The sequence below is a fragment of the Caloenas nicobarica genome, chromosome 7, assembly GCF_036013445.1.
Source record: "Caloenas nicobarica isolate bCalNic1 chromosome 7, bCalNic1.hap1, whole genome shotgun sequence".
Taxonomy (NCBI): Eukaryota; Metazoa; Chordata; class Aves; order Columbiformes; family Columbidae; genus Caloenas; species Caloenas nicobarica.
In genome coordinates this window covers 7,048,398-7,120,486 of record NC_088251.1, presented here as the reverse complement: position 1 = coordinate 7,120,486, position 72,089 = coordinate 7,048,398, and the positions used below count along the sequence as shown (strand labels likewise).

Below are 72,089 nucleotides of genomic sequence, written 5' to 3'. Positions count from 1 at the left end.
GATTTCCCTTTTTGTAAGTGAGAAAATAATCTGGCGTCAGGCATAAGGGATCATATTTGTGGGCCCATCTAGGCATCTCTACATGCCATTAACATGCCATTTTGCTGATTAATTATTTTAATGGATGGCAAGACAAATACTAGGGCATGGCACAGCTCAGCTAACATGTCTCGAAGACAACACTGTGGCTATTAACGTCACTTCTGCCATCACTGGCTTTTATCTTTGAACAGCAACAGGTTGCTAATGATATGCGGTTATCATTTTTGCATTTTGGAACATCAAAAATGCTGACAGACTAAGGTGGCAACAGTTTGTAAGCACTCAGGTAGAACATCAAAGACATTACTAAAGGTTTGGTACACACCAGCAGTAGCAACAGTTTAAGATCTACCTGTACCACCGGTCTAATCATGCAGAAATCTGATACTGATGCTCATAAGACACGCAAGAACTGCTTTTTTTTGTTAAATGGAAAGCAACATTACAGCCAAATGGCAAAGCAACTGCAAGTGCTTTGTTTCTGTGCAACACTGGAGAGCCAAGAAACTCACAACCTTGTAACAGCTGACATTGGAGAATAACTTAATGCTGCCAACAGGTCCTGAGAGAATGCAGATTTATGTGTAAATATATCAAGTAAATGTTTTTAAGTGATAGGTCTTCACCCTGTGCAAACAAGTTGCAACAGCAGTATTTATCAAAAGGGTGCCTGATGCAAAGAAGTCAGATTAATTGTTTATGCAGAGGCATTCAGTCTGCATTGCAATGAGTGCAAGCACAGAAAATAAACGTTTCTAGAAACCATCTCCTTCATGGGAACGACTGTGAATGGACTAAAGACAGTGGCAGCAATTTTAAGCATTATTTTAATACTTTCTGCCACTTTACATTTGGCTGTTTGTAACACTTGAGTATATTTTGAGTTGACGTAAAGTAGCTGTTACTGAGCAGGTCAGAAACACGACAGCTTTGTAGATGAGCCTCACACAGGAGGGTGCTGAACTGTGGAAAAACACACACTTGCCGGAGGATCCCTGGAAACCCATCATCCCAGGGACAAACTGGGTTTTTTTGAACTTGAAGCTAGCAGACGTTGATCTCTTCTTGCGGTGTTACCGCATTTCTATTACTATAATTAAGGTCTGACACTATAGCAGACGATGCTTCCTGCAAGATGGGCAGAGATCCCAAGGACTGGTCTGCTTTGCTTTGTAGCAAGAAGGGATGAATATTTGAAGTTAACAGAAAATAATGTAAGTGCCAATGTGAACGAAGAAAAAAAAATCATTGATAACAGCACACTTGCCATCCAAAAATCACTCAGTTCAGTGCCTGTGCATAAAGACTGTCATAATAAATAAAGTTAGAAGCAAAGCATAGAAGGAAGAATCACATTTCGTGATATATTGGTGCATAGCATATTATACACCTGGGATGCAAACACCTGCCCCACATTCAATTGTATAATACTTTCCTTAACTGGCCACAATAATACCATTAACATCCTGTTAACTTTGGGTACGATTAAGTAATTCGTGGCTGAAAACATTTCAGAAAGACTAATGCAATACTTGCACTTCCACAATTTACATCAGCAGCCAGCCTATCTATTCATCATCCACGGCAGGTGTTAAAGCAGGGCTGGGCTGAAACAATAGCGTAGAAACTATAGCACAATAATTTATCTCTTGTGTATCACAGAAACAGAACTTAAAATTTAAAAATATATACAAAATTTTTAAAATTGTCTGAAGCCAACTAAAAAGAAAATAAAATCAGTGCTCTGTTTAATGTTCTTGCCATGAGAAAATCTAGTGGAGTCAATGAGAGATTATCTTGGGCAGGGAGGACTGAGTTGGCCTTAACACATTAAAAGATAAATCATATACAGCTGATGCAAGTCAAGGGGGGAAAAAATGTTATGGGAAATGTTTATCTTTTCCAAATCTTTCTTGAGGGCAATGTTAAAAAAAGGTTGATACGATTGAGGTATAATGTCATCACTAGCCAGGGGAAATACAGGATGTTAAGAGGCTGATTAACCTGCCTTCACAGTGTGAGCATGTCGGCCCTAAATTTATATCATATTCACTTTTTATCTTCTAAGTTCTCCAACAGCAAATGCACAGGTAAACTCAAAAGGTAACATTCACCACAGTTACAGTGCAAGACGGGAGCTGTGTGACACCTTTAAAGCCAGAGCTCATCTAACTTTTTTCAAATCTGAGGAGGATCAGCTCTAAGGATTTAGTTTAGATTCATGCTTAGCTAAAGGTAATTTGGGGCAAATTATGACCCCTTCAATCAGAGGAACTAGAGAGCAATACTGCTTTTGTCAGTGTTGCCTGGGTTTGCACAGAATTTCTTGATATTAAGAGCAGAATTTGATCTAAAACATGCAAACCTACAATCCACGCTCTTTGTGAGCTGTGTATATATTTCTTTTATGCACCAGGATAGACCTTCTGCTAAATAAATATTTTTTCCATGGCCTCCCCCAGCTTAGTAACCGTTGTCTTTGATTTACAAATTAAAGTTCTCACCTTTGGTTGTTAGGAGTTTCTGTTTGGGGCTGGGGTAGCACTCCTGGAATGCAGCAGAGCACGACTGGGTGCTGCACCCTCACCCCACGCCGGGAAGAGTCTCCCAGGAGCAGCACCAGAGATTTGAGGAGACCCCGACAAAGCTCATCACTCCAGCAAAAAGCCCTGGAGGCAAATACATTCACGCCAGCTCATGTCTCTTAAAACTGTAAGAACAGGCTGATCCAGGGCATATATCATGAGATCCCCAACCTTGCCGACACCTCGATGTCTGTTGGAACACCAGTGAACAGCATCATTGCTCTTAAATTTGTTAATAATGTCACTTGCTCTCAGGTGACTCTCCACAGGTGTAAGCTTATACACCTGCATTAGAGTGAGTTCATAACTTCTCCCAGTGCCAGCAGAAAACAGCCTTATGTTTAAATTATATCAAATTATAGAATAAGGAATGTTAGGAATTCAAATTTAGAAAATCAAATGCTCCAAAGCTGAGAAATGACAGAATTAGGGTTGCCTTATTATTCACATCTAATTTTTTCCACAGGATGTACTGCACTCATATTAACAGCTGAAATTATACCTCTTACTCTCTCCCTGTCCTCTCTCAATTAATGAGAGCAGACAAGCTTTGAAGAGACCTTTATAGGCCCTAAATGGTCTTGCATCTGATATGTTTCATACTCGTTAACTAATTATTTTACAACATGATGAACTGGCCCTAATGTAACTGAGGTGGAAGCACAGAGCCCACAGTCGGTTCCAAGGGACAAACGAAGCAGAGATTTTGCAGAAAAAAAGGAAAAACTTGTGACCTGTAATTGGAGGTTTGTAATACCGGGAGAGTACTACTCTTAGGTAGGTGACTAAGATCGTGGAGCGCGTCTCTATTGTGAATTTTTTTTGACTTCTGTCCTTCTGTGTAACCACTCCAGGACAATTGTCAGTGCCCCTGCAGGCTGCCCTGTTGGACTTGCAGGTTTTTGCCACAGCTGTCTGTAAACAGCTGCTTGGTCACATCAGCAGGTCCTAATTAAGCCTTTTAGCCTTCTCCATTGTGGAGCCCCTAGGATCTGCCATGGAGAGGATGATAACTCACAAACAAACCTGATCCTCTTCGCAGGGATCATCCAGAACAGAACAGCAGGGCCAGAGGATGACTTACTTATTATATCACTAGCCTGAAAGATGGGTGGCTTTGGTTCAGGTTCCTTCTCCATTACAGCTTTCTGAATGATTCGCGGCGAATCGCCAAAGCCATCGCCTGCCAAAGGGTGCAGGCACAAAAAGCAAGACAAGAATAAACCACAGGCTCTCAGGTACAGATGTACAACTCCTCAGGTCACATATGCACCTACATTTTCAACAGCAAAACTTTCTCAGTGTTTATAGCCCAGCACCACCGTCATCCTCTGAGGGTTCAGTGCCCAGCTCTGATATTATGCCTAAACATTGAACATTGTTATTTTATTCTTTTGGCCCAGTCAATCAAAATGCCAGCCTAAATACGTCAATACCGTCCTTAGATTCACTTGCATCAGTGCATGATCTGCAGTGTATGGCAAAAAACTTTCCCACATATGCCAGTGAACGTAAGAAAACTCTATAACCATGTACAAAGTGTGTGGTGCCAATCCTATATTTTAAAAATTAATGTAGAGAAGCAGAAGCAGTGTAATCTACATGCTATAGTGAGCATATATGTAACTTGATTATCAAAATCTTTATTCTTTTTGCTGTAACAAAGGTTCCAAAATTGAAGCGCACTCATGGGACCACCGTTTACAAGATTAATTCAGAGATGTATCAGCAGTCCAAGCCTGCTAGGCACAGGAGAACATTGTAGAATATTCACAGTTCATGAGCCTTAATATAACAACTGCCAAACTCTATAATATCTTGCTTTCAGAAGAATAATTCACCCCTTTGTATATCAAACAGCAATTTTCTTAACTGCAGCAATTTTGTATGTGATGATATTAGGCCAATAGTTTCTCACGAAAAGTAATGCAAAGAAACTCCCTAAACTTATTGGTGCATCTTTTTCAATATTCATGTGTGATTTAAATACTTAAATATACTTGCATTTCTTTGGAAAAATTGGACACCTGTGCTCTTGACACTTGTGCAGGTCTTTCTCCCCCAGGATTAGTCTCACTGTAGTTTGCAGGATTTACCATGACTACTTATAATCACTGGTTGAAAAATTGACAGGCAAGGTATTTTTCTCAAGCAAAAGTACTTTGTGGGGCTTAAGAAATAGATATCTTGGTAATCGAATTCAGAAAGGGAATGCACATACATGGAAAGAAAAGTCATTGTTAGCTGAAGTGTGACAGATCTAGTCCGTATTAATCTATCCTGACTTGATGAAAATCCATGACTTCACTGGATTCTGGACTGACTCCTAAGAATTGAAGGTCCCAGCCAAATATAACAAGCTCTTACTACGGTGATTTTCAGACTGACCCATTTGGGATAATAGGCTTCATAAAAACCTAGACTGTATAACTTAGGGGTTCTTTCTGGCTTAAACAGCTCTGAGGAACTAGACCAATAGCAATTTGGACTCTGGTTTGCATAAGCCTTTTTGATATCTTGAAGTATCATTAAAAGTCCCCAATTTTTTAATTATTGTACATTAAGTACCCTCGGTCTCCCTTAGAAAAAAAAAAACATATGTCCAGTAAACCCAAATAATAAAGTCTATTTCAAAAGGAAATTTGTTCTTTTCTTTTTGTTTTGCTTTCTCCGTGTGGAAATATTGTGCCTTTCTGAACCAGGAGTTTTGCTTCAGTCCAGTGACTTGGGATTTCAAACATGAATTACAAGTTACAGCCTAAGCCTGTATCGGTTTACTTGAGGGGAGTTCGAAGGGCTTAAATAATGATAAATGCATGATAAAATGCGAGGAATAAAAATAATTTCTATTTTATGAGCATCAGTACTGTGGCTGAATTCCACTCTTTTAAAACAAGATAAAATGCTTTTTTACTTATTTGCATTCAGTATTAAGAAAGCTGTGATTTTACTTATATGGAAATCAGACCATAGTTCATGTCCTGCTCAGGCTTGGTTTATATCTCTTCTCATTTAGCTTTTGTTGTGCTCAATCTTCTGGTTTCAGCTTGAGCAGACTTTGTACTGGACTCTAACAACAATTAAAGGAGTCTCCAACAGCTGGATTAGGTATCTTAAGTTTCATGTTCTTTCATTTTCCACTTATCCATTGTAAATTTGGGCGATTAACCGAAACAATTTGTAAAAGTTAGATTTTAAAAATATTTCAAAAATAATTGCATTACAAGAAATTAATAATATTTTTTGTTAGTTCTAATCTGACTATAACCTATTCAAATATTTTAAAATAACAAACATTCATACAAGTTTTCTCTAAATTTTGAAGAAAGTCAAGCTACTGAGCTAGTTGAAGTCCCGGCTAAATATCTGTATCAGTTTGTTGAAGTCTTAAGCCAGGTTTTGATAACATTATCATTTTCTATTGTATAACAGTAATTTTTTTGCCTCAGATTATTTCACTAGTTCTGACTAGTAATTAGTTCATCCACAGCTGAAAAAAAATCAAACAAGAATTGAAAAATGGAACAGAGATTATTGTTCTCTCCTTTCTGTCTGTGTATAACAATATAGTGTAACAGGAAGAGATCTATCATCTCTAAAATTATGAAGGATAAGAACAAATGTAAGTAAATTGATTCAATTTTCTAATTAAATACAATATTATCTTTGTTTAATAATTGAATTTAGATGAATTTATATTGTTTTCTTATATATGTAGCCTACTTAGGGTAATTTATTTCAGTGGCATCAACAAGATTAATTCCTACATTTTTTTATCCGTTGGAATTATAATTTCTACACAAATGAGGATACAATTATTATCCAACCCATATGAAATGCAAATATATATATATATAAAAAAATTTATACAAGTGCCTAAATAACAAATACAAGATATAGTGTGCCTGACATATAAGCAAGCTTGAGACAAAGTTATAGCATCCTTAAAGGTGTTCTGCTTGCTTATTAATATCAGAATAAACCCATAAATTTTAATATTTCCTGTAATTATAGTCCATATTAGTTTTTCTAAAAGGTTGTTCTTGGATTCCTATCAGTAGTGTTCACTTTTAACACCAGCATAGAGACAATACTCACCTTTACACATCTCTGGGGAGTTCTGCAATGTCAGTTTGAATTCACTATTACCAGACCATTCAGCTGACTAGAAGATGTCCTAATCCCATACCCATTACTCACAAATGTAGTCCTGTTAACATAAATAGGACAACATAAAATAATAATGGATTATAAGGGGGATTTTTTGGTTTTACATCTTAGATGATGTTACGCAGTTCAGTCCTGCATTTTGCGATAGAAAAACATAAGAGTTGGTTCACTCCTGCGAAGAAACTATTTAATTACCACAGATTTCCTAGAAAGGTGACGTTGCCTGAAGATATGGCAAACTGGACTAGATGATCCAATCTGAGGTCCCTTCCAATCTGAGTTATTTTATGATAAAAATGTCCCTATAGCACTTGGTGAAAGGAGACATCCCCTTCCAGTAAGTCATCAGATATTTTAAAAATTGACTGGGAATCTCTTTCCTGCTAGTGCTTTGCTGAATAAATAATTCAGTCTTCTTGGCTGGACTTGCTAATGGCCTTATTGCACAGACTGTTTCTTCTAGAGTGGACATGAAGTTTTAAATTCAACTTTTCTTCGTTTCTAAGGCTGTGTCACTGGCTTCTCGGTGGTGGCTTTTCCTACTGCCTCACCAGCTGATCTCCTGACTCCACATGGATATGCAGGTAGTAGAGGGAAGCGCTTCCCATGTGGGGAAGGAAAAACTACTGATGGGAGGAATAACATAAACCAGGATTTCACCTGCAAGCCATGGAAGGCAGAAGAGATGTCTTGGGGGCTAAACAACATCAAAAGATGACAGCAGATCCTGGAGGGAGACAGGAGTGAGAGTTTAGAATTTTCTCGCTTTGTCAACAACTCGATGGAATTCGAGTAATATTTACAAATTAATATTTATAAATATTTTCTTGCATAAGAGAAGGGTGTTTGGCTCAGTAGAACTGTTACAGAGTTAATTGGACCGCAAATTCCCATGTACCGGGCTAATTCCGCAGAGAGATGCACAAGACTCTCCCTCCAGGTGCCTGAGCTCTGCCTTGCAGGCAGTGCTATTCTGCCCAAAACATTCGAATCATTCCTGTAGTAAATTCGTCACTTCTGAAACTCAGCTTCTGGGCTGCTTGAAAGAGAATTGCTTTGCAAAAGCAACACGTGGGTTTTTTTCCTCATATTTAAAGAAGATATTTACAAGAACTTAACATTTGTTTAAATGGTGAAAATCCCTTTTAATTATATAAATTTTCTGAAAAGTTTCATACCTACAAGTTTTATGAGTCATTTATTAGAAAAGATTGAGGTTTTTAAGAGGATCCAGCTGTAACTTGCCCTGAGCACTGTACAAATTCTTTAGTAAGTACTGATGGCTTTTTTGTGTGTGTGATTGAAAAAAAAAATACCCAGTAGTTTTGGTTATCAATGCAAAAACTTGTTTAAACATATTCAGAACTGTGTTTCTGTTTTAATTGAACATAATCTGTCTCTCTTATGAAGAGTGCTTTCATACAAATGATAAAAAATTATGAAACCTTAATACCTCAGATTCACACAGAAGTTGAGAATACATAATGGTGGTAAGGTTTGATGTTTTCTGAAGTAGGAAGCCTACAAAATATCTCTACATTGTTTTGGCTTGGGGATAAGTACTCTAAAAGCATAGCACATGATGTTCTTTCACCCAGAAAAGAGAAGTAAAACAGATTTTTTTTTTTTTGGCATATTAATTATCCTAACTTCCACACAAATCAGCCAAGTAAACCGAGTCTGACCTCTCCATTCCAGCCCTTCTGGGAGCCACCATTTGGCACCACTGTGTGCTTGAACTTTCCAATTATCTGAAGGAAAAGACAAACTAAGGATAAGGGAAAGTTAAGATCTTGGAAAAAAGAAACACTTAGCTGTGACAGCATTTGCTTTAAATATTAAGAATATAATCAGTAAAATCTGCTGTGCCTCAGTGGGTCACTTGCTGTCTCTTGGCGGATTTATTTCTAGATTCAGAGGTGTTGCCTAAATATTCTATATGTGCAAACCAATAAAACATGACAAGGTGCCGAATGCCTCCGAAGTCTCGTGCTGGTTCTGCTTCCTTCACCAAAGTGATGCACCTACTACACATTCCTGGAATAAGAATTTTCCTTTTGAGTTACTGATATAAAAACAATTTCTGATATAAAACCAATGACAATTACGGCCATAATGGCATAATTCTCTGTCAAGATTAAGGAAGAAACCAAAAAAACCCCCGCAATTCCTCTGATACTTTTACCTAGGCAACCTCAGAGATCCCAATGGAGACATGAGGCTGTAACTCAACACACGATTTTGCATAATTAGACGCATCTTAAATTGCAGCCTTCTAGTGTTGCTAACCCTGGAGCCCGACCTTGGCTTTAATTTTTAAAAGTTTACTTTGCAGAAGCTTCTCCTTCCCAACTTCAGTGATATTCAAAACAATGACAGAGCAGCTAATAACTACAAAGCAGGCAAACAACAGAGTGCTCATCAAACTTTTTTGTACTTGGAGGATACCATTTTAAACACGAGCGATATTAGGAACAAGGCATGATTTAAATGTGCTTTGACATGGGAGATGATACCAGGGAAGATAAATGTTTCAAATCAAACTCCATTTAAGATAAGCGCGGAATACAAAGTAGCTACTTGACTCCTGAATTTAAAAGTGCAGTTATTCAGATACATGCTTAAATATACAGAACTGTATCTGGAAAATATGTTCAATGAACAATTATGTTAGTTAAGAAAATACAACGTGCTTGGGCAGTATGCCATTTTATTTATTTTTATTCTTCAACTAACATTTACAACTTGCCAAAGTGTATGCTCTATACTGATCTGAAGCCAAATTGAAAGTACAGGTGCACCAACATGTGAGAAAGTATTTCAACAGCTGAAGAAAAAGCTTAGGTTTAGAGCTGAAGCTGTTTAAATCAATGTCTTCAGCTGTGTAGCTGTGTGCCAGAGGAAGAAAAGGTCTCAGAAAGAAACAGCCTGATGCTGCTGCTGTCTGGTGAAAATCCTGGGCTACAAACACATTATTTTTTGTGTAACTTTACCATAAGACAGGCCCAACTATTTCCTTCCTAGGGACCAGGATTTACACTCAGCCCTAAATTTCCCTCTATGTCAGCAAAGCTAATTGCTGCTTTGAAAACAGGTGTGGTAAGGGTCTGCTGCCCTGGATCTAAGATAGCTATTAAAACCACTACAAAGTGAAAATAGCTGTTAATATTGAAATTACTGGCCTTTAAAGCTCATTTTGAGCTAGTATAATGCCGAAATTTGGCATTAATACCGAAGTTTGGGAAAAAAAATTCACTTATTGAGAATTCCATGACTTTCTAGTTAGTAAGTGTCTAAGGCCAAAGAAAAAAGGAAAAAGTTTTAAATAGAAGTGAGCCTTCTGAGTTTTGCTGCTCATGAGCAGCGGTCTGAGGACAAGAGATTGATGGCTGTCGGCAGATACACCGCCAGCTTTTCTCACAGACAGGGTAAACTCCAGGGCCACATCTAGAATAAACACATTTTATACCTGTGGGAAACAGGGGAGGATCAGTTTTCCAATGGTCTAAATAATTAACATCCAGCAGTTGAGGGATACAAGCTGATATGATATACGGTGGTTCCATCGGGTACCGTAGCAAAAGGAAAACAATAATCCAAATGTCCTGCTGAGTGTGGCTACTGTGGAAACTGCGAGGGCTACAACCAACTTGCTCCAAGGTTTTCAGACCCTGGCTCGGCTGTGCAAGTGCCCTAGGTCAGCAATGAGGAAATGATGAAATCCTGGAAGTTTTATAGTAAGTGGTGATCTTACCCCTCAGTGTCTTTTTAAGTTCTCTAAAGAGAAAGCATCGCCTTCTAAAATACTTCCAAAAAACATATCACTTTGCATTTGGAGTTGCAGTGAGTGGTTATTTCAACTGGCCAGCAAAACACTGGTATTCGCAAGCGAGAATGACGGCTACTGGATTTGGGGATTAATTGAGGGAAGGATGTTTTCCCAGGACATCAAGGTCACTGGTCCTGACAGAAATCCACCATTTCACCAAAAGATTGTTTGTAAAAGAACTACTGGCCTAATATGTCTCCTTTATAACTGCATCACTCTGTTTATGTGTCAGTCTCTGAACACAGCATTGACTCCATTAGTCTTTTGTCTCACTAAAATCCGTATTTTTTCTTTCAAAGCCAAAGGAGGAATCAAATAAAGCAGTGAAAGCAGTGAAGCAGTGAAACATTTCATGTTTTGTATATCTGCTAATTGTCCATGGGTAATAAATAAATAAAATCAGGGGCTTGTAATTCGAGCAGTTTATTTTGGGGGGCAGCTTGCGTACCTTCGTCCAGGCACTAGGAAAATCTAAGAAATGTGTTACTACTTGTGTTCACAGCATCTGGCACACTCTTGAAGTGTGGTGCTTACTGTAGCGAGTCAGTTGTTGCCTCTTGTCAGGAATCGGTTATTGCTTCTCCTGCCTATCACAGGAAAACACAACAAGCTCATTCATCACCTTTTATATTCCGAGAGAGGCTGTTCCCTTCTACAGCTCCCGCATATATCAGCATTTTGTCAGTCTTCAATACAGTGACTATCTAAAACCTGTCTTCCTCTCCTTCTAAACACAACTTTTCACTTTTTTACCCAAATGCACAACTCCCAATTACTAAAGACCACCCTTGCGCAAATGCTTTTCTCCTACTATTTCTGAACACCTTAAAATCTTAGGACTTTGAGAGATGCTGTGACTATGAGAGAGGCTTAGGTTGGGTTTTTCACAGAGCTCCTCTCTTTTCTCCAGTGCCAGCTTTAACGCAGACACTCAACCGCTAGGTACAGTTATCCACCCAGTTACAGCAGTTGTCTTTTACAAGTCTACATGTTTCTCAGGGAGATACAGGGAAAATAAATTGTTGTCTCCCCTTTATTCAGATGAACTGGCTGCAACTAATGAATTGACGCTGACTGTTCTCATATTTTTAAGTTAGATGAGAAAGACATTGGATGTATTTAGCAGAACCCATCTCCAAAGTTGGCAACTTCTCAGACAAGTTAATGTCCCGCAGGACATTTTTAACAAATGCTACCTTCGATTTTCAATGCCCTTTGGCAAACACCCTGACCATCCCATCCTGGCTGACATGCATTTGGAAACTCAGCTGCTGATTTGCTTTCTTTGCCTCAAAACCAGAGCGACTGTCTAGTCACTAGTCTTAGGGGGACACACACCTCCAACCATATCCAACAGCTCTGTTCCCACCTGGGTATTTATTTCACCCTGTTTTGCTCGATTTAGACCGTGGCTTTGAGTCACCCTTCCAAAGTTCACCAGTTTTCCACCAAGCCCTTCAGAAACTTGCTTCGATCCCAGTTTTGGCAGTCAGCTCTCGTCACATATTTCATTTGTTACTTTAGACATTAAGTCCCCATCCAAACCAGTCCAAGAGCAACGAGGAGGAACAGCCTCCAAATATGGCAGGAGCTGAGCTGGTTTCTGGAGCAGTTTAGCGCATCAGCGTGCGTAAGAGTGAAGAGAACTGGAACAAGTTTTACATAGTGCTCTAAATAGACTGTGGTGAAATGTTCAGAGCTTGAAACTACACAGAAAATCCTGAAACAGATAAAAGAACAGCTAAGACCCCATTGGTAAATATAATTGTCGTGATCATCTCCAGCCATAAAATGCTGCTTCAACTCTCTGAAACCATGTTTGATGAAACAAAGGTTAAACACGAGTCCCTAACTTAGTAGTTGGTTTATAAAGAGCTAGTAAATATTATACCATCAAACATGAAGGATGTGTTTTTTTCAAAAGCAATTATACTGGACAGTTACAATAAAAATACCAGAAATAATACTCTTCAGTATCCACCAACTGAATCTCAATTCATATTATACTTTAGCTTTTAATTAGGATTATTTTATTTCTCCCCACTGCTCTTGGATGTTCCTTTAATTTAGTCTCCCAACTTAAAATTCACACAATTTCACAGTGTTCTGTGTGCGGATTATCAGGAGGCCAATTACGAGAGGGTCTCAAACAGCAGTAACGTTAATCAAGTGAACTGTTACGTGTATTGTAGCCAACAATAATCTGGCCTTTAACAATATGGAAATAGCTATTTATACAAGTTTTAAAATGTGAAGATATAAGAAATGGGAAGTTTTCTATAGCTGAACCTGGAAACACATAAATATGGTGTTCACACTCAATGTACTTCGCACACACCAAAAAGTCAAGACCACACCTCACAAAGGATCAACATTTTCTCCCTTGGTCCACAAGAGCAGTACCTGGTACCTGCTGTAAACTGATTCCCACCCTCTTGTCCCCAGTTATAAAGAAATAAAGCAAATTTGATGCCAGCCTGTTGGATAAAGCAGTGCCTGAGGCTACATACCCAATATAGCTGCGCTGCAGTTCAACACAAAGGTTTGTACAATTTTTTACGAAAACCTTAATTCTCCCAGAGCTCATTTTGAACTTCTACAATACACAGAAGAGTATATCGGATACTCTGGCTCTGTACATTTTGGAAGAGAATAATTTGGTTTCTCACAATATTACCTTACAATTTAAAATATGTAACTGTGGTAGCTTTTGAATCTCACCTATAAAATATTGGAGCACATATGTATAAAGGAATTAAAACTATAAATTGCATGAACACTTTAAATTGTTTCTTTTTATACACACGTAATGATTTAGTTTAAAACAGCATGTAAAACTCCTTAAAAATAGCATATTGAAAAATGCTTATCCAAATGCAATTGGTATGCACGAGGCAAGACTTTTAAAAAACCCTGACATTTTGCATTTTGTACTTCAGTGTTCCTCAAAAATAAACAGTAAGTAAACTACAATTAGCAAAATATATTTAAACTATGGATTATAAGTTAACGAAATAAACTGCTTTAATGGGGAAAATGCTTTCTTAGGAAATAGAAAATACTCATAGCTGGAGAGTCAGCAGCTGCTTTTAAAAGATGCCATTAAGTTGCCACTATTTTGACAAAGCTCTGGCCTCAAAGAGGCAGATTTCCTTAATGCATTGTAGAAGTCCTTGGCAAATTACATAATATTCATTAAATTTAAATGGAGACCCTTGATGTCTCCTGTAAAGATGTCCCCGGGAGTCAGTTTTCAAGGAATTCATAATGTAAGCAGCAAGTTATCGGAGAAGGAGACATTCACCACCTAAGAAGGCCCCGAATGAATCATTTAGAGAAGGTGGCGAAATGACACATTTTGGGGGTTTGTTTGTGAGACCCCGTGCCAGACACCTACTGCAAGTCACAACAGAGGCAACCACACCACCCGTGTGCTCCAGACACCAGATTTCCTCAGATGCTTCCTAACTTCTCTAGGAAAGGGGTTCATTTAATCCCCAAAGTTAACACTACAACGCCAGAGGGACTCGAAAAGCAGAGGTGACACCTGCCTAAGCCCTGGGCTTCTGCCCCACACCTGCCACCCCCCCAACACCTCGAGAACCAATCCTGCTCATAAACTCCCACTTTTTGGGGGGGTTTCAGCCTGACCCTGATCCTACCAGGGAGGGATGCTGTGTTAACTCCTACTACAAAAACAACCCAGCACATCCTGGGCAAATAAATCCCTTAAAATCAGAATCTGAGTCCTATTAACTTTCTGTTGGGTTTTTTTTTGGATCCCTACAGTGGAATCACCCCAAATGCTGCGTTTACTCACTCCCTCTAAATACTATTAGGTCTGAAACAAAACACCATCCCAGGAAGTCTTCCCCCTTTTTAATATTTGGCTTCATTTAAATGCTGCATGTCCCCAAAACCTTTTTAAACTGCTTAAAGTACAAACAGGTCAGTATTTAGCCACGGAGGATGCTTTTCTGTCCCAAATCACCATCCATTTATCAAAGGCTGATCTATGTGCTAAAGGCTGTAAAAACACATTACAAATACATTGCAATCATCTCTATGTAATAGCCACTGGCTTCCAGCATTGAATATACTGATATTTTATAAACATTACACAGACAATGCCACATGGTTTGCAAACTGGGCTGTACTTAGTGTGGCAGCCTCCTATCATCATCACTCAATAGTAGTACAGACAAGAGAAAACAGCTCTTTTTAGCAGATAGTCTTATTCCTCTCTCTCATAAAATGGTACTATTGCAAAATAATCCAAGAAAATAATCCAACAGTTAATTTATTAATGCAGAATAAGAGACGGGATTTGTTTTTCATCATCATTATTTATAGCTTTACTAATGCGCCCAGCGTTGCACCAAAGGGCAACGTATCCCAAGTGAGCCGCAGCCACAGCTTGCACAACGCTCCCATAAAAACAGAATAAACAACTTAAAATGTGGAAATGAAATCCTGATTTTTACTCTGTATGATTCCATAAAGAATTAACTTTAATGAATGTAACAGGAGAGAGAATTGTCCTTAATGATCCTTCTAGGTTACATCTAAAAGTTTCAATAGCTCTTTAACTGCTAAACTACATTTTAAATATCCTTGAAAACCTTGATTAGGGGGTTGAGATGCTAAATAATGAAAACTCAAAAACCAACTCCATGCTGGGGAAACTGGGAGCTATTTAATCAAGCCGGGCTCCTACACTGTCAACAGAATTACAGTTGGTACCAACTAACAAACATTATGCCTCTGAGGTAGGGAAATCACACTGGCTCCATTTTCAAATGCGCACAGGGACTGAGATTAAAGTTACCAGATGTGAATTACAGATGGAAACTGGTGTTTAATATGCAGCGTGCTGCTTTCAGAAACCTGCCTTCCTCCTCTGTCCTCATTCCTCACCTACTTACCCAGTTGCAAAGTGAGAGACGTGGAGTGAAACAGCTGATGGAAACCCACTAGCAAAGCATGTTTAGATACATGTACTACTCAAAAATTGACTGGTTTCCCATAACCACCATGTTTCATGGTTACCTCAAAGAGAAGAACCCTTTCTAAGCCTCATATCGAGTCCACAGTGGACGTAGGACCTGGTCACAGAGCCAGCGAACTGCAAGGAAAGGAATCGCACCCCAGGGAAATTCAAACCTCCTCAGGTAACTGGGTGAACTTCTCGCAATGTTCTTCTCCTGGACCACTCTTCGTATCTCCTCAGCATCCAGAAAACCTACTGTTGCGAGGGGACAGGCTTTGCTGTCTTGCTGCCGTGAGGAAAAGACAGGCAAAGGCATTTTTTTGAAAAGCTTGTGGGAGCATTGAAAAAATACCCATGGGGCCGGCAGGTGTGGAGGAGGCTCCAGTTTTCTCTCATTCTGGCTGGGTTTTATTCTCCCAAGTAGGAAGAGAAACATGCATCGTGCTTTCCATATCAAAACTTGCGCAGTGTTTGTCCTCACGCTGAGCACCATTCTGGCCTGCAGAGCCAAACATCTCGTAAGACTTACACAACCACAGAACCAGAGGAATGGTGCATTCAAAGAGACGGCAGCTGTCATATAAAAAAGAAATACATATTAGCACATTAAGGACATGCCATTTTTTTTCACTAATTATAAGTTTTGGACCCTACTGAAGAGATTTCCCTTAATGGCTACCCTGCAAACAGCTGGGATATTCATTTAGAATTGTCCTTAAGGAAAGACCTCTTTGTGGTCTGAGAATCTTAACAGAGCGGTTCTCACAAACACTTCAGTGGAGCTGAGGAGTCACAGGCTTTGCGTAACACAGATGAACATCACAACTCCAGAAATACTGTGGTAGTGCATTGTGGTGCTTTATTAGTGTCAGACATGCAATATTTATTTAATGAACAGAAATGAAAATATTAAGATAACATTTTAATCAAATTAAAGGCGCTGAAGTTGCAATAATGAAACAAAAATAAAGTTTTTCATGCATTCTAAGTTTCTAGTTCTCACATGTGCATATAGTTGTGATTCTGTACCATTATTAAACGTAGACAAACTACCATTGATTGCACGAGACAAAAATCAACCTGTAAGTTATAAGTAATGTTCCTACTTTTACAGACTTCCTATATAACCTGGATCTTCAGCTTTTTATAGCACATTGTAATACAAGACTTCTGGAAGCTTCTAAGATGACCAGGAATGGCTCTACCGGTAGTAACACACAGTGGTTTCTTCAATGTACAAATTATGAAAGATAAAGCAAATGCCCACCATGACTTTTTCAACAGAAACAATTCTCAAAACCCTTCATAAACAGATTAAAGTGCTACCTATTGCATATTAAATACTTCCAGCGATTGTAACTACATTTAAAAGTTATAAATCCCTGAAAATAGGGTTTCATACGAGAAGTGCTGACAGACCTTTAAATCTAGCATCATCAACACAGCAGCGCTATAATCCTTCACCATGTACTTCAAAGAGAAGAAGTTAGTCAACATGCTTTAAAAATCACCATTTTAAAAGCCCACAGCTAATGCCTCCATCATATCTACAACAGTAACGGATACAGAAAGAGCAAAAGCCTATGAGCTTACTTTACATACTTGATGTACGACAATAATTCTTCTTGAAAGCTGGAAGTGTAAATAAACCTCCAGTGCAGCAGTAAATACATTAAGACAGCAGTTCTGTTTGTTTTAAGATGCATCTCAGAAAGGACATCCCATACAGAAAGAAATGCAGACTAGTACCTAATGGGCATGAGATTCATTAGGTCCCCAAATCACAAAACCTTTCTAAATTCAAGGCAACAGTTTGACAGCTGGAAAATTACAAATAATTCTTGATACAGAGCCAACAGCAATAAATGTAGTTATGTATCACCTAGGGAGAAAAGCAAGCTAAATGTAAAATACAGCAGCAAGAGGTAACATATATAAATACTAAACATTCTTCTTGAATGCCAGAAAGTTTAAATTTGTTACTTACAACATTAAAGTATGGCCTTAATATTTGTTCTTTAAAGTAAAGTACATGGCTATGAGCAGAGGATGTATTTCAAAGGATAACTTCAAAGTATGGTGCGTGCATGGATGAACTCGTATGCTTATTTTCAAGATTAAAAAAAAAAATCAAAATAACGTGGAGATGTCAAAAATTTTCATCCCTACATTTTAAAGGGCAAGAAAGACTGATCATTACTGGCAAGTTATAGTTTTAAAATGACCTGCAAGAAAGTTTACAATTCTATCCTATGGGAGAAACAGAACTTTCTTTTGTTTTCAACATATAAATTACTCCGTATGAAATGTTTTCAATCAAAAGCTACATGTTTCAAAAATACATGTGGAGTGAAGATGCTTTTCAAAAATAATCTCAAAATATAGAAAAACATTAAAATTTTCTTTATAAGCAGAAAATGCTGTGCATGTAATCTTCCCAGAATTGCTCCAAAACCAGCCTGTATCTTTAGCTATAAGAACTCCATGAAAATATCTTTATAGTTGTAAATATCCCATTCTGCATCTCTTAGTAACTTTACCTTTTCCTAAATTGCATTTGTCATTCTCCCCTCTTTCTTGATAAACTGTTAGAAACAAAAGGTGCTTTTATGCACTTACAGATCAGATAAAGACTAGATAGCACATTCAAAGCTTCACTAAATTTCTTCATTAATGCACAAAAATTGATCTTTTCGCTACCTTTAATCTGCTTATCATTCTTGGTATGCAAATATGTCAAATGATCTGCTTTTAGTCAATTATGCAGTTTGATACTCTACATTTACATTCTAAAAGAAGTGATTTCAGAGGTGCTAAATATAGTAGAGTTTCATTTTAATAATTATAAGTTGGCTTGCAAGTGAGAAGTCATTGGAGCGTGTTCTCTGGTTAGTTTACTTGTTAAACCCCATTGGTGTGTGTGATTTAATCATCGTAGATGCTGCAGATGGTCTCATACCAGTTAGTTTGAAAATGACTGTGGAATTCAAAACAATTGCACAACACTTCCTCATTAACAATACGAGAAAACGACTTGCTTCGGCCAAACATTTGAAAATGTTTAAGAACTTCTATGGAAATACTGAGTAACTGAAATACATCTTGGTGTAATTAGGAAATGAAAATCTGAGTGCAAAACTTAACTTCCAACAGTAAACGTACCATAACTTAGGACATAACCTTTGGCACTTTGAATATATTACAACAAATTTACAGTCATTTAGATCTCAAGTGGGTCAAAAGAACATTCATGTGGGTTACGAGGTACCAAACTTGGTAAATCCTTAGGTTGTCAGAAGAAGACAACTTGGTGAAGTGGGCCCGTTTCTGGGCGAGGAACATCGAAATGCAGAGCGCTAAGATGAAGAAGGGCTTGAATCACTCAGGCTCCATCCAGGCACAATGATCTACGCTAAGGGATCCCTGGTTTGGGTCTGGAACACTCAAACTGCACAAATTTTAGGGACATCGCACTAGGGGGATTGGAGGTAGCTCCTAAAAAAAGAGCGAAATATTATAAAAAGGAGAAAGAGAGGAGAAAGAAAGAGGAGAAAGAGAGAGGAGAAAGAGAGAGGAGAAAGAAAGAAAGAGGTGTAAACTAAATCTGAGAGCAACTGTGCAAAGAAATATTTTTAACAAGAATAATTCTGTACTGTCACACAATACTAACATTGTCAAAAGCATTCAGATAGAACGTTTTAATCTTTTCCAGAACATTATTCAAGATATTACTAATTTTCACAGTTTTAAAAATGAAAACGTATTTAGATCTTTTACAACAACAACAACAAATTTGAATTTAATTCCAAACTTGTTTTCCTCCTCAGCAACAGCCATTTCATGGTGCTGTAAGAAGAAAAACAGATCAGGTGTAGAAAAAGAAGAGGAGGAGGAGAAGACAGTCGGGTTTTATAAATCCAAATCAAAAATATTCTCTGTACCTTTTTTTTAATATCATCTTACCGTTTTGCAGCAACATACTATCCAAATGAGACTCTTATGAAAGAAATTAAACTTAAAATCTATTTATGTTAACATTGTGAGGATTATTCTTCTACACTACTTGCCTATTATTTGTTCATCACTGTATTTTGCCGATTTGTTGAATAATTGACACCTTTCTCATATGTCATTTTACAAACAATTATTAAATGATCAGGAAGACATTTACTACATTCTTCTTTCATTTGCCTCAATGAAAACTGACTTTTAGAAGTCCTTACAACAAATACAGATTTTTTTTTTGATGAAAAGCCTTTCTAAGTACTCTATATGTGTTTAAGCAACATAGTCTATCTCTAAAGGCATATACTTTGTTGTCATAAGATTCAAAAAACTTAAGACATATATATAATGTAAAACTCAACCTTAAATTGAGTCAGTTCTCCATTTCCTGAATTACTGTATCTATTTAAGTCAGTCTGTTCATGCCTCCTACTTTTCACTGTAGCAGACTGTGACTGAACAAAGTATTTATATTTATTCCATACTTTTCTCCAGTCCTACTTCCCATTCTGTTAACACTGCTTAAAGTACTTTAACATATAAAAAGGCATGCAATAACTTCATACAAAAAGATCCTCAAAACAACCTTATGTCATGAGCTCAATACCAAAGTTCAGTCATTATTCACAAAATTCAGCATTTAAGTGTAAAATAACTGATTCCAGCATGTGCCATTACCAACAGAGCAAGGTATTTTTCACATTGTTATACAAAAAGCACATCGTACAGAATACAGCATTTACTTTGCAAAGATTGTGCATCACTGTTTTCCTCTAATATGTGTAGAACAAACTACATTCCATTGCGACAAAGCACACTTAGGTCTAGTAAAGCGTACTGCACTGGCTTGAAAACAGTGGTCTCGATGGCATGCTGTAATATCAGAACTGATATGTTTGCGTAATACCAATAATCATTCAAGAAAACATTCATAACGGCACGGGCTTCCCAGCTGAAACTGCCACATGGTGAACACTAAGCTACTATATAAACTGCATGGACATATTTAATGTGTATTATTTACTCTGCTGTAAGTATTCTGTACCTAAAGGTGTTTTCAAAAAGAAAAAAAAAATATTTAGGTAATCTAACAGAATATTACTTTTGGCAGTCTCTGCTAGTGTTTGGAGTAAAAAACAAACAAAAATACCGCCACACCATAGTCCTGTTCTCCCCCGATTCCTGGAATTTCTTAGGAGAAAAGGAATGAAGAGAAGTCAAAATGTTGAAGTGTGAATTCCTTCCACTAATGTATTCAGCAGGAAGTACCATCAAGCATCAGTGTCTTAACTTTTGGAAAATTTGCCAGCTTTTCGAGAAGGTTCATATGGCACTCTGAGAATACTGGGTGTTTCTTCCATCACTCGTACAAGAAGATTATCAATGTAATCCTCAAGCTCCCGAATATGAGTGTCCTTCTTCTTAAGTTGCTCTTTATGCTTCACCAGCTCCTGCAAAACCTCTTCGTACGTAAGGTTACGGTATCCTGCAGCAGCGTCGAAAGGATTTCCATCCTACAGGTAAGTTTAAAAAAAACACCAGATGTTATTAAATAGTTCAGCGTTCTGAGCAAGTCGGTGGGTTATCACTTTTCATGTTTCTCATGTGCACCTCTTGACAGAAGCAAAGTCTCTTGACAACTGGAGACAGGGTGCTCAGCTTAAAATAAGTTTCCCACACTGTCATCTCCGAAAAAAAATACTGTTCTCAGAGAGATGTATACACAGTTAATGACCATACGAGCAGTAACCACAAGAACAGTTAGCAGGTCCGCTTTGGGAAACTATGTAGTAACTTTAATTATAGCAGAACAAGAGAAAGCCCTGAGAATTCAAGTCCTACTGTAAATTTCCTGAGCTCTTGCCCTTTGAGCATACCATGGCAAAACATTTACTTAGCTTTAAATGACATCAGCCCTCATCTGTCTTTCGTATTCTGGTTTTAGTCATCAGTGGTTCTCTGGGCCTTGGTTTCTGAATCTTATAATAAAATTTGCAATTTTAAATTTCAGGTGAAGTTAAAGGCTGCACCTTATTTGCACCAGAGCACTTGGGACGGAAATATGTACGACTAAAAGATCTTGCGTGCTTGCTTTAAAGCAAGAGGGGCCTAGAATGAAGCAGCAGGTAAACCAGAATTGTTTCTGTAATGATTTCTGATGACTTGATAAGCGCAGGTATTAACAGAGATGGACAAATTAGTCACCTTAACAAAGGGCAACATGAGATTCAAAACACTATAAACTTGACTGTCTTATTCTATGTCAAGAAGCTGTCACCTTAACGAACCAGATTACATTTGGAAATGTACAACGGAGAAAAAGATTGTGAGAGTTGGTTTATAAAAGTATTAGCACTGTTAGACATGCAAAGCAGTAAGTTTTAGCTGATTCGGAAGTGGAGACATTTAAAAGATACGGAGCCTCTAAGTAAAATAATCTAACCTCTCAAATCCTGCACCTCTAATAGGGCAGAATAACACAAAATATCTTTTGTTTACAGTAGAAACCTGTCGTTAAAAATGCTGAAGCTTGCACAGCAAGGAAGCACATCACAGAACAAAGTCAAACTCATTCCTTTTCCTGCTTCATTCCTTTTCTTTCCGTACAGCTCTGTATTCACACGTTGGCATACATCGAATCATTAAAATATGCAGGTGGCTGAAGTTTTCAAATAAACCTATTTAAAAGTGATGGGGAACTGCAAAAAGGGTGACGTATGGCAGATCAATCAGCCTCTCTCCATCAATTATATGCTAACAGTAGATCTTGAAAATATGTGCTTTTAAGGGTTTCTCACTACACTTGAGATATTTAATGTCACGTTTATGTACACGCATCCAGTATTTTAAACTGTAGTATCAAGTTACAATATCGAAAGTGATCAATAACTCCCACTTCATTAAAATGCCTAATGTGATGAAATTTATAAATTGGTTAGTAATTGATTTCCAGCAAGCATAGAAGAGAAAGTAACTTCACTTTGTGGTCATTATATTGTTAGCACATTTTGTTCTACAAGAAAGAAGTAAAATTTTCTGTTTATGGTACTAAATTTTTGTACATGTTGGAAAAGACAACATTAACAATTCCATGTCTAAAATATAGGGTCTTCCTAATTTTCTAGTATGGCAAAGGAACAGGAATTAAGATCCAATGAATGTGTTTAATTATTATATAAAGTTTACTGGAAAATTGTTTGTCGCACATATGCTTTAAAGATGTTTTGCCATACGCATGCTCTATATAGATCTTGGGCGGGAATAACCTGTCACATTAATTACACAAAATTCTAGTTAAAGGTTGTGAGTACTTAAAAATAAATATCATTAAAGTTCTGAAGATTTTAAATGTTCAGTTTGAGCAAATAAGTGATACTTAAATGTATAAGGACCAATTATATCTTCGCAAAACCAGATACTAAAATTTTCATACAAAACATTAATCTTATAATGAATTATTAAGAAAAAAAGATTCTAAATAATAAGCTATGCAAAGAATGATTGTCTCAGCTACAAAATCCTATTGGGGTACACGCTGACAGCCAGAGGAAATGCAGTCAGATAAAATGAAGGCCTGGCAATCTCTGATCATCTCTTTATTGTTCTAATGAGGAATTCTGCTCTGGGAATATCATCTAAGCTACTTTCACATCTTTTGTCCTACTTATTCATCTTCCCTTCGGTTCTTAATTAGGCCTTAAAGAGCTCACACTGCCCTTTCAACTGGCTACTGCTCCCATTTAAATGCTGCTTTCAGAGACAGGTGTTGGCACCAGAGCAGAAGACATACAAACATAATTACTAAATGTGATGCACAAGGAAGAAATATAATAACTCAGTGAGGGTTATTATTGCAGAACCTAAGAATAAATTACTTCAAATACCTCAGAAAGCAATCTTGAATATTAAAAAAAATATATTCACATGGTTTCATTCAAAACTATCACTGAGATATAGTTCCTCCTCCTCCTAATTTGTATTTTGTATTAAATGAGCACCACCTCATAATCCTACAACTGACATTTAGGATAGCTGGTATTCCAAAAGAAAAATCATCAAGGATTTCTTTTATCACCTTTAAATCCTTTAAATAAAACAATTCAAATCTTATTTCTTAAAAGAATTAAACCGATGCTTTTACCAGCAATAAATTACATGATTTGCGGTAGTACATTTGCAAGCACACAGAAACTGTAATTATGGTTACATTACAGACAATAGCTGCTAAGTTAAATCAATTTTTTGATGTCGCTTTTTGTCAGAGATTAAGTAACCGCCTGGTAGAATTCAGTTTACTATCTGATCAAAGGCAGCCTTCATATACTCTGACATCTCCCACCAGTTACTTACATTATAAAAACTTGGGCATTTACAATAACATCAAATGTTATTACAAGTCATTTACATAAACCAGCAAAAACCAAACAGTACAAAGTCATATTTGCTTGTGAAAATTGTTTTCTATATATTTTAAAGATTGAAAACAAACCCCCTTTTAAAGATTTCATCTATTCACAGAACGAATTCTAGTAAGACCACATTTTCCTTCAAACAAAGACACTGCACAGGAAATATGTGGGGGTTTTCTGTCTTAGTACACAATTTATTCTAGGTATTTTTAGAGTCAAAAAGAATATTTCGAATAATAACTTCTAGTATTTCTATTTGTAGTGTTTTCTGAGAGGCTGCTAATTTATTTACGTTCTTAATCCTGTCATGAACCAGTTCATTACTTTCATTTTGACTGTCGTGATAGGAAACTCCTGTTAGATCAACCAACACATCCCTGTGCGATGCAGAACTCCTCACCTGACTATCACTCCTCTAGAGTCATCTGAAATACCCCAAAGCAACAGGGTTTTTTTTACTTTCTGTACAAAGATCTCATTCTCCCCTTTTTCTCTACAACATCACATTGAGCGCAAAGCTCTTCTTTATTTCTAAATTTATATTAAGCCTGTAATTTTCCCATTAGATTTTCTGGATATCTCAAAAGAAAAACAAAAACCCCTCAATGTTTCCTTGTAAGAGGCTAAACAAAAATAATAGCTTATATTGTGTGAAGCATCACTTAGCTGACATGTACCGATGGCTTTCCATGACACTGTGTAACTCACCACTGTTTTCCTGAGGTCCTCAATGCCAGAAGGTTTCATATTAAAACTGTAGGAAAAAAACAAAACGCCAAATATTAAAAGTGCATATTTATCTGACCAAAGCATCTGCTCCTAGAAGACACTAATGAATTAGGTACATAACTATAAAATGTTTAATATGATTTCTTGATTTGTTGAATTTATGAAAAATAAGAAAATGTTGAAAGTTAATAGAAATCATCACTATTTTTTGTTCACAATTTTTTGTATTTTTCATATTCTTTCTGTCATAAAATTTGAGTAATTAATTAACAAATGCAATAAAGGGTATTATGGATTGGGCTCCACTAGCTGCTCTCTTATCTCTAGACTTACCTTGAGCTTCTAAGCAAAAAGAGATACTTGAAATAAAATATTCTGGAAACATGTTCCAGGAATGAGATTGTTAAAGAACAACAAAGCCCCACAAACTAACATATATTCCCAGCTTTCACAGCAGCTGCTAGAAAAAAAAGGTCCTTTACAAATTCCAGTGAGATCAGCAGCTTAAGAGAGGGCTGAAAAGCCATTTCTGTCCGCAACGTTTGTGTCGTACTTAAATTTGAGTAAATAATCTATTATTTTATAAACCTCGCGATTATCCCACATATCCAGAAAGCAAAGCTACTTCATGATTTTGTTGAGATTTTTTTTTCTTCTTCCACTGCAGAAGTGCAGTTGATATTGATAAAAGCAGCCATTGTCAGAGTGTCAGGCCTAAGAAATGCTCCACTGGTCCCTCAACTTGACGTAATTATTAGCAAATATCCTCAAAAATTAGTGCTGTTACATTCTTATGTACTTAGTACAGCCAGTTTGGAAAGAAAACTAACTCTCTGAAAATCTGTTCAGAATTTGGATACAGCTCAAGTAACATTTACTTGGTAGCATCGTAGCAGACATCATCCTTTCACATCACAGAATCCACTATTTAGTGAGACGGCATGTACTGGGTGTCAAGGGTGGCGTTTGTTGGCTGAGAATAATGCAAAAAGTTACAAAAATATGTTTACTTTTTTTTTATATTTAAAGGTAGCTTAAGGTACAAAACGTATTTTGTGACTGTCCATCACTCTTTGATATCTGAATTTATAAGCCATGTATCTCACGGGATAAAAGTGGAAGGGACATTACTTACAAACGTATACTACATTAAGGGTAAAAACCTTTTTTTCTGTATTTTGTCTTTTTTTTTTTACATTAATATTTTATTCTGCACAGTATTTTTTATTTCCAAAGCAGGCAGTCTTTTGCTCATACAGAAGTCCCGTGGACCATCTGCTGGGCTGAGCATATTAGATAAAGATTGGATTACACTAACAGTCACAACCAGAACTCGAGAGGTGTCTGATGAATCAAGTTCTGGCTAATTCCCATTATACCTGTTTGTAACAGTGACCCGCAGCAGCCTGCCCAGTTTGCTGGAGCCCAGTTTTGAATGAGGGGCCCCTTTCACTGGGTATTGTCTGAAAAGCCAAAGGCAGGAACCCTCCCTCACGGTCGCCTTTGAGTTTCACACTGATGTGTCAAACACATGATGAACTCGCTTCATTCATGGCTGCCTTTTGTGATCCCCGCACAAAAAAAAATGAGTTAACTGAACTGGATCAAATTAGCTTGGTGAAAACCAAGAATGTCTCTATTTAACGAAGTGTGGCGTTAATTTGGGATATCTTTCTTTTGGGACTGTTTCCTCATGTTAGACAAGATATAGAATAATACAGCCTGACTGCTCAACTGAGTGACTTTTTGAAAGGTTAAAAAAGCAAGATCTTTCATTGCCTTGAATGACTTTATAGTTTCTGTGAAATAAGTTCTGGGACTCTCTTTCATAGCGGCAGCTTAAAAGAGAAGCAGTTCTGGCTACAAAAACTTGCCTTTGAAAATTAGAAATATAAATCCCTGGCAATATGGACTAATTTATCTTTTTAGCTAAAAAACCTGCAATCTTTTCTGTAACATTGCAAACATTGTAGCCGCAATTACAAAAGAGCACATCAGTGTATTTCACATGAAACAATTTGAACATACTTGCAAAAAACCAAAAAACTAATTAAACAATATCCCCCAATAAAAACTCAAGCACCAGGAATACTCTTATTTTAAAGAGATACGTGGAAAATATACTGCTTCTCAAGGAAGAAACAGGTGCTGAGACTGCATATAAATTTATTTTAAATCAGGTCGTCTGCTAAGTAAGGTGGGAGCTGAGCCCCGTGGGGATTCCTGCCAGCGCTTCCAGCCCGAGGTGAGTGTGAGCAGACGCAGGCTCCCACCATCCGACTTGTAATTCACTGTCCCAGGACCAAGTAATACCTCCATAAAACATACTGTAAAATTATGAATACATACAGTTGGGGGAGTAGCATGCACGGTGTATGGAAATTCATGAGAGCGTTTATTTTTTAATTTAAATTTCATCCCTAACTTTACACACCTGAAGTTAATATCTCACTTGATTACTCATAGTAGCTGACAGAAAACACACCTCTAGGATCACAGCCCAGATGCCCATCTCTGTTTTTTTCCCCAGGGTTTGAGAAATTGGAGGGAATTCTTGCCAAAGAAGTGTGAAAAAACTATGTTCACAGCTTAGGCAAAAATTTCTTTTAGCTTTGAGCACATTTTTCTGTGAATAGTGATTGTAAAAAAAAAAAAAGGCACTGTGAGATTTTATAATCATTGTTTCTCAATTATGTCCAAACTAAATTCGCTCAGCTTGCAAGTAAAAAGATGTTTCTTTTCTAACAAATGGACTTTCTGCCAACTCACGCTGAGAACTAAAGTCAAACTGGGTTTCTCTGGTTCATCGTCATTAACACACATTCTAACACCACCTCACTGGACGTACCTTCCAACCTAAACAAATGAACTTGTCTGCTCCTCTTTTTACTCACCGAAAAGAGCTCATTTACCTTCTTGCTCCTGTGTCCTTCATCATCTCAAGGAATCAAGTAATTTTCTACCTCTTCCACTTACCCAGACATGGCAAGAAGCCCCCGGCTCCACCACTACGGAGCCTCATGTGCCTCAAGGTGACGTCTCTGGTCCCATAACGACTTTTGACAGTTTGTCTCTCATGACTAATAAACTTTCATTCACTATTCACTCTAATCATCTTCAAGAAAGGTAGGAGCCAGTAAAAGGGAGGTAAATCACACCAGCACCAGGACGATGCAGGTGACACTGCCCAAGCAAGTCACCCAACTTGTACAGTCTCCCCACCCCACTGTACGTAGAAGAGATTTATTCAGTCTAGCACAGCAATTAGTCACGTCCCCCATTTCGCTCATCTGGGAATTCAATTAGTTTCCTTACAAGTTATTTTACAGCAGATATTTAAAAATCATTTTAAAATCATATCCAATATTTTATTGCAATTTTTTCTTGACATGGACATTTTTACTGAATAGTAAAGTTTGAATTTCTTGGGTTTTATTGGCTTGGATTTAAATTGTAGCTCATCTGAGACAGGAACATTTCCTTATTTCCATGTTGCTGGGGGGAGAAAAAGAGATGAGAAATGAAAACCGAATACACTAATAATGGAGACAGACATACTATAATGCTGATACTGTTGAGTGTTTTGGATGACTACTTCATAATCATAACAAGCCTACTTTTTACCCTTTGTTATTTTCCCTATTTAAATACATTTCCTTAGAACTACATGAAACTTTTTTTTTCCGTATCGCCTACCTTTTATGAGATACCTAAATACATTGTGTGCTGATTATTTGTATAGAAACTTCAACACAGCCGAGTTGAATTTAGGATGCATCACAAGCTCAAGTTTATGACTGGAGTTTGTAATTTTGTCTTTTGATGTTTAATGGTAGTTAAAAATTGAAACATTAGGTCTAGTGGCTGCTTAAATATTTAGCTTCTAAATGCCTAGAGATTAAAACAATGTTTAAAAAATCTTTCCTATAACTGATTTAAACATTTTAGTGCCTGAGCCATTTACTCTGACAACATAATGAATGGGAATCAGACTCCTAAATTATGCTGTATGGAAAGCGTATTTTCTTAAGGAGAGAAAGCTTTTTTACTTACTTTTAGCTATTCGTATTAGTTATACGATCATTGTACTGTATACTATTAGAAATTAAAAGTACCATATTTACATTCATTTTAACTATTCAAAGTACTGAAATCTTCTTTGTTAACCTGACATCTTGTAAAATAACCATAATACCTATGTGCTCGGTGTGAGCTTTCAGTTTTTCTTCCATTAATATGGAACACCTATGTACAACTTATTAGCAAAGCTCTACCATGTTCTTTTTTCATTAGAGTTGAAATATTACTCCTATTCCTACTTCTTGGTCTTTGGACTGATTCTTATTACATTGCTTACGCATTTTTCTTTGGATTCTCACAACGCGTATCAAAACCTTGAACTATTAGGATGCAGTTTAAGTTATTACCAATGCACTAGAAAAACAAAAGAAATTAATAAAATCAGATCCAGTTAATGGAATTCAGAAACTTTGCTTTCCATAGAACATTAGTAGCCTGCTGTGCCTGGCAATGCAGACATCACTTTATACTCCGAGAAGGAATGACTGTCACGTCTGGCAGCTAAACAAGAATGGAGTGAGCATATTACCATTTATTTCCCAATCAGATTCTGGGGAACATCACTTAAGACGCTTCACTATATAAATTGTCCTGCTGTCAAGCCACGCTCTAAGGCCTTCTGGAGTCTGTGTAACCCCAGGAGGACACAAAAAGAGTATCAGGTTGTGTTGTTACTACTCCGTTTTGTTAATATTACTATAAAGTCTCATGCCAAGAGTTAAGAAACTGGACCCAAACCCCTGAACTTTGAATGTAAGACACACTTTTCTTGCAAATCATTTGTTCTCAAGCTATATATTCTTTACACAGGCTCCTCTGGAAATGGTCTGTTCACGAGTATACTGGTGCTTTCTGTGCAGCCCTTTAAAGACGGCAGAAGGTTTCACAAGATAAAACAAGTTACAGTCTCAGAATACGGTGCTCAAAATGGTTCTGAACAATTTGCACTTCAAGGACACAGCCTCTTCTCTTATGGCTCACATATCTTTCCAATTTAGTGCAGTAGGAACATGACAATGCAACTATATGGAAGCACAGAAACTTTCAGTTTAAACAACCCCAAGAATTTAACAAAATTTGGGCGTTATGTATAAACACCTTCATTTTGAAAACAGACATTAATTTGGATCCCCAATAGGCCGGTGACCTTCTGAGGTGTCTGGTACTGCTGGAATCCCATCCAAGGAAGCGGAGGCACACAGGGTACCGGAACGCTGGCCTTCTCCTTCCAAAATATAACTATCTGAAAAGAATGGCAGTGATACTTGCACACCGCTGGACACGTTACTCATGCAAATTCATTTATTCTTCAGGATTTACAAGGCATTCTTAAATCAAAAATGATCTCACACAGGGAACTCAACTGAATTTTAATTTAAGTTTCTGGAAACAAACACCAACCGTTTTGCAAAAAAAGTTAATATATTTAAGCATCTAAATATTCCTTGTTTTCCTAGGCAGTTATGCTATGGTTAAAAAAAAAAAAAAAAATCAAATCAACAAAGTTTTATTCTCAAAAAAACACAAAAGAACTGTTATACTAGAAGCTGGACCAGCACGTTCACTAGAAGACCCTACTGGTAGAGATCTATAAGGCAACCAAAAAACACAACAACCCTAAAGTTAAATTTTATACAGAAACTTCCAGAATCATTTTTGAATGCTTAAAAAATAGCACTAAGTCTTAGTTCTTTATAACGAAACAGGGGGGGAAAAAAAAAAAGTTCATCAATTTTACATAGCTTCAGCATTTATTAATAAAGATACTATTTAATTATTTTTTTAAAAGAAAATAGAACTGGCAGTGCATTCCCCCTTGGGACAGATAATATGCCTCGTGCATCCACTCAGAAGAGGTTTCACATGCCCTAATGTGCACCAACAGACAATGAAAGCTTGAAAAAAATCTTGTCATGCAGCCAGCAGGACGAACTTTCAAAACAATGTTCCTAAACCAGACAACTAATTAGGAATAACTGATTGCTGGTGTGGAGTCTATTAATACTATGCATTTCTACAACATCTCTCTAAGAATCGATTGCTCCAACCCACTCTAGTAATGTCCCAAATGCTCTGTGACTCTTGCTTTGCAGTAGCTTTGCAAATATTTCATTATTCTCTCATCACATGCAGTGATCTTTCTAAATCGGATGATAACAGTCCTGGCAGGACAGACAACCTTGCATGACTTCTGCTTGTTCTGTAGTTTCCCTTTACCTCTCACGTACCTGTAATGTATGTGTTCTGTTGAAATAATACTCTACTGACACCTTTACCCCACTAAATTAAAAGTATTAACAGCCTACAGTATAATTAACACACGGCCATAGTCTATCAATATTCTACATAGACTATGGATAATCACAGTTGACTAGAGATAAGTGCAGTCTAATTTCAGTACGGAACTGAAAAAAGCCTTTCATTTCAAGAAAAGCAACACAGGAGGATGCTGTTCTTAAAATAACACATGCTAACAGACAGACGAAACAGAATTCTGAGAATAGTGTAGTTCACCTGATGTCATTTTTTGACAAAGAGAAATATACATTAAAATGTTGGAACAGACTTTATTACTCTAGCAAGCACAGTAATAAACTTGTTAGACTTCCATATTTCTGAACAAGGTATATGAAAATTAAAAATAACGAGTTGTATTGTGTACTGGAAAAGGATGACCTGTTTGGCACAGAACTATACAGGCATTTTGCGCTGATCAGGCGACTTCTGGGATCCATTCCAATGGACCCTGTGGCCAGTAACTATGTCTCCAGCACATCATATATAACAGACGAGAGTGAAAACATTTAACAGTCATTTATCTTTGCTGATGTTCAAGTTGTTGCACTAATAACTTACCTTCACTGTGGTTTAAGTGAACAGATTTTACTTTACAACTGCGGTCGACTAGAGCCAGGCACCTGCTCTGCTAACAGCTCAACTGACAGGTAGTAACCTAGAAAGTCACCGACTTACACCATGATTTTGCAATCGCTTCTCTAACTAATCAAGTAACACACATATAAAATTTTAACATTTGCTGAAATGTAAAAGACATCAGCTGTTCTTTGGATTTAACACTTTAATATGATCTGAACACATCACGGTACTCAAGAGCCTCACATTTTCACAGCACCTCATGTCTTTTTTTTTTTCCTCCCCAAATCTACTAACGGTCATATCAAAATGTAGAGACAACGCTTATTTCAAACGTGCCAGCCATTGGGAAAGATGAAACTGCAGATATTGATTTGTTTGGAACAGGCAACATTGGAGAGCGAGGCAGCTCTAACAGCCACGTGTGATGACAGCATTGGGGAGAGACGCTGAAGAAAATAATGACAGACGAAATGGAAATATGCAAGAAATTAGTTTAAGGGGGTTTTGGGTGTTGTGGGGTTTTTCTGTTTTGTTTTCGGGGTTTTTTTTTGAGTTGCAAGTAAAAGAACACAGAAAAAAAATAATATTCTTGTATTTTATGCTCCTATTGACCAATAACTAATGTTATAAAATATAAGCATTATTCATAATTATTACACTGAATCCTAGTAAGATACATGTTTCTTTCTCCTCCACTATTCCATCTTCCATAGTGCTTAGAATGTAACATATTTATCGCAAGAACTTGAGATAAGGTATAACCATTATGCAGGCACAAGCTTTATTCCCTTTATTCTAAGTTTAACAATACTTAGGTCATGGAAGTGCTACTTTGAAAGGTTTTTTTAATGTACCTCTCCATATATGTACGCATATATGTATAGACAGACACACACTTATATTGTGCATATGTACATATATATTATATATATAATGTTTCTTAGAAGGCTCCCAAACACCCATCAGTTCAGTTTCCCAGATCTGGAATTCGATCAGTAACGACCTGTCAGCTTTAAGTATTGGACTATTTGTTTCCCTGTGTCCAGTGCCGAAGATCCTGTTAATTACCCAAACTCTCTTTCTGTAGGTCTTGTTAATTACCCGTCTCCTGTCTCAGAGGACCTTGTTAATAACTTGTACAATCTCTCTAAAAAGGTCCTAATAACACATTAAAATTAAAGATGCTTTTCTTTTAGCACTTGTCAAGTAGTGTAAATTGAGAAATTTTCACATCAGTTTATTAACCTACTGTAGTGCATTTTCCTAAACCCAAACAATTTCAGAGAAACGATGCACAAGGTTTGGTCACGGCACAAAATAATCTTTGTTTTCCAGGAGTACCCTCAGTTTCTTCAAGTGTTCAATACAAGATCTACGTGGCTCCTGACAGCAAATTAACCTCGAGAGCCATGACAACAGCACTAATTGTAAGAATAAATGCATTTTAAGCTGCTATTAGGTAAGAGTTTCAGAGCAGTGGATTAAGTAGTACAGAGACAAAACTATTGGTTTTGCTGGTAAATGCTAGTTACAAATACTAGATATATTGTGCGCTTAAAAATTCTTCATTGGCAGTATGACATAAATCCTTTGAACTAATGAATTTTGTAATATTTACAAAAGCAGTGTTTCTTGTTTCACTATAAGACGGCAGCATTTTTAAATTGTCAAGAAATCAGCTCATAAGTATCTATATTACACCTACACCAGATAATAAAAATGTCCAATCTTAACACTAATACTGTATCTACAAAATCCTTTAAAAATACTAATTTATCCGCTCAGCATTTGTAAGCGGCAACAAAATATCATCCCCATTTTGCAGATTAGGAGCAGGGAGACTAAGTGATTTAGCCAAAGCCACAGAACAACCTTTGCCAGAGCTGAGATTAGTAGAAATTTTGGGTCCTTATTTTGTGATTTCCTGGCAAGTAGTACTATACACAAACCAGGCAAGTTTTGTTTTGCTTCTCCAAAATACTTCTTAAACCTTCTTGAAATAACAATAATAAATAATAGTAATATAAATAAGAAATTTCAAATAACCCAGGTGTACTTCTTGCTTTTAGGAAAAAAACATCCCGTAGCTATTGCTGAACCACTTCATTTTCTGTATCAGCAACTGAGAAACACATGGAAGATGTATTTATCTTCATTCTTTTAATTAGTAAATAAGAGTAATTAGTGACAGCGTATGAATACAGCCAGTTAGCACTTAACGCCTGGATGGGTGAAGGGCTGTTCAGCCGGCAGTGAGCGATGTGGTCACGAGCTGCTGACCTGCGCATGAGTCAAATTTACCAAACAGGATTAATTAGGATGGACTTGAGCATGACTCAAAGCTCTAAGTCATTGAACAGACTCCCACTAACTTTACAGACATGGCTTCACCAGTGCGGAGAACCTGACCTCGACGCTCTGCACATGAAGGAGTTGGGTTTGGTCATCTTTTTTCTGAGGGTGGGGAAGAGGGTTGCTGTGGGGTTTATATTTTTTTCTTCCACTTTGCACAATCTCCAGCCTGGTCCCACAGACTAGAAGCCCTTTTGTGGCTATGGCGCGCTCCTGGAATACATCTTCCAGTTGAGTTTCCTCAGACAGGAATCCAGTTCACACGCTCCAGACTGTTCCGTCACTCAAACCAAGGCTTAGCTAAGTGGGGCTTAACTGGGAGATCCACCTGCAAAGCAAACTCCCCATCCACAGCAGAAACGGATTTTGGACAACTTACTAAAACGATGCTGCCTGCTTTACTTTCAGAAACATCCAAAAGAGCTTAATAGCACATTGAGTAAATAAAAAGCAACTCAAAGTCTAAATTCCCCGCGTACGGAATTTGTTACTCAACCTTTCACATTCTCTGCCCGCAATTTTATACAATTCTTTCTCCAGAGTATTACTGGTTCAAAAAATTAAAAATGGATTCTATTCAACAAATCCTCCACAGATAAAAGGTAAACTTAAATTTATTAAATATGCACATTTTGTATTAGTTTCAACTTCAAAAGAAAATCATTGTACAATACACATTTGAAAGAAAGTGAAGTTATTCTAAAAGATTCTCACAGTACATAATACTGGAGCATATAAAAATCTAGAGCTTCTAATTTAAATTATTGCATGCTAGACATTATTCTGTAAACAGCTGTCTTATAGAAAAAAATCAGAATGTTTACTATTTTTGGCTTTTTGAAAATAACAGAATATCTATTTGCCTTATCAAAAGTTTATGTTTACATAAAAGTCAAGAACTAGTAAAAGAGACTCATACAAAGAGGGGGAACAAATGACTAGAGTCCTTCTGAATGGGCACTGTGATGAGCGTTTTAATTACAAAATAAAGAAAAAAAAGTCCATCATGATTACCGTTAAAGATTTATATTTATCAAGATCTGCTGCATTCAAGAACTTCAAAAGATTTCACTACTTGTATCTAGCATCTGCCTGAATACATTTTTTCATTTAAAAAATATTAAATGCTATGTAATTTTAATTGTTATTTAAATTACTGCTTTTTAAAGGAGCTTATTTAAATGGAAGTTTAACTTCTGACAAACCAAGCCACATCCTAACCTTACTCTAATCTAGAGAAATCCTTTATTAAATAAATAATAATCTAAGGCTCTGTCTGTAAACATGTTATTTAAGACACTAGGAACTGAGCTGACTTGTAGAAGACACTAAGAAGATAATTCACTGAAGTCTGTACGAGGTTCTAGCAACCAAATCTTTTCTATAGCAGTTCCATTTCAGTTTATTTATCTAATTCACATCCATGATTAGTTTTGTCGAGAAAATGATTATAAGTTTAAATGAGGAGTGCATGCATTCTAACCTATGAGTAAAACTGAGCTGGGGTATAATGCGATCAACCTGTTCCAAAATCTTAAAGAACAAGATAACAAGAAACAAATTACCTTTAAAATTTTTTTTTAAAAAAATACTACTATGTTATTAATTAAGGACTTAATAGGCAAGGAAAAGGCAAATTTGTTAGAATCATGCCTTCCATTTAAAACAGTCATTAACCTTACAACCTTAAAATTCCAGTTTGGAGACGTTTTGGAGAAGTTTCCATTTTTTGAATTTAATTTCTACCAAATTTAAGTCATTGAATAGAAATGAATCATTATCTTGGAAAAAAAGGACTGTTAATTTCTCGTATTAATACACAGAAAAAAATAAGAATGCAAATCAATATACGTTAAATAATTAACTGCTTAAATGTTTAACTACTGGGAACAGTGTATGGGGAGGATGTATATGTGGAGAAAGAGAGAGACCATGTATCTTCCTCACTAGCAAACAAAAGCCAGAAAGGAAACTAACTGTGGGATACATATTCCCACAAAACAAGTAAAATGTTGACAGGCAAACAAAGATTAAAATGGATTATTAAAATCAAAGTTTCTTATTAGCCCCAGTAACTTAATTCGCTCTGATTACCACATAAACTGCTGCCTTGTGCAACAACATAAACACGTAAGAACTGAGCAAAGCTCTAGTGAGCCAAACAAATCCAAGTGTGATAAGTGCCCACGTGGGTGTTCCCATTTAGAAACAGAATGGGTTTTCATTCTTGTGCCCTAATGTACAGAATCTAAATCTATTTTCTTCCCAAATGGTGACGTCCACAGGATTTGTTTTCATTACTCCCATTTTCTTCACCCTTTTATTTATTCCGTTTCATCCTTCCCTTAGAGTTGAAACCTTTCTCTCTAAAACCTTGACTTGGGGCAGTGTAATAATTAGCAATGAGTGTTCAGTAAAAGCAGAAGACTTTCAGGAAGAATCCATTCTGAAGCACGAACAAGGTCTTCCACAAATACAAGTACCCAAGAGCATTCACAGTACATATTAGTAATATAAATGTAACTTCAAAACGCAGTAAGAAAAGATCAAACTATATAAAAAGTTCATCACTTTTACTTGGAAACAGATAAGCAATGATATAAATGTATATAAAGCACAAAGACTGTGTTCCTCAAAACTTCACATTTTCAATTATATAACATGTTCAAGATATCAGATCAAAGCACGGCAAAAACCTACCTTGAAGATGGCAACGTGCTTGTAGGCTTGAAGTTCGTCACAAACGGATTAGTCGAATCACAATCAAAACTCTCCTGATGAGTTTCACCAAATGCACTTGGCGATTTCAAGTCAGTCGAACTCTCTGATCCCCCATTGCTGAGTTTATCTGACCTCTTGCTATCTTTTTTTCCAGTCACTCTTTCAAAAAGACTAACTTTCTCTTTTTTCTCTTTTTTAATTTCTTTTCTGATGTCGACAGGTCTGGAGAACAGACTTATATTTTGATCCCATGTCGCTGGGCTTTCCTCAAACGGGTTCTTCTGTCTTGGCAGTGTTGCAAATTTTTGGGGTAATGAAGCACTCACATTGGTAAATGGGTCATTTTGGGCTTCAAGTGCAGTTTCATCACCTGTGCTGTCAGGCTGGTTCATTTTGGAAGTATCAACACTTAATGTCCTTCTGTGTGGAGATTTTAGACTCCCTGCAAACAATCTGTCATTAGTATGTTATCAACGAGACACTATTTCATAGTTTATGACATGCAGAGAACCCATTTTAGCTCAAGTCTAGAACCTTTGCAATTAAGTCTCAGTTCAAAACACCACTGATTAACTAAGGTATTTAAAAAAAACCTGAACAGCTGTGGCCTTAACTTTGCAATTCAGAAATAGACACTAGAGCAAACTGTGTGAAAACTAAGTTCTACAGAGAAAACAGCTGTGACTAGTGTGCCATTCCAGAAAGCAACAGTAGTCTGTTGCTGAACAATAACTTTGAACAATGCAAAGTATTTTCAGTTTTTTGTATAGACCTAGTTTAAAGCTTTGGTGATAGTTTTCAACTTTTTAAACAGAATTTTATTTTTTACAAGATGTTGTTTTGCATATAGCTCCTTCTAGAACGCAATGCTTCTATAAGATACTCTCAAATGAGGATATAAGAAAAATGCTAAATTACCATAAATTATGATGAATATAAGCTATTTTTTATGCTCAGAAACGGCGGTTATGAGTTACCACCAATGCATGGAAGTGTAAAAAAGAAACCATGCCTGCAATAATTCTTAACTTTTTGGCCTTTAAATTGCTTCATAACCTAAAGAAACAGACTTTTGAACGCTTCAACGGCAGTGAACTGTAATTATAATGGTCATGAGTTTTACTTACCGCCTTCGTCAACCGAACCAAAAGAGTCCAGCTGACGTCTGAAAAGATGAGAGTAGCCAACTGTGCTGGACTTCACTTTTTCTGAGGAGACGTGCGGGCCCGTTAAATCTGACATTGAATGAGCTGATGATAGCCGCTGAGGTCCCAAAAGGAAAGGTTTTTTTGGTTTTGATTTCATTTGTACTTCGCCACTACACACCTCCATGTTTGCATCAGGTATGTGAGTACTTGGGATGATTGCAGAGGATGTATCCGAAAACGTCCCATCATTTTTTCGACCCTTCATTTTGTCTTTTAGTTTAGCAAAAGGGGATTTTGTTTTGTCCTTCATCGACAAATCAAACATACTTGCTGTCATGTTATTCCTCATAAACTGAATATTGACCTTTATGTCTCCTCTGTCTTTAGTTCTCTTTCCTTGTCTGGACTCCAGGCGAAACCACCTTAAAAGGAGAAAAAAAAGCAAGTTGTGTTTTCTGGAGGATAAACTCTGGTTAGTTGGTTAATGTACTTGGCTCATATAATTTAAAATATTCAAACCAAATTCTATACCAAAAGTTAAAACATTCCTGCATTGATAAACTTTTTTGGCTGTACTTGTTTTTCAAGATAAAATTAACTGAGCAATAAGCTCTCTGCACTGTTCACCTGTTTCAAGAACCAAAGTCGATTCCGTGGTGCTTACTAAAACTTCATCAAAATTAATAGGTTCCTATCTGCTTACAAAGGAGAATCTATATCTAATGTTAACTATAAATACAAATATATTTTATTTTGCTATTTAAAATAACATTTTTTACTTTTCAAGCAGTGATGTATATTACCTGAATGTATACTACGCAGCAAATAATTCATCTAGTAACCTTTTCTCCTTTGATCATGCTCAGGTTCATACGCTAGCAAACATTTTTCCTCTATGTCCTTTCCTTCTAACCACTGGTTAAGACTTGTGTCAACTGCACTATCACAGAAATACCTGAGACCCCTGAATAGTCAACTATCATTTTGGTTCTGCAACTGCAACCCCTCCTGACGTTGACTCCACAAGCACCAGTGGCAGAACACGTAGGTGTATCTAACAGCCGTCCCTTCTTCTGCAGGTCACTGGTAGGACTAACTTCAGAAATATCTCCACAGCCCTTGGAACCACGACATAAACCCCCACTCCTTGAAAAGAGATCGAAGGTGTGATCATCTGTTTCAAAACACCAAGTGTCCTTCCTTGCCAGGTCCAACAAAGGCTTTACGATTATCCAAGTGTCTTATTCATTCCCTATTTTGCTCTGCTGTCCCATGGAAGCATCTGCAGAATTACAGCTCCATCTCCCTTCTACAGCTTCATCTGAACAAATGACCAAGAGACAAACACTTCCCCACACCCATCACTGACAGCCTTTTCCCATTTCGAAAAGGGCACAAGGGCGTATTTCAGATTCGCCAGCTCCAAAGAATTGCTCTAAACCCACTGCCAGGAGAAATGCATGCTAACACAACGTGCTAACACAACAGTGTATTATCACCATGAAGTAACTTTTGAACTGGAGACTAAGAAATGAAATTGCTTATCAGCACAGATGCACATACATTATTCAATACTGCCAAATATAGAAAACAAGGTCAGGAAAGGAGAAAAATAACCCTCAATTTCCTTTCAGATTTCATAAATATTTTCAAAGGTGACAGCTGAAATAAAATTTTCAGGCAGAGGTACTAATTTTTGAGTTGAGAAAATACAGGGTGTTTCAAAAAGATGGACCAATTTCAAATTGAAATTACTTTGAAATTGGGTCCACCTTTTTGAAACACCCTGTATTTGTAAAATTGATCTGCCAAAGACATAACAAAAGGATAAAGAGTATTATAGCTTTTTTGTTGCTTTGTGATGTCCAAAAGGTTTTTTACTAAACCAGAAGAATGGAGAACTATCAGACCTTCTCTGTCTTGGACAACATGAATCCAGACCAGTAGATCCAGAAGTTCAAACTGGTAGGAGGACAATTAAGCCTTCAGGAAGACAGTTTTTCTTCTGTTGTGAGGTAATTCCATTTATGTATTTTAAATGAAACACAAAACCTGAAATATGTTATGTGTCTAAAGAAGACGGATCATTTTTCATCGTAGTTAATAATGTTTCACTTCTTGGTAACTGATTCCAGAAACTCTTTAATTCATCTATAGAGTCATTACAGAAAACACAACAGCACCAAGAGTAGATTTTTTTGTGATATATCACAAAATCTGGAAGATAAGATAGCCTACTTTCTTTAAAAGAAAATGTGTTCATATACTCTCCCAAAAAAATAAGAATACATAGCCATAATGAGCAAGCCCTTGCTTATAAATCTCAACCTGACAGATCTTGCCTGTGCAGAAAAAAACTCCAAGCCAAAAAACACTCTGAAACTGAGAAAGTCCTCACAATGATTCCTTAGATACTAAGCATAAATATAAATAAGGCTTATGAGTGTTTTAAGAGGGTTAATAGGCAGAGGATCTCTGGTTTTGACACTGAAATTTAACGGCTTAGCCTGCACTGTAAGAAAACATATTCTTCTCCCTCTTTCCCTCCCCTCACAGGTCTCAAACATTAATAGTCTATCTCTGATAAAACTGCTGAATTTTCATGTTTCTATTATACTTAGGAATCTGCAAAAAATTTAACTGATGTATGATGCTTGCAAACTTGTAGAACAATATGAAGACATAAATTCTGGAACTTTTGCTGTGTGGAAGAAAGCCTTTTCTTTTAAAGCTTAACTCAATTATTCATATTTTTATCACAAATCAACAACCACCCTGTGCCACTGCCAGCACTCACCTAATGGCATATCCCCACATACTACTTTGACATTCGCCAGCTCTGAAGGAGAATTCCAGCACACAACTAATACACATTGCCATTGCAGCCTGGACATTTGTTTTCAAGGTAGAGTTTGAAGAACTTAACACTAAAAATAAGTTCAGGTGGGAAAACAAAGAAACTCGCCTTGCCCTAGGAGGGTACCACAGCCATGAAGGGACAGGGCCTGCTGGGACCAGGCCCAACAGAATTTAATCATCAACTCTTTACTCCAGCAAAACTCCTCTGGACTTCAGTGGAATTTCTATTTGAATAATGATTGCTGGATCAAATCTTTGTATAAAACACAGATATTTAATTTTCGTAGGCATTTCAAGAAGGTTTCTTTGTTACCTTGGAGAGTTTATCTTGTTTTAGTTATAATGAAGGTTCCATATGCTTCAGCTCATAACAAGACAATATGAGAAGCAGACTCAAATAATGATTTTCTCCAAATTCAAAGGTAAATAATTACTTTTTTTTAAACAGATGAGAACAAATACAGGCAATGCATTTGTGTGGAGCTGCACGTGAATGAGCAACTGAGTCTGTAAATGTTTCTTATTAGAATCTGTTTCTACAACACATGGGCGTGAGCAACAAATAGAAAAAACCAGCACTGTATATAATAGAAAAAAGAATTGGAAAATGAAGTCCACTGTTTTCAGATAACAACATTTGGGTCCTAAAATACTAAATTCCACTACACCGCTGCCAATTTAAAAAATGGTAATGTATTATAAAAGCCAATAAAACTTGCTATTTTGGTTTTGTTTACAGTACTTTTAGCCACAATAAATGCTCCATTTGTCAGGCTGCCATGAGCTTATTCTATAGAAAGCCTGTACAAAATAGGAAAATAGCCAATAACATACACGAACAAAACAGGGTGGCTTTTATGAGAGCAGATGCCCTTTTATTTAATAACCAAATATTACATCCAGTCTTGCAGACAGTCCTTATTTAAACAGACCTTGTACAAAGTCTGGCAAATTTTCCCAACTTCAAAGGAAGCCCCATTGCCTTCCGAATCACATTCATACTTCTTGCTCTCACCTTCAAATGTTCTGTAGGACAACGTCCTCCATATACCCTCTAATTTCGGCTTTTCCCCTATGGTTTCCATCTGAACAACTCTTGCTTCTTTTTCTCATCTGTTTTTGAGTGTGCTAATGGGCTTCACCTGCCTTGCAGTTTTCTGATCGTTTTTATTTTGTAAGTATTATATAAATTGCCGGTCTGCATGCTCACAATTTTTTGGAACACATAAACAGAAGATCAATATTCAAGGCTGAAAAATCCTGCTGCCCAGTCAGCCCTGAAAAACTAAACTGCTATCTAAAGAAACATGGCTATTGTCTAACCATGAGAGGATTACTCAGCTTTGGCCATACCTACAATTAGCAAACTCCCTTATTTCTCTGAAAGACAGTAACCATCTTCTGCACGCTATTAAAGTAAATTGCACAGTATCAGCCATACTGAACCCTTTACCTTAAAAAAGGTAGACAGGAAGAGTGAAGGAGAAAACTAAATTACTATTAAGGAGCAAGTTACAAAATTCTGGCCTGCCTATTCCATCTAAATAGCTAGTGATCTACAAACATATTTTCAACACATTTTCTTCACCTGTTCTCCTCCTTTTTTCCTGATTTCATTTTCTTCCCATCAACGTGGTTTTCCAACTCACTTTAGCTTATCTACACTATCCTCATTGCACCCTTCATCCTGCATTCAATAAATATTTTGAAAACAATATCTTGTTTCTCTTCTCCTAATTGCGGGAAGCTGAAGTTACGGTGTCTTATCCTCCAAATCTGCCACGGAATTTGACAGTTCCAAGCCTTAGCATCCCTCTTTGAAGAAGCATCACTCAACCTGTTCTGCTCACCATGTAACAGTGAGAAGGACAGGTTGACAGTATGGGTAAGAAAACCAGTATGAGTAAGAAAAAAACGCTATGTAATTTTAATTACATTTTAATCATATACTTAAAACTTTAATGCCCTCCAAAACCACTGTCTACTAATTTCAACATGAATCAGATGTCTTCTAGCTAGCACATTAAACCTGTGCATGACAGATGACCTTTTGACTCCATCTTCTTGTCAGTGCGGAAGATGGAAATCACTAAAAGAATTTTCTCACTCATTTTGCTGCTTCTCAAATACACCGCTCTGCCTTCACTCTACCTGCAAATATCTACTGAGCTGATCTAATTTCGCTTTGACGAAATCATTAGATTGGACCCAAAGACTTTTGCAAAATCTTGGTTTCAATTCATGAATTACTGAAGGAATTCTGCAAAAAGCCACAAAATCATCACAGCATTCACAAGGCTTCTAACCTTGATTTTACAAGAAAAAAAATCAGCTAAGCAACTTCAATCTGCTACGCAGGGATGAGGAGAATTTCCTACCTTCTAAAACTACCAAAATCACAATGAGAGAACATGTCCATCAGCTGTCGGGGGAAAGAAGTCCTTTTCATCTCAGATTACTACGTTCAAGCTGGACACACTGAAGAAACTTGCTTCATGAAATTCCACTAACACAAATGTCCACAGCTAATGGATAAAAAACAACATCCAAAGCCCACAACTAAAATTTTCCTTAGCAGCAAATGCACTTCGAATAATGCAGAAGTATGTTTTGTGATAAATCACTCAGACACCATATCAAGAGACTGCCCCGCAAGTCAGTAAGTAGGAAAACTAAGGCAAGGGGCTGAGCACAGTCTAAATTGTGTATGAAGAGAAATGTAGAAGAAAACATATTATTTATTAAAATAAGCAATGACATTCACAAAGAGGAATACTATTACTTTCTGGAAGCCAACTGAAATGGGATATACAAAGTAGAGTTTAAAAATAAATATTACAGAGTGACGTAACACCGCAAAACGTGGGAACTGACACGTCACAACACTCTTACTAAGGGTTTAACTAACATCAACTGGAATCAAAGTAATTAACATGGTCTTAGTTCACTTATTGTTTTGGCTAAAAACTACATGTGAAAACTTTTATTTTAGAAACAAAATAACTGAAGGTATGAGAATTAAGGCCAGTTGTTGAATGTGTGTACAAGCACGTGTATATACACAGAAAACAGAGAAATATTTCAATCCAGATGGCACTCAGACTGACTCAGAATTATGACTTATTCAGAGGACGTGCTTGCATTTGCTGTCAAAGTGTAGATGCTGGGAATATTACTAGATAATTTGAAAATATTGCTATATTCCCATAAAGCTACAACTAGGCACAACTCTCTGTTTTCCCCATAACCATCTTTCTCTTCTGTTCCTCACTACTAATTTTCTTTCTTGTTTATTACATTTACTGAGTGGTACCATGAAAGCAGCAACACAAATCCGTATGGATCCTCCAGGCTCATTATTTCTGTGCCTTTAACGAATTTCTGAGTTATTCCTCTTCCCACTTTTGACTGGAGTGGAACAAGTTTTTTCTCTTACTTCAACCACAACATTTTGATGATTTCTGTTACAGCCTGCCGCTTCCACTCCTATTTAATCACGTAAAATAATCTAAAATGCAGTTTTCTGATTTAAATGAAATTTAAGACTCAAAAATAGTAAATAATAGCTATAAAGTGGTGTTTCGTAGAATTATTTTTAAAAAGGCACTGTTCATTAACAAGCACTGAGCCCATGATATACACTATCTATTTACTAGTTGTTTGCTTGTTCCTAATTCACATTGTATTTGAAGGCACCAACTCGAGCATCCGCCTCTTGCTTGTCCCTACACAAGAGAGAGGCTGCCAGGAAGGAATTCACCTTAATCTGGAGGAAGTCCCACAATTTTCGTATCTTCCAGGAAGCTCAGCAGCACTAAGAAATAAGCGCGTACAACACAGGGGTATTGATCGTGGTCAATTGTTAATTCTGTTTGTTGCTGAGAAGCTGTTTTAGCCTATTTTATATGATCGATGTAAGCAGAGGAGAAGCATCTTGGATAAGGCCAAGATTCCTTCACTGTACTATGCTCAAATAAACATTTTTTACAACACTGCTGCAATTGGTGGAGTGTCAAGTTATTAAAGAAACCAGGGAGAAAGGGAATAAGTCACAAATAAAAAAAAAAATATCTCCTCCAACAAAATTTCTGTAAGAAATAATAACTCTACAATCACCAGCCCTGGTCAAATTTATAACATTCCAGACAAGTGTTGCATCTTAAATCAGCTGAATGTATAATAAAATTAGCTCTCCAAAAAAGCTAATAAAGGAATGGACAATAAATAGCATGGAATTAGAGAGCAACAAGGACAAACTGAATGCCCATGAAATAAGTAATATCACGGTGAAAGCTAACAGAAATTTGTTCTTCTATGTCCATGTTCATTTAGCACACAGGAAAATAAATTTAAAAAAAAAAAAAAAGCAGCACGGTCATTAAGAAAAACTACTGAAAAATACTTCAGTAAATTAGGACATGTCAGTAAATGAATATTTTTAATTCCATCATCATTAAAAAATTTGTTTTGATGTTACGCATTGTCAGATCATCATCAGCATTAAGGCAACTATGAATTATAACAGAATTGAAATTATTAAAAAACGTATATACGCTTTAAAACAACACATCCATTGATCATCATTTACATATAAACTGCAAGAGCAAAAGAGGCATATTTTTTCTGCAACAGCAGACAAAAAAAAAAAGTCATGTATTTCTCAGGATGAATTAAAAAAAACCCACAGGATTTTACTGCAAAAAATAAAACCATGTCAGAAATCCAAGATCTGAAAACTTACGCTAAATATACTTCCAAAAAAGCAGTATCTCCCAAGCTTTCTGAACTGTTAAAAAAACCTCAGTAAAATCTCTCAGCATCTGGGTCCTAGTTTTCAACTCTGGACAAAAGAGCAGGAGAAGTAAAAAAAGCCTGTCCATTTCCAACTACAGCAGAGATGCTAGAGACATAAATTTACAAAGTTAGCGGAGTGTGATGGGCACTTTTGCACCAACAGAGCAAGAAAATGAACTCGGATCCTGCAGATGCTTTGGCTGAGGTCTCTGGAAGAGACCTTGTAAGGGACCATCTGAGCCACATCTGGATCTCACAGTTCCAGGAATTTTCACTTTTAAGAATTCAAAAAATCATCAGTTTCAGAAAGAAAACGAAATAACATTGTGTGATGGTGCGTGCAAAATTTTCACTGTCTAATTATAGGGTATATACTGTTTTGTTTCATTAAATCTTGTGCCGGAGCAAGCTTATTAGAACACAAGACCCGCAAATCCTATCACGAGGCCTGTGCCTGAAAACTTAACTGCCGAGAGCATTTTTCTTAAGATGTGACAAGTAACAAAAAAAAAAAAGAGAAAAAAGGGATTGTTTTTCCCTAACATAATGTTTCTGAAGCTGCAGTGATTTTTTAGACTTATTTCTTCCAAAGTATAAAATATTAAATTTAAAAAAAAATACAAACAGCTGAATGTCACACATCCCACAGTCTTCCTAGGAATTCAAAATCAGCTGGTAGCCTTCACTTCTCGTACCTCCTTACTAAAAAAGCACTAGGGAATTGCTGACAGGGTTCAGCATTGTGCAGAATATTAAATATCTTTTTTGCAATACCCTGGTGACTCTTGAGTCTGTCTCTTACAGCACCATATGTACAGCTGTGTTGGAAAGAGGAAGCTATTAAATATATTAAAAAGTAGAAATATTACCAATAGACACTTCATCAAATAACTGGATCTCATTCATCCCCAAACAAAGCAAGAAATGTTAAGGTTACATCAACATGAGAAAATAACTCTGGATTTAATAACACCACAAGCCTGTTGAACATATTTGAAAGTAAAAACATTGCTTAATAAAACAGATTAGTGTTTCTGAAACAATGACTATAGCTTTCAACCATCAGAATGCTTTGGTAATAAAGACATGGGACTTGGTCTTGAAAGGCACTGGGTATCTCAGCTCCCACACCACAGTCACGGCTAAAAGGTCTTCAGGTCCAAATATATTACCCTTAGTTTACTGCCAACACAGGACTAGGAATATGTTGTATCAAAAAGGATTTAATAAAAGGAGAGTAAGAAAGAGCGTTTTGTTTAAAATCGCATTTGCAAATATACTCTTGAAAGTTTGCCCTCCTCCCACATGCACACACAAATATTGCATCCACATCTCCAGCTAACGCTCCACGGAGTCAGCAACAACACACCCGCATTCCACGAAGGCACATGAGCAGATAACCCTGGTAACTTTTCCAAAACATCTAAACACTTAAGGACTTTGAATTGTTTTTTTCAGAAGTGACTTTCAAAAGGGGCATTTTCTAGGTTCTAAGCACCGGGCTGCTTTCTGTGGCTCCTATCTCATAAGAATTTAAATTGACATTAAGTATGTGCTGCCAAAAATCCCACTAACCGCCTATCCGCACTTTTACATGTATGTAAGACTTTTACAAGTACGGCTGTTTGGCTCTAGAAGCCTAACACCCGCCAACTTTTAATCTTAAATGCTCAAGTAACTTCTGAAAATAGGACGTGGGCTGTTTGGAAAAGCTTCCGCCCATTCTGCAGCGGCTTTCTCAGAGAGCCCTGGTCATTTCAGCGGTGGCCTCGGGAAGCACGTTTACACGGTGCGAGTTCCTCTCTCTCACTTCAGAGAAAGAAGTGAAAAAATAAAGAACGCTTACGAAGCCCTGCTGAGCACAACTCCACATAAAAATACTGAAGAGATACGAATGTTTATTTAACTAGCACAAGGACTATGTCAATTGCCTCGCTTGCAAATTTTTGCAATAATTTTCTAAGACTTCAGTACTACTTTTGCTAGAATTGGTGCAAATGCGGATGGTTCCCCAAAAAGTTTTGTCACAGTAACACATGAATAATTTACATATTTTCCTCCAGCTTCTGAATACGTATTTCTACCTAGACTTTACAAAGTTTTCGCAGTTAGTAGCGTTTCTACTTGATTAACTCACCTTTTTTTCTGTAGAGCATCTAAGCATTTAAACTAGAGCAGTTGCCTATGACTTGCAAGGTAATTACAACTGATGATTAAAGAATATTTAAGATGCATCTCTAAAGAGCACTGAAACTTCTTGATTAAGTGTAAACAGAAATTAAGACCCTAAGGCTACAGGCATTACCACGTATTGCATCAAGATAACTGGTTTGTCCAGAAACAGATAAGCGATTAAGAAGTGTACTACTTCAGACCATGAATGCACATAAGATTCTGCATGGACATGCAATTTCCTATTATATGGTTGGTGAATATACTGTTTTGCTAAAAATTAATCTACAAAAATACCCAAATACCAGGGCAAGGACAGCTGCTCCTTCAACCTCAGCCACTGCACATAAGCAGGACCAGGTTTTGAGATGGTTTCTGCAGAAAGAGTTGTGTGATGAACTGGACCTGGCTGGTGTTGCTGTGCTGATTTCTGCCTCCAACTGCCTGCTCCGACTTTGCTGGAGGTTCCCGCCTCCCCAGCACAGTCAGCGATGGACAATGACGCCAACCTCTGTCACTCTGATGCATAGCCCAGCATCTTACCATAGACCCACCATCATCAACAGGAGAAATACCAGATTCTAACACCTGAGGTTTGGGCACAGGAGCCTTTCTGCTCTACTGAAGAAGCACTGAAGGAGGAAAGGCACCTGAGGCAGGAAATTTTTAGCCACTGCAGAAAAATTTGTCAGCGCCCATACACCACTGCCTACATATCCCTAACTTGGAGGTCTCCATGCTGTTCTCGGACCACTTCTGTGGGCCAAGCACTGCTAAAACAAACAGAAATCATGTAGTCACAGGCACGCCAGCAATACGCTTACACCCCCAGTTTATTCCTACACTCTTTGGAGGATAAATGACACTGGTACCAAACATCTTCATGCAACCATGTCCTCATGAGAAATTGTAACTATTTTACTAATTTAGTTGAAAAACCCAGAGTTAGATACATTTGCAGGTCAGCCTAATAAATTGCTGTGATGCTTCTTTTTTTTCCTTGCAATCCAGTGCCAGAATTTGCTGGCAAACAGCGATTTGATTTACGAAGGCTTATGTAGGTAACCATGGAGGCTACTGCAACAGCAGAAATTTCTCTTCAGTCCTCTCTGGTGAGGCCTGCTGCACAGAGCAGCCTACAGCATCGCGGCCTCAGCCCGACTGGGGCCAGAAAAACACTGTGCTGCTGTGCTAAACCTTCGCCAAGTCACAGTTTGTTGACTGCTAAAGCATAAATATAAAATATTTAAAGACTCTTGCAGTAACTGAAGGAAAACATTTTTAAAGAGAACGACACCAAGCTTCAAGGGAGTCTGAGTCTCATAGGTGGTTCAAAGCAAGGTACATGTTGAAGGATAATATGGCCCCAAGCAGAATTAAGAAAAACCCTTTAGAAAAACAGACCGTAATAAGTTCATAATGCACACAAGAATTTATCAAAAAATGTTAATATTATTGACAGTCCCTCCCTGTGCAGGGCAACCACTGTGATTACAGCAAACTACCCTCTGGAAGAGGTCAGGCCGCGATGACATAACTGTGGAAGTGAGGGCCTTGAACACACCACAGAAGAAACATCCTAATTTAATTTCAAAGTATGCTGATAATAAGGCTACTATTCCCTCCTCCAAGTGCAAGTGTACAAGTAACACAAATTATAATGAAAAAAAAAACCAAACTAACCGTCACTTACTCTGTTTTCCTTCTTTGCTTGTCCTCAAATATATCATTTAGACTTATTGCCACCTGTCCCAAAAACTTGTCCAGCCCCACCAGCGACCTGTGCATGACGATCAGGTACAAGATGTATTTTTCTGGATTCTCCTGCATGAGTAATCCAGGGAGCTCGAAGGAGGCCTCTTCTTTCCAGATGGGATCCAAGGTCTTCTCGGCCACCGAGGTGGAGTACTTCTCCTTGCCCAGCTGTATGATGGTGTAGGCATCGTTGCTGCCGTTTTTACCTTTTGGCTTCAGACCTTTGGCTTGAAGGACCGTAACTTGCACGTGAGTCGGGAACCACTTCTGGGCTTGCTCTGCCAGCATCATCTTTGAAGATCGCAGCAGCAATAACAACAAACGCTGAGCCTGAAAGTCTCCGAGACACTGCGAAAGGGCACTTTCGGCGGGGACACCTGTCAGGGGCTCAGCCCGCTCCTTCCCCCGGCGCTCCGGGCCGCGGGCGGCACCCACCGCTGCTCAGGTTCCCCACGCAGCCCTACCTGCGGCTCCATGCCCGGGGGCCGCGGGCTTCCCCCGCAGCACCCACACGACTCCCTCCCCGCCTCCGGCCTCCCCGCTCCCCTCCCGCAGCTGCCCCCGGCCCGGCTCCCCGCCGCCCCCAGCGCATCCCCCGGGCAGGGCGCCTCCGCCACCCGGCCCGGCCCGCAGCGCCGCGGGCCCCTCAGCGCGGCCCGGCCCGGCCCGGCGCGGGCCCCGCAGGCCGCCGCCGGCCTCCCCCTGCCCCTCGCGGCTCGGTGGGCAGCGCCGCCGCCCCGCTTCCCGTGGGGGTGTCGGGCCGGGCTGCCGCGGCCGTCACGGCGCTGCCCTCCCGCCCTCCTTCCTCAGCCTCTCGCCGCGCTCCCCCCGCGCCGCCGCCCGGCCTGACGGGCCGGCTCCGCCGCTTCCGCCTTCCCCATGCTGCCGGCGGCGGGCAGAGGGCAGAGGGCAGGGTTCGCCCCCTCCCCTCCCGTCCCGGTGCTGCCGAGGGCACCGCTGGGTCCCCCCCGCCCGGGGTTCCCCGGGGGTGACGGGGAGCTGGGCCCTCGGGGTCCCGTCCCCGCTGAGAGCCCTGTCTCGTTAATTAATTCATCACTTTTTATTTGCGTAAGGGAGAGAGAGATCTTTACTGGAGCTGAGCGGAGGAGGGAACTTCTGTAGACATCTATTGTTATCATCATCATTATTACTTAATATTATCTGTTAGGGGTCCAGGGACTCGCGCTGCTGCGGAGCGAGCTCTCGGTCAGCCGGTCCTGCTTCCAGCCACTTCAGGAACTTATTTATTTCCCACCCCATCCACCTGCCCTGGCAATTCTATTGGATTTAAATGAGGAAGCGAAAATAATTGTCAGATGTTTCAAAGGCAGGTAATTTTGTTGATGGTACACCCGGAGGCTACATGTGTATGTGTGCAAGTACACACCTGCGAGCAGAGTCACAGGTATTGACTCTGCTTCTACAAAAAAAGAAGAGAAGCCCATATGCAATTAGGGTTGCAAGGGTCCATATCCCACCCCCCCACACCATAACGAGCAGGGAAATCTGCAGCCAAGTCAGATAATACTTCATCCACCACCCCTCACTCATGAGTCCCCAGCCTGTGGCTCACGGGTTAGTGAGCAACAAAAAGCTTGAGAGACCTTCTCGTACTGCTGAGACCTACAGGAAATTAAAAAGTTAAAGCTGAAGGCCATTAGGGAGAATAAAGTATGATGCTGCCCACAACACTTAATGCTGAGCGAGTTATTGTCCAGGGTCAGAAAAGGTTGGGGATCACTGGTCTACAGAGTCATTAGTCTGAGTCCCAGCTCACATTATCTCTGTACACAATTTAAGTAACTACAATACTTAAATAACCCTTAAGTTTTGACTAGGAATGATATTTGCCTGCATGCTGTGATAATAACACAGTCCTGGCACTGCTTTCGTCTTCCACGCTGTATCTGATTTTGGTTGATGCTGGAAAATAGATGGTCCAGTTGGAAATGCTAACTTTAGAACATGCCTTGGGATCGTATTTAGACAAAAGCATGAAAATGGATTATCTAGAGTAATAATTTATTAAAGAGTTACAAGTGCTATAGTTTCTATTGGTGAGATACTAATGGTCAAATTAAGGCTGCATTCAACTCTTTGGGATAAATCACCATCCCCCTCACCTGAAAAATCACTTTCCCTCCTCAGGTATCTTTCCCAAATGTTCTGCAATGAGTTGTCAATTAAGCTTCCAGGGCAAACTGCTGTTCTTGGGTAAAGAGTAGCAGTTATTTCAGGCTGGAAAAGCCTGGAAGGATTCTGGTGACAGCGTTCTGCAGGAGACTTAGGCCATGGGGGAAAGCCACGGGGTTCTTGTTGGAAACCAGGGAGACAGCTGTACATCACATTATTTCTTAAATGAATTTTACCACAAACAAATTCTGTTTTAATAGAATATTCTTCCTTGCACTAAATCGAAATCAATCATGATGCACTCGTCAAATCAAAACAAGATATGAATTTCCAGTAGGCAGAATGTATTTATTTAATCAGAAATTTAAGTCAAACATCATGTCTTGCATGCTGTGTCTTAGGAACTAAGTTTTACGGGTTCTTACAACAGGCAGGATTTTGCTTTTTCCTTGTCTTTTATTGGTATTCTATCTTTTCTCATTATTGTCTCTTTCTAAATGGGATCTGACTGGAATACATATGCATGCAGCTGAACAGGGGAAGAACTTTAGTACCTCTGCATACAATATATCAATACAATACCCAATCTGCCTTTCCTGCTTTCAAAAATAAGCAGATTACTAGGCCTCTACTCCTTGTGTGCAATCTGGCATGTGAGGAGAGCAGAGCCTTTCTCGTGACTCTCTGCACAGCTGGTGGAGCAGGCGCTGGGGAGATGCGCCCTCAACTCCCCCAGCCCAGTGCTCCACGTGAATTCTGTTCAAAGGTGCACCAGATATATTTTATTCCCTCTTAGACCCCTCTAGGGTCAAGTTGCAATCCAGCCTTTTGATTTCGCTCTCTTTGGAATAGGGACATAGTTGTCTTCTTGAATGTAACGTGCGATATAAATGACAAAACATCTCCGAGAAATAATGATATCTCCAGCAACACAGTGTCCCCTGGCACTATGTTAGAGCATAATCCAGAAACGACTCAGATTCCCGCTTGTGAAACCACCACCACCACTCAGTGGCTGTATGCACTGTAGGTTTTGCTTATCACTCTCCCTGATTTAGTGAATATTATATTAGAAAATCTATTTTGTTTCCTGTGCACCATTTTGGTTACGAGACCGTACTGTTGCTTTGCTTTTCCTCCCCATGTTGAGACCAAACAATGCGGATGCAGGACAAACAGTGCGGGAATATAAGTGGTCATTAATATTAAATACTTCGCCTTAGCAGTACAGTGGGAATGCTAATGAGGATGACTAATCTTTGAGAAACCATTTTTCCTGCCTGAATTTGAAGTGGGCACTAACCAAACAGCAGTTCACGTGGGGAAGGATACTGTGAAGCTGACAGAAGTGATGGACAAATTCTGTTTTCACCGTCCCTTGGCTGATTAGAATAAGCAGACAAAAATAGATACAAGAGAAGGAAAGTCTAGGGACTCTGAAAGAGATAATTAAAACTCAGATGTCTCCTGGGTAAAGGGTAGAATTGTTCTTAGATTGGGTTTTGCCAAGATCTGTAATTCATGCTTTCTCTGTGAAAAGGACTTACAGCTTTTTTATGTATCAAGGTCATCATATTCCTTCTTCTAGGTAGCTCACATCATCAAAATGCTCCTTAATCCCAAAAGTTCTGTTATTTTGAGAGTTTTGTTTAGGAAGGAACAGGTAAGTAGACTGACAGCGTGAGAGAAGAGAGGGACATCATCTACAAGAAGAAGGGCTGTTGGAGCAGCCACCAGGATCATAGTACAGACAGTGCAAATCAGAAATGTAGGAACAGTTTTCTGAGGCCAGATGTTCCAGCTTTGATGGCTTTTTCTTCAGCAGTGAGAGTTCTGGGCTTGCTTTTCTCAGCTGTCTTAAACTCTACACAGGTGGTGGGTGGACAAGGAAAAGGACAAGGCAGAGGACCATACAGGAGCTACCGTCCTTGGAGAGAAATCTTTTTTACCACAGTATAGCACTCAAAGGAGCTAATTTTGAGTTTAAGCTCCAAACGTAACATTTTGAGCTGAAAACCCCCTAAAAGAAACAAAACCAAGGACTGGAAAATTTGTGATAGAACATCCTCAGAGTGGGTGGACTTGGACAGAAAACGTGATACGGTGATGAGGGAGAGTTTAAAAAAATGTTTATCGCAGAACAACAGTGGATATCTATGGTGTACTTAATACAGAACCTTAATCCTCATGTGTGCCATCTATCTCTATTACACATTATTCCAAGCATTTCTGGCCCAAGAGATCTACATTGTTTTTTGAAGAGGGAATTCCAAGAATTATGGTGGACTATTTTCAACTTCAGTAATTTGAAATAGCCTCTCAATTCTCCCTCCTGAGCCAACAGTACATCTGATTAAATATCAGGCTTGATATTCTGGCTGCCCTTGCAAAAGAAAATGCAAGAAAATCTCTTTGCCTGTGCTGCTGAGACAGTTCCATCTTCTGCTTCTCATTTCCACTTGCGTGCTTGCTAAAGAGGATCAGAGCAGTTGTGCTTACAGTGGGAAACTGTAGCAGATAATCTGGCGAATTAAATTTCTCCCTGATTTGTTTACAATGTAGGAAGCATTTTGTTATTTTTTATGAAAATGCTATCGCTTCTTTGAAATTACTTGCTGAATAATTCTTTGTTGGCAGATTTCGGGCACTGTGTTTGTTTAGAACATTATGCAGTTGTGAAGCACAGGCTGGTTTTGTACAAAAATGTAACGAATTTCTCCTTTCTGCCCAGCTGACTCTAACTTCCAGTAGCTGTTGCAACTGTCCAGATTGCACATTTTCTGGAGAAACTATGCAAATTTTGAGACTGAAGATTGTTGTCTGTTAACTTTATCTTAGCTGTTGTTATTTTTTCAATTAGTGACTTCTTCAGGAATTCACTAGGATTAAATTGATTGCAGAAATCAAATAGCTGGGCTCAAACCCACCACTGTGCATTGGAAAGTTTTTCTCAAGCTACTGTTTTTGTCTGCTCTCTTGGCTTGAGAAGAATCCATTAACAGGAAGTATTTTGACGTAAATATTAAAAAAAAATAGATGAATATTCATCATGTTTCTGTCCCGAACCCAAATTTTGCATCCCCAGGCATTCATGGTTTTCTGAGGCTGGGCAAGTTAGGCACTGTCCTGTTCTCTGTGCTCTCTTTTACCTTTCACATTCATTCCTACGGAACATCTCCTCAGAAGTAGGATCTCATTCTTCAGCTCTTGGGTACAGCCACTGTCATCACTTCTGTGCCGGTGTTCTCTCCAGCCAGGTATGGGTTTTATCCTCCCCTCTGCTTAGGATGCAACTTTGGATGCCTCACTCTTTGCTGGCTTTTTTACATTACAGCAATAAACAGGATCATACAACAGACAGCAAAGGAAATTTATCTTTAAAGCGGGGAGTGGGGGCTTGGAATCAGGCAGATGCCCATGGAATTGTCTATTGTTTTGATAGAAATTTGGCGCTTTTCAACCAGAAACCTGGAGCCACCGATACCCTAGAATTTTATGCAATGTCAGACTTCAAATAAACACCAGGTACCACTAAGAGTGTTGGAAGCATCATCTTTTTTGTTCATTTTTAGCTGAACTTGTTTCACAGCCTTTCAACGCTGTCATCCATTGTGAAGTTCAAAGAGGCCTAAATGCTGTAAAACAGTCGTCAAATGCTATAATTAAACTTGCCACTCATCCAGATTTGACCCAAACTGCCTGTGTCTCAAGATGTTAGTCAGGTACCTGGGTTAGATTTCAGTTCAGTCTTTCGAAGACATGAAGACACCCAGCTCTCAGCAGCTTTTGCACAAATGGTACGTAGGCAAAAAATCTTGCTCTTTTGTCAAAGCATCCCCATCACACAAACTCCTTGAGCACTTCTAACATGAAATAGCTACGGGATACATACAGGCACCCTGAAAGGCCATAGACCTGCCCAGATTCGGACTACATATGGACATAGGATACATAGGACAGGACCAGTCACATGCAGCTCTTCTAAAACTGAACACTAAAGGCTAAATTCAAATTTGCCTTTAGCTCTCCTAAAACTGACTCTTAGAGAAGCACCCATTCGAAATCATAGAAACGCAAACAGCAGGTCAAAACTAAAGAGTTACATTAGAAATTGAAACTGGCCATGTGCCATCTGTTTTCAGACTTAAATATGTACATTCTTTTCTTGTTTTCAATGTGTCCCATGCTTGAAGGTCACAAACAACTTTTATGCATTGGAAATGGACATGAATAATAAAAGGAGAGCCAAGGATAACTTTGCCACCTCTGCAGAGAATAGTCTTTGTCATGCTTGACAGAACCTAAGAAACATTAACAAAAGAAACAAACAACTTGAAAATTATGACCTTTTTTTCTGGTTTCCTAATGAACTAACTAGAAAAAAAAGTTTTTTATCATCGTCTGAGTATGAGATTTCTTCAGAGGTATTTTTCCTGGGTTTAACTAACTCATGCATTTGCTCTCTTTTTATAGGTCTCTGAGGATGTCAGAGACCATTACCTCAGAAACTGTCTAAAGTTATCAACTCTCTTAAGGAGAATCTCAGCAAATACCAGAAAATTACACCCTAAAAAAAAGTTCTAATAATGGAAGTTCTGAAATTTTCTACTTCTTTTTCCTACCTAGGACTTCAAAATGCATTATAGGACCTACACATTCAACATCAGCAGGCTGCCATACGAGGGCAGACAAAGGGGAATTATTCATGAGAAGATTAAATTGTTATACTTCCATCATTGCTTTGTGTACTAAATTAGCAGCTGCAGTAAGCTGGTAAAATATCTACCCACCTTAAAGCATAGCATGCTCCTTGAAAAGAGTCAAAAGTCCTCCTTGAAGTTTGGTCTTCTTAACTAAAACAACACATTTAAACTTCCTGCTCATTCTCAAGACTTTTTCCCAGGCTTAGCTACCCCCAAAATTTCTTCCCAGGGATTTTTCTCCTACCAGAGGACTACCCCATGTCTTTTCTCTTGTTGAAGGGCCTAATGGAATCCACCTGCAGCACTGAGTCAGCCGTGATTAATCTGCAGTTAACTGCAGGGTCTCAACACCTCCCGTATGTTGGTAACAGGAGAACCCTTCTTCCCTGATGATAAAAAAAAAAAAAAAAAAAAAAGTAAAATAAACTAATATAACATAAAATATTTTAGGAAGGAAGGAGGGTAGATGTATTTGTTACACTCAGACTTAACATGTCTCCTTACAAGTGCTGGTAAACCATGACATGGATTTTCTAAATCTTCACCCCACATTGCAGAGCTGGTATAAAGCCCAGAACAATATTTGGTATTTTGGAGAATTTTTTTCTCTTGCCGAGTTGATGAATAATTCAGATTTTATATCATCTTTGCCTCCTAGCAATATAAATTTCAATTTGGCTTCAGCGAGGTCTTAATATAAATATGTGATTAGAGAATGAATCTAAATTAAATTGCTGTAGTTAAGTTTTATGTGCATTAAATGTATGTACTCCAAGCAGTCTTCTCCAGGGTTGCTTACAACCCTCCTTTCCTTGAAGCTTGGTTTATTCTTAGAAAACTCAAGCTGCTCCTAAAATTCTGCTCCTAGTAAGAGACAAATTAGATAAGAACAACTTATTGAGAGGAGAGAGCTTGCAGAACTCATGCAAGTAGATGTGGAGTGCTGCTTGACAGCCTTCTATGTCTCTTTTGTAAGAATTATCCAATACCTAGTCATACAAGAGATAAAATTTCACTTTTCCAAAATATCTGTAGTGCATCTTCTTCCCAACACCAAAAGCTGGAAGTATTGTAAGGGTTATGGGAATACTGTAAATTTATTTTGGCATTGCTTAGTGCTTCAGGCATCCTGGAAATCAGCACTGGATATGTTCTCATAGTCTCAATGTAAATTAGCCATATGTGCATTAGTGGCATTATTTACAGATTGAATTGTGCAACTACACTTAGGGCCTTAGATAAATTATTTCTATATTGGGTCCAATTTTTGCTGTCATCTACAGTAATATAAATCTAGGATCACTTCACTGAAGTCAGTGGGGTAATTACTTTGAATTTTCTCCAGCATGACAGAGAGCAGAATTTAGCCTCTGATTATTATTTGCAGCTCTGAAGCCCTTTCCCCTGCACTGGAAATCTGCTGAGTCTCTTCTGTCAGCTTGTCCGCTATCGCTTTAGAATTGTGCTTGGAAAATGTACCTGCACATGAAAGCAAAGCCATGCAGTCAGATTTAGGTCTTTTTGGAGTCCGAGTAAATAAAAATGAAAACGGTTACCTGGTGTTACAACCTTTAGTTGTATATATATAGCTTTGCGCTTCACAATCCTTTGTCTTTGCTTCTGAAAGAGGAATTGCTGTGGAAGTTTGACACCAGAGGTTTCTCTGGTTGAGCCTCATTAAAAAAGTCAATACTAACAGTGTCGCCCTCTGAGCTTCTTCATCCACCACTTTGAATGGACCTACTCTTGGCAAAAATCATTCGTTTTCTTACTTGGGTCATTACCTTGGGGTTTTTACTTCCTCTTCATTGGCTTTCCCTCTTTTTTCCATTGATGTTTGAGAGTATCGGCTATCTAACAGTGAAAGAGCCGCGAATAATAGTAAAACCTCTCTATAACAGCTCTTTTGAAACTCCCATCTGCTAGAAAAATATGAAATAAAAGATGAAGTGTACCAGTCTCAACAGAAAAATAGAAACCATGCTAACACATCAGCAGTTGTTCTCTAGAAACACTCTCACTGATGTTGGAGTAAATATGATTGTCCATGTAAGAACACAGATGTCTCATCATCCAGCAACATATGATGTTAAGGCATACCAATGTTGGATGCAACTTCGTAGCTGTGGTTCAAAAGCTCATGTAAGAGGAACACACTGGGATACTGGTTATATCTTTTTCAACTCAGTATTTCTAATGAGAAGAAGATGTCTGAATGTATTTTATGTAAGTCATAATCATTTGAAAAAATGCATTAGCAGGCACAGGTCTCATAAGTGATTTTAAATCATCTCCATATTTCATTTTCCTTCAGCTTCGCCTTTGTTTTTTTGCTGCTGCTCAATCTCATTTTTTTCTCTCCCCCATACTACTGCAACAGTATGTCCACCTTCATTTCCAGTGATAGAAAAGGCTCTGTAATTAAATGCTCCATGCCGGCAATCGGATGTTCTAGCTGATTACTTTATCTCAGGATCTTTTGTAGAGTGTCCTGCCACGGCCTGCGTCCTTCTGTCCCTAGAGACAATATCAAGATCACAGAAACAGAGATTCACTTCAGCATTTAAGTATCCAGCATATGTTCCCAAATAAACCAGTTTTCCAGGCTTTTCTCTCCAGTGGCAAGCCTGAGATTTAGGAGCCAGTGAGAGAAAAGAGGGAGTGAGGCAGAAGGAAGATCAGAGCAGCTGGGTTGTGCTTGGCACCAGTGGGATTGGACAAAGCAGATTACCTGGCTCCATTTTTGTATTTTCTGCAGAAAAGTCCAGGCACGGAGGGTATCGGGAAGGAAAGAGGGAGCTGCACACCAAGCCAAGCACAGCTGACAGGGCTTCCCAGAGCATCAGCGATCCTGTGAACAGGGGATCATTCAGGATGTAGGTTTTACCGTGGTTCATATACCAACATTGATTTTTGCCAACTAGTTCAGCTCAATAAGACTGGCCTGCCCCAGCATGTCCTTGCTTATAGGAATCATCATGAGTAACAAATTTGCCCTGGCCAGAATTCCTCTCCCAGGAACCCCGGTCTCCTGATGGCAGACCCATCCAGTCTTGACTGAAAAGCTTCTGGGGTGAAGAACCCACAGTCCTTTTGTAGAAATTTTCCTGATGACTAATGAACCTCACTGTTAATCCAATCTGCTTTACCCAAAATCAGAATTTGACCATTTTCATCTTCTCGGTCTTGATTCATTTTTATATGCTAAATTACACAGCCTTTACAATCTTCTCCACATGTTGGTATTAATACATCACGATCGAGTCTCTTAACCTTTCTTTTGATAAAGTAAACAGATTAGGCTGCATATGTCTATCCCTACAAGGCAGATATTCCAGATCTTGAGATCATTCTTTTCTGATCTATTTTCAATTTTCCATGGCTTCTTTGAAGTGTGAACACCAAGACTAGTCATGATATTCCAGTAGTTTTCCCACCAGCTCACACACAGCTGTACTTCTTGTGCCAGAATCCCTGGCCCAGTAATTCTGCTGCTAGCTTAGGTTTAGGAAATTCGATCTAGGGTATTAAAACACTTGCTATATATTTTGCCTGAATGATTGGAAAGCAGTGAGAGATCAAGCAAAGGATCAAATCTGGAGGAGGGGAGGGCAGAAATTTTCCAATTCTCAAGTTAATTGTCCTGAAAAGTTTGGAGAAATTTGCTACAGAGATACTCTCCCATAGAGCAGCCGAGTGCTGACTGTAAGTCTGTTTATGCTTTGGACACATCTGTATGGCAGCAGCATAAAGAGTGTGGCATGCTGTTTAATATCTGTCAGGCTTCTTTTTTAAACCACTTAATAAGCATGTATGTAAATTCTACGCAATAAAAAAGTTCTAACAACTAGAACAAGAATAACCTTTTATGTGGTGGCTCCCACCCTTAATCCCAGCTTCTACATGCCAGTTCCTCCCCCCGCTTTCACAGCCCCGTTTCTTGACAGGTGCCAGAAGGTTTCAGAATTTTCTTGCAGCTTCACCATGGGAACTGCCATTTCACCAGGAATGAATTTGACCCGCTGAGCAATAAAGCTGAGGCAGAACACTTACGCTCTAGCCCAAATAGGGGAATTGCTTGTCTTTCTGTTGGCATGGTCTCCTCTGGATTTTTTTTTTTTTTTTTTTACCCAAGGAGAGCTCCATATTCATTCAACCTCCCTCTAACTTCACCTTGAGAAAGAAACGGGGCTTTGAAAGTGTCGTTTTCCCAGCAACAGCTGCTGCTTTTAGCATCCAACAGTCTTTAAATCCATAGAAAGCTAGTTTATATGGACAGGGAAGCATTAAATGCTAGGAAATGAGGGTCTTTAGGTAACTATTCCAGATCTGCTATATCTGCAGTTACAGCAATTGGTGGTGTAGGTGGTGTTCTTTTACTGGTTTTTAATGAGACACATTTATTACTGCCTTGCGATAAACCAAAGCAAAGCCATAAAAGTGACTTTCATTGAACATTTGTTTGAGTCCTGCCTGGGTCTTATAAAGCTTCATTTGTTCAAGACTTTAGTTTTTGTTTTACGTGCCTGCCACCTTTTTGGTAACAGCTGTTATCTCCTTCGATAGTTACATAAAACCGGCTCACCTTCCACAATACCGCAGAAACGTGTTCCGTGACTTGTGTGAGATCGAGTTCTGCATCCTTACTTGTGGGAGCTGATCCTTCATAATCTGCTAAATCACTTGAGTAACCCAACTGCTCTGTATGACTGGGCAGAACTTGGGTTTGAAACTACTTATGTTTATTTTCTAAAAGTTCACAATATCTGAATAGACTAACTGTGCACGTTGATAACGGAACTGAAATGTTAAGAACAGCATCTAATCCAGCAGTATTTGTTCAGAGGAGTGAAGTCCTGGTGACCTGAGAGATTCCCTGATAGAGCTGAACCTTCAGCCATAGCATGGTGATAAAAATAATTTTTTTTTTTTTTACATCCAGCAGTGAATCCACTATCTAAGGCTTATGCATTTCTTCATCTACTGGAGTTGTTTGCATTTCACTAAATGCGAGTTCCAATATTGCAGCTAAACACTCTGGAAATATTCTTCAAGAAATGCTCTTAACAATTCACCTCCGTAAGTTAATACCTATTAAAACGTAAAAACGAATTAGATTTGGAATTTCCTGGATTCTTGTGTTTGTCATGCAAATTTTCAGTGCTGTTCTTTTTATGATAATATGAAATAAAGTAGTTTCTTATAGTAACATTGTAAATCATTTGCTTTCTATTACATGCAGCTGGTTTTGTTACAGTAATGATTTTGTATGGGTGCACACTGCGGTGCATATTAAAGGCAATGAGACATTCTTTTTCAGGCCTCACATGCGATTGATGTTTGTGCAAATATAACCAGATAATGACAAAACAGTGATTTATTATAATATATTAGCAAGGTTGGTTTTTCTCTCTTCTCCCAAAATGCACCTTCTCGTAAGCTGCCTTCCCCCCCCGAAAATCCTTATTTTTCTTGTTTACAGAAATGACTCCCACCCTTGCAGATGCAGATTACAGTTTTTCAGATCACTAGAGATCCAGAATCAAAATCTAAACCAGCTGGTGTTTTCAGGCGGGTGTCTTACTTTAGCTTACTCAAAAGAACACAAGATGAACAGTAAGAATTAAATAAACCACAAATTATTTTGGGGACCGTCTGGTTTATATTAGACGTAAACTTTTCACTGCTGGCTGTTGTTTCAAAACTATTGCCTCTATTTTTGATATTCATCCTTGGGATCTAACACAAACTATGTCTTACTAGTTTAATCCATTGTTAGGCCATGTTTAAATATCTTTTATTATAGTCATGTGTTATAAAATAGTTCTCACTGGAGTTTGCTGGCTCAAAGCCAAAGGGTAATACTGCTTCAAGTGGCACAGCGCAGTATTAAAATTATTTTTTTTCCTTTGGTGTTGGTTCTTACCGATTTCACACCTTGAAAAGAGCCTAACCACATCAAAATGTGATGTATCTACTTCGAGTGCAGGGACTAGAAACATATTATAGCACAAAACCAGAGCAAAGAAAGTATTTCAATTGTATCAACAGTTTATTCAGTTTTGTGCACGATGATTAACAATTTGTGTCATTCCTTGCTGTAAAGCCTATGAATTACATACAAATATTTTTCAAGCTTGTGCTTTCAAAATTAATTTTGTTTTAACTTGCTGCAGCAGGACTACTTACTACAGGACTACAATGACCATGATTTAGCTCATAATTAACATTAAATTAAGTCATTCGTGTTTAGAAATATTATTTTCCTGCACTGAAATGACAGCTGAGTGGATGGTGTAACATCTCCAGTTCTGCTTCTGACAGTGTTCATTTTTGTCATGCGTAGCCACAATCACACAAACGCTACCAATAAAATGAATAAAGAATGATAATAATGCTTCATAACGTGGAGTTTCAATTCTGCAAGCATTTTGGCAGGTGCAGATTCCTTCCCTGGCACATTTCAAAATATTTCCAGGTATGGGCCAAGTTCCATTGGGACGATCAGAGACTAAGACCAAAAAAAATGCTACTATTACTTCATCACTGTCATTTGTACCGGCACCTTCATTCTAGGGTATTATGGTATTCAGTTCTGTTGTTTCTACTATTAATGGCAAAAACATGCCCAGAAAGGAAGCAAAGAGAGTGTTTAGAGCAGTTAACCTCCGCAGCTTCCACGGAGAGCGCTAACCTTCAATATATGCCAAACGGAGGCCCATTAGGTTGAATAATGAGTAAGTATATCTGAGACTTTGTATAAGACAAGATGAAAACAGATTGGGCAGGCGGTTGTACCACACTTTATTACCTAGTGAAATGTAATTTGATCCATTCGCGGGAGGAAGAACCAGAGATGCTTGTTTCGGAATTCAATTGTTCCAGAAAGATGTAAGTACCCTTGGTGTTGTTATTTTTATATCGATTTTTATGAAACACGTGTAGTTACATTTTTACAAGGCAGTAGGTTCTCTTAACAATGGCAGCAAGACAGGCAGTGCAAATGTTAGGGCTCTGCGTACGTTCTTCTGTGAAATGACAGAAGGCAAGAATATATAGTTTAACTTCAGCCTTGCAGAAATAAAACCAGAACCAGACATCCAGCTCTGGACAGGCTGCAGTCGGTTCAGTTCCTGGGGAGGTGACTCTGCTTTCGCTTTGTTCTCCCAGTCCCAGCATCGGGGTGTTTATGATAAAGTGCATCTACAGACAAAATCCTGGGCTAGATTCACCACACAGCATCTTTAGTGGTGGAATTTTAGGATTATATTTGAACTTGACTGTTGATTTCAAGGTGTGGTACTCTCTGCTGTCATTTAAATTGGTGTTCTAGAGATTTTTATGTATTTGTTTCATTTCTGAGAATGAGAACAATTTTGAATTGTGATCCTGCATGCTTAAATTTACAATAAGCATGTTACTGAAAGATTATGCTAGTATCTTTAAACGGGAAACACAGAATTTCATTAGCATAACTTCCACTTTTGTCCCCAAGTCCGTTTTGAGTTGAAATAAACAAGGAGGAAGAAAAAAAAAAAAAAAGGACAAGGAGATATTGTCAGAGAAAGAAAAATTTAAAAAAAGATGAATGTCCTTGAACTTGGCTGTTATATAAATCACAGTAGAAATGCTGTTGAGGCTGGGCATTATTGTATTTGGGAAAGTAGCCATTAAGCCAATATCAAATGAGACACATATATTTAGATACAAAACTCAGCTTGCTGCATATCTTCAGGAGAGGAGAAGAAAAAAAATTATCCATTATGACCAACCTGGAAATATTTAACATGAAAAATAGACTATAAATATATTAACCCAGAAAGTCAGACAGTAATCCAGACCGTTCAGACTGTTGCTTCCTAGGGAAGCTTCATGCGCAAGTTTATCTTTAAGTTTTCTGCAGATACAGTTGTAGCTATTGGTGCTTTTCTTACCTGTTTCTCTTTTGGTGTCAGAAGACACTTTATTTTTTAGGCAGCCGTGACTGAGTGAGTGGGAACTATCATCACCATCACAGATCTTGAGGCTGACTCATTCACTTCTCTGTCCTGCTTTATTTTTCATTTTTTTCAATATCATTGGCCTTTTTTTTTTTCTGTGCTGACTCTAACTCCTGAAGTGTCTAAAGTCATAAGAATTGACATTCCTCTTTTTTCTGTCATTTCTTTTCCATCAGTGTGGTACATGTACAGCAACTCTTTCAAACACTGCTGTATCTCAGCATCTTCCTCCTCATCGTGCAAACAGCGACTCCTTCCTTCTGGCAGGCTTAACCTCTTCTCAGTATTTATACAATTACTTAATCGGCAATCCTGGACATAACAGGGAGGGACCTCAGCTGCAGAATTTGGGTTACGATGCACAGCCACAGCCTGGAAGAGAAGTGTCTAGAGTAGGGCTTTGGTTCACACCATTCCCAATGCACAGCATCTATACAAAGAAAGAATCTTTAAAGCTCTTTAAAATGTCTGAATGCAAGAAGAGATTCCAATGGTTTAAACAGGTTTGCAAATCTCAAATGTAAGGCAATTGTAGTTCATTATACCTCATTGCTTCCTCACTTCCTTATTTTTCAGTCTGATTTTAAACTTAGAAGCATCTGAAATCCATAAATGTTATTTCTTTACACTAATTTAAACAGTACTGTAGATGTCATTAAAATATCCATACATTGGAAATCTCAAGGAACATAGCTATATAATATGTTTAAAGATTTATCATGGTAGAATACAAGATAGAGCAGAATAGCCTGAAAAACATATTTCAGAAACCTGTAGTTATAACGAAGAACCTTAGCTGTGGTGTAGCAGTAGTACACAAGTGTGCAAGCTAAATATGTAAATTAAATAAATGTTGGCTTGAACTAGCAAACCTGTCCTATTTTTTTTTCAACTTTTTGTTTAGAAGAAGCTATCAACTGTCTTTACACAATAATAGTTTTTCTTGCCCCGTCCCCAGAAGCTGAGTGTTCTTGTGAACTGACCTTTCCAGAATATGTGTGTACGTGGACTTTTCCTCATAGCTACTGAAGTCAGTCATAAAAACACTATTAACCTAAGAGGGATTACGATTAGTTCTAAGTCTGCCAGCCTCTGTTGTCTAAGGAGAAAAATATCTGAGGGTGTCTTTTCCCCCATATTTTCTGAGTTGTTATACTTCAGAGACAACGGAAAGGTTATATTATACCCCAAAGCCAGATATGGGGACACTTGCTCAAGCTAAACTAATCAGTCCTTAGCTCACACAATCATCTCAGTTTTTTTCTGTCCTGAGGGAGAAAGAATTCAAAGAAATAATAATGGGATCTTTATTCAATAATCTATCTTCTACAGTGATACCAACATGATTCGTAGGGCAAGTGATGAATGACAAGGAAACACAGCAATTACTTAGAGTTTCTGTATTATTTGATGCTGCTGGAGCTGGTGAGGCTCCCTGGGGAGCAGGGGCTGGTGGCCCCCTGGGCCAGAGCACAGCAGAAGACTCTTGGGAACAGAGGTTGTACCTGTAGCACAGCGCCTGAGGTTTATCTGAAGAGCACATAGCTTTAAAACTCACCTGCCAAAGGCATTGCTGAGGGTCAGATAAGCTCATAGTTCACAGTGGAAAAAAAAGCAGCCTGCCCAAGCCAGCACAAGATGAACACATCTGATAGACATATGGACGGGAGGGTGATCTGGAAGTTAGTGCTTCACAGCATGAAGATAAAAACAGCTTCCACATGAAAACACAGGTGTTCCTCAAATTCTTTTGAAAAACATCCTGAAATCTTAAAAAAAAAACCACACCAAAAAACAAAACCAAAAAAACCTAAACCAAAAAACAAAACCAAAAACACCCCCCCACACACAAAACAACACCAAACAAACACACACAAAAACCCCCACAACACAAAACAAAAAACCCACAGGCAAACAAATAAAAAAGGTAGATTCTTAGCCCTGTCAAAATAAGGAAAAACATCTAGTAGTGTCACGACAGTGGAGCAGAGAAAGGAAAGGAACTGTGAAGTGAGCAAGACTAATGGGTTAATTAACGATTATCCCAGCTATCTGGAGTGGAGAGCATCTCTCTTTACTGAAGCCGTGCTGGAGATTAATTGAATGACAACAGAGCTTAAACTGATACATCTTCGGAGATAGCGTTGGAGGCTGCCCACAATACTGCCCTCCAGCCTCTGCTAAGATGCTGTTGTGTGACTGTTCTGGTTACAGATAGATTTTTCCCCTGACCACAAACCAGTAGCAGCCACTCTGCAGATTTAGTTTTACTGGTAGAGGATGTCAAGGTGCTTCAGACCTGAAGGTTTCCCCAGCTGGGGCAAATCAAATGGATATAACAATTTGCTGGAGCAGATCTGCGTTAATGCACGAGACAGACGAGTCGGCTTTGCTGCTTTAGCTGTTATGGCACAGTTAACGTGGTCGAGCTTGCAGTTTAGATGACCCATTTTACCCATTCACATGTGGGCCTGTAAATGTCTTGAGCAAATCTCCAGTTTTCCAGCCTAGCAGCAGGTTTTCCCCGCCGTCTCTGACCAGCAGAATTAGGCAGCCTGAGGGCAATGATGCCTTTCCCTGTGCCTTCTTCCAGCTTCCCGTGCAGTCCAACAACTTGCCCCATGCAATTGCCTCACCTAAATTTTATTTCTGAGGAGATGCTGGTAGTTTTTGAGGTGATTTACCAATAGTAGCTCAATGATACGAGAACAGATGGTGATGTGATCAGGTAATCGTTACAATCCCTTTCCCAACCACTATTAATTGATAACTGTGTGTAATGACTGTATCTGTTTTGCAATTCACCATCCCATCAATGCGCTCGTCCCTCTACAAATGGCAGAGATCCTGCTCGCTGACCCTTGCCGCAGATCTTTGCAGTAGATCAAAAAGATTAATGGTGCGAGTTGGTAGTTTCAAGACCCAGCTCTCCAAATAAAATATATTTTTTAATTACTGTCCAACCCCATTAGGAGTAGGGCTGGATAACATGTGTTTCCTTTTAGAGACGAACTGCCCCGACGGCAGTCGCAGAGCACTTTGGCGTAACTCTTTCCCCCCCCACTTGCCCTATCTTTGTGCTGATGTGTTAATGTGCAGACATCGTGCTAATGGCCTGGATGTGCCTAATCTTAAAAAGTAATTTTGGCCATTTTCTGGAGTCTGTGTTACATCCATAGGAGGCTGTTTCCCATGAGTGGGCAGGTGGTGCCAAGTGGCTTTGGGATCTTAACTCCTTAGGGCCAGGTCTGATTTGCATTCAAAGACAAATCTCTCTCTTTTTACCCCACCAAATCCCACCCCTGTTTTGACCCAAAGGTTTGGTTTCTCTTCTGGTCAGATTCTCATCAGCTTTATCCATATTTTTGTGGTTTGGTGGGGTTTAACCACACAAGAATATTAGCAAAAGGGTTCGCAGGCATCTGCGGTAGGTGCATTGTCTCATTTCAGCATTTGTCCAAAACATTTAAGGGCAATTTCCAGCGTTACCCAAGGTTATGGTGTTAGGACAGTGAAATCCACTTCTTTCCCACAGTGTGTTATTTCCTGGATTCAAGAAATAGTTTTCATGTGGATAGAAACATTTGAAAACATCTCAGCCGTGTGCTTCATCTTTAGCCATCAGTTAAACTGGGATGAACCCTGCAGCCTTTACCTGTTCGGGTAATTCAGAGCCCTACGAGTAGGCTTAGATTACCTGGATAATTACAGATTTTTCAAATGCAAGATGGTTAAGGACCAGACCTGTCGTTTTCAGTCCAACTGGAGCAGAGGTGACACACTGAGTAAGGTTTGCAGGATAAAATTTTCATTTCTACTTCTGAAATGATCTAGTTTTTTGTTACTTTTTTGCTGTCTACCCCTGCTGCTGGTTAAGCCAAAATGTTCCACTGTTCAAATACCTGGCAACAACTATTTAATTTGACAATTTGTAGATGGTATTCCTGTATTACCCTTTAGGACCCTAATAATAGGTTTTTCTTTACTGAAGCATTAAAACATTAAAGGCCATAAATTCCACAGTCACCTGTATCCATTTATTGCTAATTTATTATGGAACATATCATAAAACTTTGCCTGACATATAGGCCTCTTCATAACTATAAATCTTTTTTCAACTGTTTAGATAACTTATGCTTAAGTTCAAGGAAAGACCTCTGCGAACAAATATTTAGAACATCTATTTATTATGCAATACTAATTTGTACAAACTATATGGCAAATACTGAGAAATATTACTCTATATTCAGATTACTTAGCGCTTCAAACTTTTGGAAGATACATCTATTATAAAAACAAAATAAAAACTATGAGTCAAGTATCTGCTTAATTAAAAGCTTTAAGAGGTCTAACTGAATAAAGCTGCTATTACAGTTAACATCAAAGATATAAATGTTTCTTTTCAGATTAGGGTTATCGTTTGTAACCTGGAGTTACTGAAAGGTTCGTAAGTTTGCTTTGCACTGGAGAGCTCGCCAGAGCGAAAACAAAAGTTTTCAGACTTTTTATTTCTAGATCAAAACATAGTCTGTAGTACCATTGTTGCTACAGAGCCTGATCTTGCTCTCATGAAATCCATTTTAAAATCCTGGTGATGCTGGATCAGAAACATTTACAGAAATAATTCGGGCATTTCATTTACTTTATCTCAAAAGAGTTGTTTGGGGTTGGTACTGTTTATATTTGTTGGTTTTAAATTACTTGCCATCGTATCATATGAGAAAAAGTGTTCTTTGTCTCAGTGTATAAATTCAAACATTTCTTGGATATATCAAACCAGCCTTCTACAGAATACTATTTTTCCTCTTTAATATTTTTGCCCTGACTGAAATTATTAGCATATGTAGTAGCTAACAATACGCATGTATTATTAGCATATGTAGTAAACCAATTTTTTTTAGCAGTAATGCATATGCATACGCTCAGCCAGCTTCTTTAGCAAGAAGTTGGTTTGCAAAAAAAAAAAAAAAAAAGGTTTGGATGGCTCATTTAAAAATTCTGTTTTATCAGTTCTTTTTCTGCAAATCAGTTTGTTTGCACATGGAAGGTAATTTTCATTTTTGAAACAAATGTCCCTCTTGGGGCTGTCTCCAGTTCAGCTTAATATGTGCTTGTATATGGTCTGTGGCCTCAGGATTTTCTTATAAATTGTTCATCTATATGACTAAAGCCATGGTGAAAGGCCAGAATAATACAGTATGCACAACTCACATATCAGTATATTAAAGTCAGAAAAAAGGGATGGAAATCTACAAATCTACACAAAATGCTACTTTTTAAAGTGAGCTTATTGCTTCCCTTTCACAGTAAAGTAATTATGACTGTCCAGAACTTTGTGTAGTTGAGAAAACCAAAACCCAGCTTCCCTGAACTCCATCACAACTTTATTAGCATCCAAATGAAAACAAAGGAACTGATTCTTCCTGAGCATACACAAGTTATTCGCAAGTTTTCTATTGACTTCATCATAGGTTCTTGGGACAAACGAGGGAGGATTCATACAATAAACTGGCATATCCACTCAACAGCCATGCAGGGAAGAGGGTTGGTTGTCCACTGATTCTTTGACCCACTCTCTACCTCCCAATCTCACTTGCTGATTTCTGCTTTTCAAAACATCTCAGTCTTTCCCTCTTCTTAATTTTCTCCTTGCTTTCTGCTTTATCTCTTTTCCTTATCCTCTTCGCCAATCCTTTCCCCCAACGTTCTTCCACTCTCCCCGTGCCCCTGCTCCATATACAACATACAGAGAGAGCTCTGAAAGCCAGATTTGTGCTGTATATTTATGGAAATACCACACAGAAAGTGGCAGCAAACAATTTTGATGGGACTTTTTGTGCCCCAGGCTCTTTTTCTGGGGTTTTTGTGTTCATAAGAGTATTCATGGTTTGAGATTGTCCTGGTTTCATCTGGGACACAGCTCATTTTCATCCCTGTAGCTGGTATAGTGCTGTGTTTTGGGTTTTCAGAGTGATGGCATTTGTCTTCCTAAGTAACCATTATGCACGATGGAGCCCGGCTTTCCTGGAGATGGCCGAACACCCGCCTGACAACGGGAATTAGTGAATGAATCCCTTGTTTTGCTTTGCTTGTGTGCATAGGTTTTTACTTTGCCTATTAAACTGTCTTTGTCTCAAGCTACAAGTTTTCTTACTTTTACCCTTCTGATTCTCTTCCCCCATCTCACTGAGAGGGGGATGAGCGAGCGGCCGCGTGGGGCTCAGTTGCTATTTGGGCTTAAACCACAACAGAGACTCAGTGAATCAACATATACCTGACCAAGAGAAGAATGCCAGCAATTTGTAAGCTTAAACAGGCCAATTATCTTTTGATTAAACTATCTGTACCAAACATCATTTTAATATTACTTATTGAGTCTGTGTGTCTTTGCAACAGGCTCCCTGCAGATCTCTAAAGTGTGCAGTGCTACAATAAATAACTTTTTATATTGCTTCCCAAAATTCGACCCTGATGAATTGTTTAATTAATTATATTGCTGATATCTGACAGAATGAGCAACTTTCCCAGTTATTTATGGTCTTAGATTTCACTAAACTACATAATACAATGTCTCTTTAAATGTTGTCAGGTGCTGTGAAAATTATCAGCCTCAAGCAGGATAGCCTGGGGAATGAGACAAGGTTTAAAGCTAATACTGTGAGTTTCAGATACTGATACAATCTTACCAAAATAAAAGAATTACCTTTAATAAATATATTCCAGGACAGTGTGTGATGGGACTCAACAAGCCAATTAAGTGTTGTATTCAAATGTGTTGTTTTTCTCTGCAGAGAAACTCCTGGGCCAGGCTCCCTTCTGGCACAGGCTGCTTAAGTCAACAAATGGAGTTACACCCGAGATGAATTTGCCATGCTATGTTTTTCTAAATAGATTAGGGGTCATTTGAAAAGCTGTAAATAAACCTTTCAAATTCTTTAAGGCAAAAAGAAACAAATCTCCAAGAGGAAGAGAAAGAGGGGGGGGGTGGAAAGATTTATTCTGCTTTCCCAGAACTGCAAGTTTCCAGGTGTTCACCTTTTGATCTGGCTACAGGCAATGATTTTCTGAAGTGGTTTCTGATGGTGCCTGACATCATTTATGGCACTCTTGAACAATCTTGTAATGTGCTAAACTACACAAAATTAAGTGAGTTAGTGGCTAGCTAAGAGCAGCAAAAGGGCCATGGGTATCACAAGCACTTTGCTACTTGCAACAGCACGTGTAGCTTTGAAGCAGCATTATTTCTTTGATTCGATAATGAGAATAAAATAATGACTCTTCTTAATTATTAATAGTACAATATGGTGAGAGGCCCTTGGAGTCTCACTGTGCTTGATGCTGTACAAACACAGAAGGAAAAAAAAAAGCTTTTCCTAATAACTTACAGTCTAACCGAAGGCAAAAGACAGCAATGGAGGCAGCAAACCATAGGAAGGAAAAGGACAAGCAGTGAGAATGTACATTAAGCCAGCACAGCTGCGTGCATGGTTGGACAGCCCATGTTACTTGTGTTTGATTAAGTTTTTTTAATATATCTTATTTGTAGCTTGTAAATAAAAGGTAGAATGGTCTTTCCCATAAGCTAAAGGCACAGCAAAGCTGGGCTTAGCTGGTCGATGCTGCACTGCTGAGCCAGGGGGAACTTCGTCCCTTATTTGCATGGGCGAAAGCACCAATGATGTTGTTATCTCTGCAGTATTTTTGAACAAGATCAGACTCAAAATAGCTCAAGAGTC

At 38.3% G+C, this 72,089-nt stretch overlaps 1 protein-coding gene across 2 annotated transcripts; it reads right to left on the bottom strand.

Annotated features, from left to right (window-relative positions):
• Nucleotides 1-16,491: 16,491 nt before the first annotated feature.
• RAB11FIP2 (RAB11 family interacting protein 2) lies at nucleotides 16,492-50,044 on the bottom strand. 2 transcript variants are annotated; one of them, XM_065639415.1, is made up of 5 exons: nucleotides 49,456-50,044; nucleotides 37,917-38,359; nucleotides 36,769-37,231; nucleotides 24,739-24,784; nucleotides 16,492-21,135 (listed from the first exon to the last, which is right to left on the bottom strand). In XM_065639415.1, the coding sequence occupies exons 1-5, from the start codon at nucleotides 49,806-49,808 to the stop codon at nucleotides 20,908-20,910; spliced, it is 1,533 nt and encodes a 510-aa protein (XP_065495487.1). In that variant the 5' UTR covers nucleotides 49,809-50,044; the 3' UTR covers nucleotides 16,492-20,907. The 2 variants fall into 2 exon arrangements, with proteins under 2 accessions (XP_065495487.1, XP_065495488.1); XM_065639416.1 differs by having other exon boundaries at nucleotides 21,016-21,135; nucleotides 24,708-24,784.
• Nucleotides 50,045-72,089: the final 22,045 nt, after the last annotated feature.

What these genes read in the sequence shown, in the direction of transcription:
- RAB11FIP2 (XM_065639415.1), bottom strand. Translation starts at nt 49,808, where the DNA reads ATGATGCTGGCAGAGCAAGCCCAGAAGTGGTTCCCGACTCACGTGCAA. An exon ending in AAGCAAAGAAGGAAAACAGA is followed by an intron (nt 38,360 to 49,455) that starts GTAAGTGACGGT and finishes TCTCCTTTTAAG; the next exon opens with GTGGTTTCGCCTGGAGTCCA. An exon ending in TGGTTCGGTTGACGAAGGCG is followed by an intron (nt 37,232 to 37,916) that starts GTAAGTAAAACT and finishes GATTGTTTGCAG; the next exon opens with GGAGTCTAAAATCTCCACAC.